The sequence below is a fragment of the Humulus lupulus genome, chromosome X (genome assembly GCF_963169125.1).
Source record: "Humulus lupulus chromosome X, drHumLupu1.1, whole genome shotgun sequence".
In the NCBI taxonomy this organism is placed as follows: Eukaryota; Viridiplantae; Streptophyta; class Magnoliopsida; order Rosales; family Cannabaceae; genus Humulus; species Humulus lupulus.
The window spans coordinates 14599889-14671977 of NC_084802.1; the positions used below are offsets into that span (position 1 = coordinate 14599889).

The 72089-nt window shown below is 38.8% G+C and overlaps 2 protein-coding genes and 1 long non-coding RNA gene across 3 annotated transcripts; 1 reads left to right on the forward strand and 2 right to left on the reverse strand.

Annotated features, from left to right (window-relative positions):
• Positions 1–16294: 16294 nt before the first annotated feature.
• On the reverse strand, positions 16295–17179 carry LOC133804872 (uncharacterized). Its single transcript, XR_009878678.1, has 2 exons — positions 16729–17179; positions 16295–16604 (listed from the first exon to the last, which is right to left on the reverse strand). It is a non-coding gene; the product is annotated as an uncharacterized LOC133804872 (long non-coding RNA).
• Positions 17180–17800: 621 nt separating this feature from the next.
• Positions 17801–19679, forward strand: LOC133804871 (sm-like protein LSM3A). Its single transcript, XM_062242985.1, has 3 exons — positions 17801–18035; positions 18671–18766; positions 19413–19679. The coding sequence occupies exons 1-3, from the start codon at positions 17919–17921 to the stop codon at positions 19491–19493; spliced, it is 294 nt and encodes a 97-aa protein (XP_062098969.1). The 5' UTR covers positions 17801–17918; the 3' UTR covers positions 19494–19679.
• Positions 19680–20082: 403 nt separating this feature from the next.
• On the reverse strand, positions 20083–24576 carry LOC133804870 (fructose-1,6-bisphosphatase, cytosolic). The gene is made up of 12 exons (XM_062242984.1): positions 24046–24576; positions 23752–23799; positions 23487–23561; positions 23339–23400; positions 23033–23099; positions 22766–22879; positions 22425–22511; positions 21117–21187; positions 20973–21038; positions 20713–20799; positions 20496–20571; positions 20083–20369 (listed from the first exon to the last, which is right to left on the reverse strand). Exons 1-12 carry the CDS (start codon positions 24202–24204, stop codon positions 20256–20258), a joined length of 1026 nt encoding a protein of 341 aa, XP_062098968.1. The 5' UTR covers positions 24205–24576; the 3' UTR covers positions 20083–20255.
• Between the last annotated feature and the right edge of the window lie 47513 nt (positions 24577–72089).

A 72089-nucleotide genomic window follows, 5' to 3' on the forward strand; every position in this document is an offset into this window, starting at 1 on the left:
AAATCCTGAAAACCCTTCAAATCCTCCAGCCCAGCCTGACTCGCAGGCTGGGGTTCCTTCGACCAGTGGTCGAGAAAATATTGTTCCTGACCCTCACATCCAAGTTAGGGCCCGTCCTCAGTATTCAGTTCTTCTCGACGTCGAGTGGTATCTTTCCCCACTCAGCCATGTAACCCCTAGGATGCTAGCCAACTACTTCAGAAAGTACGGCCTTTCTGGGGTAACCCTCAAAATTCCTACTGCGGATGAGCGGGCGAATTTGCCTGGAGGCATTTACAGCGCCTGGTCGAGATATCACGTAGAGGCTAGGGCTACCCTTCCTCTCCATCCATTCTTCCAGGGGGTGGCAAACTATTTTGGAGTCGCCCCCTTTCAAATTACACCAAATGGATATAGAATGCTTGCTGCACTCTATATCCTTTATAACCACAAGAAATGGCCAGAGCCTACCCCCCACGAGGTCAATTACCCCCCAACAATCTAGTACGGGGTTCTTTCACTTTTGTCACCAGGAGACCAACCGAACCTTCCTGAGTGACACAACCCATATTTCAAATCCTGAGTGTTCATGAACTCCTGTTCATGTTTATTAAATCTTTTGATTTATTCGTTAAGGTCTCTTCAAAGAATGAGGCTAATGACTTTTATTTTGGAAATTTAATATCATGGATGGCTGGGAACATGTATCAACAATACGGAATCTAATCTTTCCTAACAGATCATATATTAGTTCCCTTAAGGGTTAATTCTGGAACTGAATGATTTTGAGCTCAAATCTATAATTAGATTATAGATTAATTATTCACTAGTGAATTAATGGTACTTAAGGAATAAGAAGTAAATTAGAAAGGTTAAATGGTAATTCTCCCATTCTAATTTATGAACTAATTCATTAGAGGGTTGAACTATTGTAAGATGGTTATATCAATGGACGACTTAAGAAAAAGATTTATGTAAAAGTATATCTATAACATAAATAGTGCAATTCTAAATTTATAGTGGAGTAATATCAGAATTAATAAATTAACTATTATAATTAAAGAGTTTAATTATTTAGTTTCAATTTATTGGAGCTTAATGTTATAGGTCCATGGTCCCCGAAATGGCTCAAACAATCACTGTCAAAGGCAAATACAAAAAATGGGCTAAAAGGACTTATGTGATAAGTAAAATATTTTTCTATGTATCAAACATAATTATTGTTTAATTATGTGTAATTAATTAATTATTTGATTTAACAAAAATATAATTAATTTTGAATTAATTTATTTTTGAGATTTTTAGTATTTAAATAATAATAAAAATTGGGAAAAATCATATGCCTGCACAGGCATGTGGTACACGTGTGGCACAGTGCACAGGCACTGTGCTACACGCATAAGAGATGTACTGAGTCTCTTGATTCCACAATTTTAGTTATTTAAATATTAAATAAATAATGAGATATTTTAATATGATTAAATTATTATTATTTAAACAAAAATCTGATAACTGATCAGTTATTTTGAATTTGTTTAAAATAACAAATATTTTAATATATTGGATATTATTAAATATTGGATATCAGTTTTCACAGAACGTAACTTTTCAGGGATAGAAAAATATCTAGGAATCTCTCTCAGAGAAAAGAGAACAGTGACAAAAACAAAGGTCATTGTTCTTCACAAAACCTAGGTCCAAACTTTATCAGATCTCATGTGTTGAGAACATCTGATAAATAGTTATTGCCTATTATTTGTATAGCGAGCCCACACTCGTTCTTTGTGTGCCTGAGAACATTTTGGAAGATCTTGGTGTGAGATCTCAAGGATTCAGCCATACGAAAAGATAGCAGCAAGAAAGGACCTGAGGTAATTTTTCTATTCTTGTCCTTGATTCAATATATATATGAGTGTGAAGAAGTAGATCTAGAAATTTATGGAATTAATCTGACAATTTGATTGTTGTTCCGCTGCGCATAATCTCTGATTTGATCAATAAAAACCAACACTACTGTTATCCCAAAAATTAGAAGTGAATGACATGGCAAGCATTAAATACACGTGGCTGACACCTGGCAGAATCTGTGCTCGACCATCGACCAGGAAGACATCTAGTGTAATGCGATCGGTTTCTTCATACGACCAGCCTGGTCGTACGCACATTATACGCGGAAAAGATCTTATGCAGTTATGATAGTATCCGAGATTATCTCCCATGATTTCCTGAGTATCTGACTATTTCGGAAATCATATCTGTAACAAATTAATGTAAATCCTCCTTGAGCCTATAAATTGTAGAGTCCAAGAACTTTACTTAGCTAGTTAGATAGTAGTATTATAGTATTTATAGTATTATCTTTGTAACTGCAGATTTTTGGTTCAGACCGGGAATTATTTGGACACTCATAGTAGTACTTATAGATTTTCTAAGTTTAACCTATAGTTTAAGAATATTAATGTTAACCTAAGGTTTGATTATATGACTGATATTAAGGATAATATTTATTATACTATAAGGTTTAGATAAGGACCAATAGGATTTTAAGCACATGTTATGAATGGGTGATTAAGGATTAAGTATTTTGAGGATTAAATTTAATAAGGAGTAAAGTTTGAATGCTATAAGGTCAGTCAGCAGCTTTGAATACGTTGAGGGCTTAGTCAAGGATGTTTACTCCATTCAAACTTAGCTAAAAATGTGTAATTTCGTGTTTAATTAATCAGCGTGTGCCGATATATCGCAGCTATAGGGGGCGATATATCGCAGCACGTAGATACGGAAAACACGAGACGATGCACGACAGCCTCGGGCATACTGGCCCAGGCGATATATCGCCTACAGGGGGCGATATATCGCCTCCTTCAGTGTATTTTGAAATGTTTTGAATTCATTTTCCATTCAGCCGTTCAACCTCTTGATAAGTCTAGCATCTTTTTGAACGAGTCTTCAACCTCTGCTGAACGATTATTCAAATTATTTTCACTTAAAAAGCTATTATTTTTATTCAAGTAAAATCAAGATCCTTTCATTCCTAAACTCTATAAATAGGACCTAGTACCCAGCCATTATTCATCTTTTGCTCTAAGTTCAGAGGCTGCAAGTGCTAAGTGAGTGTGAGAGTGTAAACACCTGGGTTGGGGAAATCATAAGCTTGATCCTCATAAGCTTATCAAACACTTTGGGAAGTAAGGTTCTATAGTATTTCAGTTTGTGGTGTAGATTGGTCTTACAAGTCTTTAAGGTAACCCAAAACTCTAGTTCAATTCTGTATTTGTTCTTTTAAGTTCTCATAGTCTTCTACTCAGCCTCTAACCTTAATCTTTATTTTGGTTAGGAAATCTAAGTTCTTGAGCACATAAGTTTTGGTAAGTATGTTTCTCAATGGTTTAGTCTTCCCATTCCTTTTCATATCTTTTTCTTCATTAGACTCACTCCTTTTCATAATGGTTATTAGGAGTGTTCCAAAGTCCCAACGCTGTCCACATATCCCGGTAACTTTGGTAAGGAAAATAGGATAGAAATGCATATGTTATATGTTTTATATGTTATCTTATGTTTCTTATGTTATGATAAGTGTTATGATATGTGTAGGATTGGGCATATGACCCATATGACTAACAAGACCCCAAATAGATTATGGGCATATGACCTACTTAGCTAGTAGGACCCCACTAATCTCATGGGCATATGACTTGTTTAGTCTATGGGACCCCAAGTAATAATGGCCATTATAGTATATGTATGTAATAAGTGTTATGTTATGTCTTTATGTTTCTTATGAAATTTTATGTATATGAAGTATGTGTTAGATTTTCCTTGCTGGGCATTAGGCTCATTCCTTTTTGTTTTATGTGCAGGAAAATAACTATAGTGGCGGTAAGATTCGTGGATGCTTGGAGATTGTGTATCGATGATGAATGGAGTCAAGGAGTCGAGAGTTCAATTTCGAGGATGTAGTCATTTGTTTATGGTCTTTATATGTATTTTCCCCACTTACTATGTAATCCCTTTATTTTATAAATCATGTTATGTTTTGTTTTTCAAACAATGGGATCCCATATCCTTTTTGGTATTTATGTAAGTAACTCTTATTTCTATAAGTTTTCTAATAAAATTATGGTATTTTCGTAAATGTAGGTTTTAGTAAGAATTTGTATGTGTAGTTTCGTTAATGGTCCAAGAGTCTAGAATAGTTGGGTCATTACATAAATAAAGGATGAGGGCTCAAGGGAAAGGGATCTTCTTCTTCTTCTTTTTTCTTACTTTCAGATCACGAGAAATTAGAGTTATTGTACTATTCCTGAGAGGGGACTGAAACTCATTGAACCCTAGTTCTTTGATAACTCCTCTGAGTCTTACATCAATAATAATTCAAGTGGACGTAGGTTATTACCAGATTCTGGGGCCGAACCACTATAAACCTTTGTGTTCTTTATTATTTCGTCATCACATTCTTTCCAACGTGTTTGTCCACATCAAGCGTATTTGACTCCGTGTCAGTTGGCCAAATTCAGGGTCAACAACTACCCTCTGTCCAGTCGATGCTTGGGCCAAATTTTTATTTCTTATGTATTGCCCAAAATATCCTCTCGAGATCAGAATTTCGATCTCGTCCTTCAGTTGTTTGCACTCATCGATGGTATGTCCGATGTCTCTATGGAATTTGCAGTACTTATTGGTGTTTCTTTTTTATTTCTGATTCACATCGGGTCAGATTGTCTAAACGGGACCTGATTTTCGTTTGCGATAAGGATGTTTTCTCGATTTTCCGTAAGCTCGGTATAAATCGTGTAAATGGAGAAATATTTGTCCCATTTTTTCTTCTTCCCCGTCCGCCTCCTAGTTGTTCCCTTCATTTTTCTTTCTTTTTGAAGGGTTGTCTCCTGAGGGCCGCGATGTTGAGGGGGTAGCTGAGGTCGAGGCTGAGTTAACATATGTCGTTGTAGTTATAACATGCTGAGGGGTCAATTTTAATGTTGACCTCACCTCTTCTACATTGACGAACATTTGAGCCCTTTTATTGAACTCAGTTATTTTCCTTATAGGTTTCCTTTTCATATCATCCCAAAGGGGACTTCCTGGCAATATCCCAGCTTGAACTTCCATAAGATGACCACTATCATCGACATGTAGTTATTGTCTAACATTAATCAAGGTCGAGGCTTCGGGTCTGATGCCTACCGTGGCTTTGATTTGTTTCTTGAACTCTTTAGCTAATTGTTCCTAAGACGAGATCGAATGCCTTTGGAACTTGTCGAACCAGTTTTTTGCTAGTCCCGTTAACGTGGTTGGAAATATCATGCACCTGAGCTCGTAACCGACGTTGCTAGCATGCATTATTATGTTAAACGTGCTCAGATAGCTGTACGAGTTTGAATTCCCATCAAAAGGAGCCATGCGGGGTGCAATGCCCCAAAATCCCTAATGAGGTTTAATGGTCGGATTAGTAGGCCGAGAGGACCATAATTGACCTATTATGCTATTAAATGATTATATGCATGTTTATGTGAATTATATTATTATATGATGATAAATGCATGCATGTGGGTCCATATTTCATTATAAGGGCATTTTGGTAATTTAGCCCGTTGAGGGCATAATTGTATATTTTCATGCATGTTGGTGAAATATTGATGAGGTCACATTATAATGTGGATTTTTTCGAGCTATTCGACATGAGACGATCTTTGAATACTAGTTAGCGATTTGGTCATAACGGGGTTGATTTCGGGGTTCGGGGTGAGTCTCGGGGTAATTTGGTGATTAGAACATTACCGGGAATTAAAGGTTAATGATGTATGATTTATTAGTATTTGAGAATAATAGGAATTATGGGTGTTAATTATGATTAACGAGATAGAGGAGAAAGGACGATTTTGCCCTTGGTGGCTGTTAAGGGTTTTATATAAGCTTGGGGGTATTTTGGTCTTTTGACCTTAAGGATAGATATAAACCATTGGAACTGTAGAAAGCTTAAGAAAACAGAGTTTGTTTCTTTCTTCTCCCGTTCATCTTTTCTCCATCTTTTCTCTTTGAATTTTTTAGATCCATTTGAGGAATCAAGCTAAGGAAGTGAGCCTTGAGGGTCTAGGGTTGTGTTCCACCATTGAATAGGGTTCCATACTAAGCTTGAGGTAAGATTTTCACCATATAAACTTTGGTTTATGCTTTGTTTTCCTTTTGATGTTCAGTTAGGATTTTGATTTGGATAGTGAGAATTGATGGGAGTTTTTGGCAAGGGTTGATTGGGTTATGATGCCTACGACTTGTAGAATGGGTATTTGGGTTCATTTGGGAGTTTGAATGAAGTTTGGAACCAAGTTTTGGAGCTTGGAAGTAGAGAAATCAAAGGAGGGAAAAACCAGGGCTGATCAGCCTGGTCCTAGCACTACAGCGCCCAAGGGAGGGCGCTACAGCACTAGCCAGGGCAAAGCATCCTTATCTGTAGCGCTATGGTGCTAGGGGGGTAGCGCTACCCTATTTTTCCTGGTTCCTATTTTGGGCACTTTTGAGGGTTTTTGGCTTGGGGTTTCAATTCCTAAGGCTCAGGATCGAATCTACTAACCGTTTGGGTACGATTCGAGGTCTCGGGAGTGAGGTTTAGGTCATGAACCTTCATTTCTCATTTTCATTAATGGAAGTTATATTTGGTTATGACTAGATGACTGCTAAAGAATCAAAGGATTGATTGTTCTCAAGGGTCATTCTTTTATTATTTCTCGCTCGAACCAGAGGTAAGAAAACTGCACCCCATATGTGACATGCATGGTTATTAATGAAGCATATTAAGTGTTATATATGTGGACATTGATTGCATATTAAATGCTTAGAAATCTTGCTTATCTGTGAATGGCACTGACCTATGAGTCAGGAATCGGCAATGGTGTCACTATTAACTGTGAAGCTGTGACTTATTAGTCAAGTTCGGCAGTAGTACTGAGCATTGGTCGTATGGTATTGGCTTATGAGTCAAGAACAGTATTAGCGTGATTAACACGAGCTGAAAAGATTAGATCTAATCGACATAAGCATGAAATGCTTGACCGACCTTAAGTTCGATGAAAAACAAAAGCGATTGTCTAGTCTAAAGGCTAGTTACTTAGAGCCAGGGCTAGAAGGCCTAGGTGACTGCATCGTCACACGCCTGTGGGTGCTGAGCCCAAGTTCATAACTCACACATGAGTCACTTATCTAATTCAAGTTTGTGACTCCATAATCACTCATCTAGTTTAAGTTGTGACTTACTCACCAATCACCATCTGATTAGGGCTACACGCCCCAGCATGATTATTAGAATCTCGATATTATCTGATTAGGGCTACAAGCCCCAGCATGGTTACTAGAATCTGGAAGTGATATTCACTTATCTGTTTAGGGCTATAAGCCCAGTATGATTATCATAATCATCAATTGATATTGTATACATGCAGTAATGAGCTTTCTTGCTGAGCCTTAGCTCACGGGTGCTATGTGGTGCAGGTAAAGGGAAAGAAAAGCCCACTCAGCCTTGAGTGGAGAGCTTAGGTGCCGATGTGTACATATGCGACTGCTTGACCACCACGGCCAAGGTGTTTCTCAGAGGAACTAGGGGTTAACCCTATATTTTGCCGCTTAGGTCGGCGGGTTATAATTTTTACATTGTAATGACTATTTTGGATTGTAAATAACTTGTAAACACTTTTATGGGCCCATGTACAGTTTTATGTTTTAAATAAAATATATCATTTCCTTCTTATCGGGATTTTTCACCTTAGCCTATTAATAACACCTAGATGCACGTTTATAACCAAATGACCCGGTTAGTGAGTTAAGAACGGTTTAAAGCTCACAGTAACGGTCTTGGAGTAACCAGGGTGTTACATGGGGTATCTTAAATCCGTAAGGAAACAGGATATTTGATATGTGCGGAGCAAAAGGCTCGAGCTCCTCATTCGAGTCATCTGCCTTGTCCTTATTCCTTTCATCTTGAAGGAGTCAGAATGCTCTTTCGAGTTGGTTAATTCTTTCCTGGACCAAGTCCACCAGAGGTTGAGCTTGCACTTGGGGCAGCTGGTTTTTGTTTATGAAAACTCAAACTCCTTGTCCTATTATAGGGTTTTACTGATTCCCATATACTGGCTACGTGGGCTCTTTTCGGCTATTCAAATGTGCCCATAAATCCGGGTTTGAATGGTTAGCCTACCCCCGATTTTGATTCAAATGATCTCGAAGATCAGGGTTGTTGTTCTCATAATTCCCAGTATTCTTGGGCTCGGTATTATATACACTCACCGACTTACTAAGGTCCAAACTTCCACTCATGAAACTAACATTTCTCTCTGGTTATGTGGCTCGATGGTTGGGAGGTGGATCTTCTAATGGCCCCTTTGCTTCAGTCGTTTGTGACCTCAACATGTGACTTCCTGCTGGTTGGGATGCCCTATGTCCTTGGGGAGCTTCTCACTCACCCTCGTGTCCAGGTCAAACCCTGTGGTTCTTGTCTCGACTACCACTCCGAGACGGTCTTTGAGGTGCTCGTTCCCCTGTCCGGTTCCCATTAGGAGCTGGATGGGGTGCCTCTCAAATCGGAGATGGGTGCCTTATTGGCGACGGAGGATGCCTTATTGGCGATGGCAGGGGCCTTCCGTTGTTGTGTCTGGAAGGTCCAGAATTTGCTTGGACTGGCTTCGGGTTATTCCTGACAGGCTCAGGGTTATTATTCCAAGCTACAGAGGGAGCTCAGTTATTCCCTATTCCAGCAGTTACACTCACCGTAGGATTGCCAGCAACAACATTTTAAGTATTTCTCCCAGGGCGACCGTTGCCGATATTAACCCTAGGCCTCGGCTGTGCCTGCTAGGCCCTTTGTTCGGCCATTCTGGTGGCCGTACTCCCATGGGGGCGCCCTCTGGTCCTCCGAGGAGGTGCCTGGGTGTAATGCCCCAAAATCCCTAATGCGGTTTAATGGCTGGATTAATAGGCCGGGAGGGCCATACTTGTTTTATTACACCATTAAATGATTATATGCATGTTTATGTGAATTATATTATAATATGATGTTAAATGCATGCATGTAGGTCCACATTTCATTGTAAGGGCATTTTGGTAATTTGGCCCGTTGATGGCATATTTGTGTATTTTGGTGCATGCTGTGACTTATGGATGAGATCCCATTATTATGTGGATATATTCGAGCTATTCGGCATGAGACAGTCTTATGTTATAAATTAGCGGTTTTGTCATAACGAGGTCAATTATTGGGATATTGGATAATGAGAGTGATTATTTGATGATATATTGGGAGATATTGAGATTAGGAGGAGGGAGTTTTGACTATTTTTCCCCCGAGGGTGTTTTTGGAACCCCGAGCATTAGGATTTATTTGAGGTTACTTAAGCTTGAAGTAGTCTGTCAGAAGGAAACCTTACGTTAAAACACTTTTTCTCTCTCTCGTTATCCGTTGTGACCATTCGTAGCAATTTCGAAGAAAACTTGAGTTCTAGGAGTCGGAATCAAGCGAGGATCGAGGCATAGCGATCCTAGGAAATATTAGAAGCTTCTTGACCGAAGGATTTAGTGAGAAACAACCCAATCAAAGGTAATTCAAGCCTTAAGTTTTGAGTTTTAAAGTTTCTAAGCTTTGATTTGGATTTTGTATGTCGATGAGTTTTTGATTTGTTTGAGCCTCGGGATTTGATGATTTTGGACCACTGGGAAGTTTGGGAACTTTGATTTATGGATTTGGAGATGTTTAAGTAGGTTTTTGGAAAGTTTAAAATGTAAGAAAACAGAGTTATGGTTCGTTCCCAGGTGGGGGCCGCGACCCTGTTCTTGGGCGCCGCGGCCCAAGCTGGATGCTGAGGGCGGTGGAGGTTGTGCATGCTGGGCGCTGCGGCACTGGATAAGGGGCACCACGACACTTGCCCCTGGTGTTTTTGTTTTGGTTGGGGACCGCGACTCAGGGTTTTGGGGTCGCAGCTCTTGAGAGTTTTTGAGGCCAAATGAGTGTTTTGATCATGGGAACTCAATTTTAGGCCTCGGGATCGTTCCTACTACCCGGTTTAGTGGGATTTGAAGTCCTGGAGGCTAGGTCTTGGTTCGTGAACCTTTTTCATTCATATTATATATGGAATCCCATATTTGGTTATGACTAGGTAACCGCTAAGGAACTAAAAGGCAGATCGTTCTCAAGGGTCGTTCTTTTACTTATTCTCGCTTGAACCAGAGGTAAGAAAACTGCACCCTGTGTATATGACATGCGTGGTTGTTATAGAGGCATGTTGATTGTTAAATGTGGACATTGATTGCATATTAAATGCTTAGCAATTATTGCTTACTTGTGTATGGCCCTGACTATTCAGGATCGGCATTGGTCGCGTGTTACTGACCTAAGAGTCAAAAACGGCATAAGCGTCATGAACGCAGAGCCGATAAAAGATTAGATCTAATCAATATCAGCGTTGAATGACTCATAAGGAGCATTAATGCTGGACCGACCCTAAGTTCAATGAAAATTATAAGCGCTTGACTAGTCTATGACTAGTTACTCAGAGCCAGGGCCAAAGGCCTAGGTGACTGCTTTGTCACATGTCTAAGGGAGTGGTACCCACAGTAGTGACTCTATGGTCACTCGGTAGGTTTATGCTGGTGACTATTTCATCAGATACCTACCTTGATTAAGCTAGTGAAAGGATCACTTATTTGTAAAGCCCAGGTGACCCCATCGTCACATGGCTAATGACCCTATCGTCACATGGCTAATGGGAACGGAACCCACCTTAGTGACTTTTACAACTGTCACTCCTTTATTATGGACTAAAAGTCCTGGATGGTTATTATGATCATCGTTTGATATTATATTCATGTAGTATTGAGTTTTTTTGCTGGGCTTTGGCTCATGGGTGCTATGTGGTGCAGGTAAAGGGAAAGAAAAGCTCACCCAGCCTTGAGTGGAGAGATTAGGTGGTGATGTGTACATATGCGGCCGCTTGACCACCACAACCAAGGAGTTTTCATGGGAACTATGGGGTTTACCCTATTTTTGCCGCTTAGATCGACAGGTTGTAAATTTTATAATGTAGTGACTGTGTTTGCATTGTAAATAACTTGTAAACGTTTTTATGGGCCCATGAAAAGTTTTATGTTTTAAATAAAATATATCATTTCCTTTTGATTGGTTTTCCACCTTAACCTATTAATAACACCTAGAAGCACGTTTTTAACCAAAGAACTCGATTAGCGAGTTAAATTCACGGTTCAACGTTCACCGTAACGGTCTTGAGGTATCCAGGGTGTTACACTGGGCCTCGGCGACTTGCCTAGCCAATTCCTCATTACGCGGTGTGGCTTTGGCCAACTGTTGGCGTAGTTGGCAATTTTCCAATTCCACAATGGGCACATACCTCTCGGGATTATAATAAAGATCCTCGTTGGGCTTGGGGGTGGGAGCAGGTGGCCCCCTGGAGTCGGATGATGTGCTTCCTTCATCCGAGCCTTGATCTACTATAGGTTGCTTCCCAGGCCTTCGCGGGTAGTTTTTAATCTGAGGATTTCGTTCCTCAAGGATCTGTGGCAATGGTCGTCCACCAGTTACTGATTGTTCATGGCAGCCATTGAAGCTATGCATGAGGTTTCTGATTAAACAATACAGAGCTTTGCTTAGTGCTCTCAACGAAAGCACCAAATTGTTGATGCCGTTTTTCGTCAACTTAATTATGAAGATCACTAAACAACGTTACAGAAAAACATAAGAAATCTCAGGCTTTTTACGTGGATCAACAGTTAAAATCTACCTAGTCCATGAGTTAATATTATTGATCTTAATACTCTCTCAAATCTTTTTCAGAAAGCAATTTGGCAGAGTATCCTCAGTCCAATTTGTGCCTTTCTACAAATGAAATTCCCCAAGCTATTTATAGGCCTAGTTGAAAGAAAATCTCTCCCTTATTTCGGGAAGTTACAATCAATCATTCAAATTTGAAATAAATGCAAATAAATATATCAATTACATAATATCTCATGATAATTGAGATTTAATATCTGATAACAACAAATCCCTAAGGAATAGGGATTCCTAACATTTGTGCGTGGAAAACGTGTCCCTGAGCTCGATTGTAAGGTTGACGCACTTTCGAGACTGATCCAGACTTCGAGCTCATCATTCCAGTCAACCTCCTCCTCATCTAGTGGTTTTTCCGACCTCACTCTTCGGAGAAGATCAACGCCTTCGAGCCTGCAACCTAAGCTCTAACAATGTCACCTATGCTCGAGTGTTAATCATTGATCAAACCTAGAATCACGTCAATTTATACAAGTGTACAACCAACACTTGTTATTTTCGAGCTTACTCATTTCAAACCTATATTTCGAGGCCATTTATTCATTCTCGAAATTTAGGTGTAACATTTTAAAATTAGAATGATTTAGAAATTATTTTCATGGTAAAAAGAAACAAATTTTAAAAATAGTAAATGATGGCTAAAATACCCAATTTTTCAAAAAATTACACTTTTATATCCAATCTTTTTTTTGGCGGTAAATAAACTCAATGTCTTCAAATGTTGCACTTTTATACTCAAACTTTTTTTTTTGGTAAATATACTTAATGTTTTACAAATGTTGTACTTTTATACATATTTTTTATTATTTTGATAAATAATAAGAAAGTAAAGAAAAAATATAGGATGTTAATTATTTTTAAATTTTAAATTATTTTCTCTTTCTTATTCTTTCTCAAAATAACTATTTTAAATTAAACATTAATAAATGTTTTATTAAAATTAATAAAAATGATTTAAAATAATTAAAAACTTATATATTTTTATCAATTTAAAATATAAGATTTTTAAAAAAAAATATAAGTTTAATTATTTTGATTAATTTTACTAATTTTAGTTTTTTTTATTATTTTGAGAGTAAAAATAATTTAAAGGTTAGAAAATAACTAAAATCATATATTTTTCTTTCACTTTTTTATTATTTCTTAAAATAATTTTTAAAAATATGTATAAAAATGCAATATTTTAAAAATATTAGGTATATTTACTGCAAAGAAAAATTGATATAAAAATGTAATATTTTCAGGCAAATTCTTTAGTCCCTCACGGGACTTAGTCCAACAAGTGGGACCCAAATAATTTGCCAAGTGTCAAGCTTTGAACAATTTTAGTATTTTTCTTTTTTAAAATTTATACTTGATTAATCGGTTGTGTAAACCAGATCTAAGAAATTGTGCTGATATGGCTGTGAAAAGTAATGACAATAAAGTAATTTGCAGTCCAAAAAGTGTACAGTCGAGGGCAATAAGGTAAAATATGTATTGCGTTTGAACTTATTTACGATATTGGATAAGTCATTTTTTGATGCGGCTAAGTAATTTTTAATAAAATGGTCAGTAATAACGTTGAATCGGAAAGTAAAAATCCTTGAAGTAATTTTTTTTTTTTTTTTTTTTTGCGTATAAGTAACATTTTTATGCTAGTAAGTAATATTTAATTGAGTGGTGAGTAATAATGTTATAGCTGAAAGTAAAAAAGTCTGAAGTAAATATGATTTTATTATTATAATAATAAAAAAAACCAACAATGACTAGAATCCAATGAGGGCACCTCATGAGCCTTAGTTGTCTCATGATCATCATAGAGAGTTTTATTAGCTGCATTACTCATATTGACAACATTGCACTAGTAATACATTTTCGACCAAATGATAATTAGATAAATGGTACTCATGTTAACAACATAAGAAATTTACTTGGTTCAAACAAGTATGACCTAAATCGAGTGGATGAGACTAACACTCTTTAGTAAGCACAAATCGAGATCAGTACAAAGTTATATAATCTGAATAAGAACTTTGTTTTTATTTTTCAAACTCTCATCAACATAATACAAGAACCCAGTACAACCTTTGTCAATGATGAATACTAGATGATATCTAAGTTACATATTCTCTCTATAAAGCTATTAATATAATATATTGACCAACTTGAGTTTAAAGATCGTTTTCAACCACTAAAACTGTCAAATACTCAAACTGCAGTTATTACTGCTTTCTATTGTGACAGTTGAACTGTGATTAAGTCCAATTTGAGAAAGTTTGGGAGCAAATAGTAAGTTAAGAGATTTTAACCCTACATGATATTATGATGAGAATTTTAGTCCAATAAGTTGATGTAGAGGAATACAGACTGCATCTAATTTGTACATCAAAACTATTCATTAGTGCACACTCTGAGAAGAGCCAAAGACAATTTTACAATGTACATAATTTCAAGTCAAGTTAGTTAAACAATATAAAACTCGACGAGAGTAATGATAAAAATGAAAGGAAAAAATGATCAATAAAAAATGAAACTTAAGACAAAGAGTATGTGATTATATATTTATGAAACTGCTAATTATTACAGGGGAAACACATCATAGACACAATAAAAAAGATGAGATCATGAGTTAGAGAAGTACAAACCTCATCAACATTTGATCTCTTGGGATGCGCTCGTGATAAAATCTTAATCCTACCGTCTATATTGTTGTACACAATTAACAATATAAAAAGAACTTATCATTTTTCTATTTGAAATTGATTAATCAACTAAGAGGCAAAGCTGCAGATAACTGATATGACATAAAACAAACAAATAATGCACTATGAGTTTCACTAATATATATATTTTTTTCTATTAAAGCAGCAAACCGAAATCAATTTGCAAACTTTTATCATCAATCTAAGATATATGCAATCAAATCTATTGGATTTTTGTTTATTTCCTAACAATAAAATATGATGACTTGCACATGCTCTCTCGAAATCACAACGACAAACATTGAAATAAATGGCCTGAAATTAGTTACAGCAAAACTCCCCATGATCTATACTTACAATGCAAAATAAATAAATAAAAGAAGGCCTAAAAGAGTGATTGAAGCACCTTAAGCCTATAATATCACTTATAAAGATTACAAAGCACATAAATAATAGGAATATTAAATAAATGAACATTTCATTTAGCTAATATTTTAAAGAGAGAGGTTTAACATTTTCTGGCACCATTGCTTCATCACCTCTATTCTCAGCATTCATGTGATTCCTCTTATATTTCATATTTATTGTATCAAATCTTTAAATTGGATTAATGTCAAGAATATGAAAAAAGAAAAAATAATAATAGAAAGATAACCTAATTATGTGTGTGTTCATACATATATCTCTTCTATACAATAAGTGTGTAGATAACGAAAATTATTGGTTTTAACGGTTTTTTATTTTTTTTAATGTTAACTTTAACATAATATTCTTATATTTAACAAAATATTATTATATTTAACAGTAGTTTGTAAACACTTAAACTTAAATAAAATAAATAATTAAAAAAATTAAAATATGATATTTTTGAGATATTTTACAATAATAATTATTGAAAAATAATAAATACTTAAACAAATTAAAATATGAGAGTCTAATTGGTATAGTATCTGAATCCAATTTTATCATTTTAAAAACTTGAAAATAGTGGGACCGACAATAATAAGTGATTGGTAAGATGGTTTTGAAAATAAATTCAAACGAGTATTATAATTTTGTATTCTAAAATCAAAAACAAGAAAATCATGTTTCCTCTGATTCTAAATCATTGTATCCTAAAATCTTACAAATCTATCACTTTTTTATATTTTCAGATTCCCTACCAATCACATATTCAGTTTTTTAAAATCCAAAAACAGTTTTCAGATACTAAACCAATCACATTTTCAAAAACATGTTTCAAACTATAAATTCAGATTTTTATTTCAGAAACACACTTTTTGAAAATGTAATTTTCCAATCACGAACCAATTAGGCCCTGATATTTTTGAAATATTTTACAATGATAATTATTTAAAAATAATAAAATCACACGTTTGTATCTTAAATAAAATTTAATTAAACTTAAACTCACTTATTAGAATAATATCATCATATTAAATATATAATATAATCTACTGTCAATTAGCAACAAATTGTTTTTTGTTTTAAAAACTAGCAAGAAACTTAAATTTAAAATCAATGTATAATATTTAATATTACATTAAACATATAATATATAATCTCTTGCTGTCACTTTCAAATTCAAAAACTAGAATAAACATAAACTTAAACAAAAATAAATAAATTCTTTAATTAAAATAAGATATATATTTGACAATAATATAAATTTAATAAAAATAATTAATAAATTCTATAAATAAAACTAAGCAAACGTACATATTGCACTTTGCTTGTATCTAGTATATATATATATACATAAAACTATTTGTTACTCAATATAAACAATTCATATATTATCACATGAAGATGATATGCAACAAAATAATATTAGCATGAAGCAATACCCGAAACTTAAAAACCAACCTCATGAAAATTGCAACATATAATAGCAGTAAGCAGGTGTTACTTTTATCAAGCTTAAATTTCCTATAGATTTGCTTCCATACAAATGATACATAAGATTGGTTGAGTAAATTTAACAAACTAGTGGAGTGTTGAACCTGAAAGTCTTACAACAACAAACATAGCCCATGAAAATAATCAGATTCTTTAAACCTCTCCAAGTTCTCATGTACTTCACCAAGGCTAAGAGAACCGAAACCAAAGTCATTGAATATCTATAATCAACAAAAATTTAGTTAGAGTACTAGGGTTTATTTAAACACATATAAATCAAAATTAAAACACTAATTTTTTTTTTACAAAGATTTAACAAAACTAGAACTAGACAAACACACGTACCTCACAAATCTGGCGGAGACAACCATGGACAATAGCGACTCACAATCTGAAGAGGAACACAACGAAAAAATGGGTTGAGAACTAGAGTTCAACAAATTTAAGCTAATTGCATAAGTTGGATATAACTAAATGACTAAATTTTAAACGAGAAATACCTTACTAAAGCCTTCACTGAAGCAGACAAAAGAAAAAAAAATCTTTATAAGCTTTCTCTATAATTCTGAATCATGTTTTTTTTTTCGTTCTAAAAACTTCACTAACAACAATCTTTCAATCCTATTACCTAAATAAATAGTCTTCAAATTTTCACTCGTCAATACCCAATACAAAAACAAGAGAATGTCATCTAAAATTCATCAATGAAAATTACTTTTAGATATAGTATCTTCTCCATTTGTGGGTTTATTACACATTCATGGTGTATATGAAAAGAAAAATCACTATTGTCTGCCCAAAAAAATTTCACAACTTACTAGTATGCCAAAGAGCTCCAATCACTCTCTTATTTAGAAGAAATGATTGAAAAATATACTGAGAACCAACGACAATGAGTGAAACCCACCACGCTCAAACCTCCAAACTTTGCGTACCTGACCTGTATCACCAATCAGCGACGACAATTGACCTATTTTTCAAGAAATTTAATAGAAACGATCACACACTCCCACTAATCCTTTGATTATTTTTTTAGCAAGATTTCAGGACATTGTTTTTTAGAGATTTTTTTTTACAAAAATATAACAAAAAAAAATTATATGCAAAACGATAGCCGGTTGCTAGAGGATATGAATGGATATATGTGTATTTTAACATATCATCAACCAAATACCACAATTCCACTGTCCACCGTGGATCTAATGGCTGAAAAATAAATGAAGGACTAAGTCCATCAAATACAAATAAGACATCAAAAAATTGTTTATATTTTAAAGATATTGATTATACTTATCACAAAAAAAAAAATTAGATATAAAAGTACACAATTTTAATAACAATGAATATTTTAGTCGACACTTATTCCCTTAAAAAATTATATTTAAAATAGCTAAGTGAGAGTTATAGGTGGCATCCAAAATTTAAGAAGAAGAAAAGAGAAGTACTTGCTTAGCACTGTCGTCTTGTTATATAATATATAATTTTGGTGACCTATTTCTTCGAACCAGAAAAACCAGTTCTTTTCCCCAAACAAAATGGCCACCGAAGAAGAAAGCGCGGTGAAGGAGCCTTTGGATCTCATCAGGCTCAGCCTCGACGAGCGCATTTACGTCAAGCTTCGCTCCGACCGCGAGCTCCGTGGCAAGCTCCATGTATATACCCCTCTCTCTCTTTCTCTCTCTCAATGCACATTTAGGGTTTCCGTACAATTCCCTTGCTCTCTTTTTTCAATACTACTATCGTCTAGGGTTTAATTTTCGCGCTTGCTTTCGATTGGTGGAAGGAAGAAATTTAGGGTTTAGGGTTTTAACTGTGTTGTTGAGCTATGGTTGAATCTTGCAGTTGATCGATATGTATGTAGATATATAAGTTTCGCTGTCCCAAATTATATTTGTAGAGTGGGTTATATTGTATTGTTGATTATTTAAAGCGAGCACTTGTGTGGTTTTTTTTCTTTTCTTTATTTTATTGTGAATTTAACTTCTCTGTAATTCGTATGCCAAAAGATTTAGACTAGTAGTCAATCCCTAATTTGATTTCTAAGTTGAGACTAAATTTATTCTGCCCGTTACTGGAATGTTTGATACTTTTAACGAGAACCCTATTATGTAGCTTTCTAACTTTGTATAGTTGTCATGGTCATCACGAGGGGCTATTGTTTAATCTAGATATGCATTGAAATGTTACTATGAAAGATTTTAACTTTTTAATTTGGCGTGGTACTGGCTCCATTTTGTCTTGAATTTAATGGTGGTTTTTCTTCTTTTTGTGGGCTTTGTCTATGCAGGCTTATGATCAGCATTTAAATATGATTCTTGGTGATGTTGAAGAAGTAGTGACCACTGTAGAAATTGATGATGAAACTTATGAAGAGATTGTACGGGTATGTTTGATTTAAAGTTGTTTTCTAGTTAATTGTAAAACGAGACTAAATGTGGAAGTGGAAATAGTAAACGGTAGCTTTGAACCAGTGGCTAGATGTTACGACAGTCATTGTTCTGGTATTCAGATGTGATTAACATACTCTAAGCACAAGCATGCTCATATAAAGCTAAAATTTTGAAGAAAGTTGTTATTCCTTTAAAATGGAAAGGTACTGTTGGGTATTTTATGATGAAACTGCATTTCTGAAATGAACTCAATGCATTATATACTTGATATATTCGAGGAACCCTTTTAGACAAGTGGCCAACTGCTTCCTTGAACCTATAATAGTGGGATAAACATTAGAAATATCTTGGTACTTTGCAGTGGAAGCTAATTTAAAAATTAAAAAGGGATGATCACATCACAACAGACAAAAGTCAGTTAAAATGCATGAAAACAGGGCTGCCAAGAAAATTGAATACAGAACAGAGATAGAAATAGTATTTGGGAATCTAAATCTTTTTATGAAGATACACAGTTTTTGGGACTTGGGATAAATCCAAGGCTTTCAATTGTTTCCATGTTTTGTTATTTCTTTTGCTTGAGGGATGAACATATTTGCGAACTTTTTTATTTACACTCGTGTTTCTTCTTTATTCCAGACTACAAAGCGAATGGTCCCCTTTCTCTTTGTTAGAGGAGATGGTGTTATACTTGTTTCACCTCCTTTGAGGACGGCTTGATTAATTGTACTTCTCTTCAAATGGAAAGCCAGCAATGATCGATCTAGCTAAACTGTTACTATGTTAATGTACTTTTTCTTATTGTTTAGAAAGAATGGATATTGTGGTACTCCCTATCAAGGATGAGGAGTTCAGTTGTACTTTTAACATGGCTGAATGAATGAAGTTGCTTAAATTTTAGATTGTGGCTTTCTGACATTCCTCTTGTGGGCATCCTTGTAATGTTCATGCAGAATGAGAGAAGTTACCCTACTTGCTAAATTGCTTTTCTGATGTTCCTCTGTTTCACAATAGATATTAAATGATAAATATCAATCAAATTTAGAACTCAGTTTATTCTTTGGAGTAATTTGAAGGTTCTTTTGCTAGAAAGGTAGTTTAGTCACTGATTGCTTTGGAATCCATGCCATAATTGATGTGCATTGTCAATAAATTTCACTTCTGTTTATAGGGTCCAACAGATTTCACCGAGTTTGGATTGCATATCGATCGCTAAATAAAAATCAAGTCAATTATAAACGACATGATGAAATTAAAGCTTGTTTATTCAAGAAAATAAAATATGTTCATTTATTCATGAATCATGGAATCAAAATGAATTGGAACTTGCTTATTCAATATAAAGATTGAAACTTGTTTAGTCGTTCATAATTGTATACTTACAAAAGTTTCATCTTTGGAATAGATTATCAGAAAGGATTTTAGTATAATAACCGAAGTAAAGATGAGTTATGTACTTAGTACAAGATGCCAAACGTGAGCCTATTCTTTCTTCTCTGCAGCAGCATAGAGTGCTTTAATTTCCTCAACATCATCATAGCTACCAAGAAATATTGGAGAACGTTCATGGATGCTCTTGGGAACCAAGTCCAGTGCCTGTCAAGATCAAATTTAAATAATATTACTACGTCAACAGAAGATCCACAAGAAGCTAAAGAATTCAGAAACAAGAAGATTTTACAGAAAGTAACGAAAATGAAAATTTAAAGCTTCTGTGAATACCCGTTGAGTGCCGGTGAAAGATTGACCTCCAGCTTGCTCCATCAGGAATGACATGGGGAAAACTTCATACAATACACTGGTTCACAAAGGTTAAGTCATATTTTAGTTTCAAGCAAAGTTTGAATCAAACGTAGAATTTGATCACTAAACTTATTATAGCAAAGCCGCAATGACCTTTTAAAGCGAATATATGAAGCTACAACTTAACTAAACATACCGCAGTTTCCCATTGGGGCTCTTCTTATCGGCAGGGTATAAAAAGATACCCCCATATAGCAATGTGCGGTGAACATCAGCAACCATGCTGTTAATGAATATTTTAAACATCAGGGTTCTTTTAATATGGAAGAAACAAAGCAATACAAAGAACATTTTCGCCACTTCCCGCTGGTTATTATTGAACATGCTTTATCCATTGACAACTTACACAATTAGAATTGCTAAACATTTAAAATGGCTTGGTTGAGAATCTATTACCTTCCAATGTATCTCAGAGATTTAGGAGAAGAACCATCAGTAGGGTATTTGCATTTCTCCACATACCTGTACTTTTAATAATTATGAGTCTAAAGAGTAGAAGCCAATAGAACAGGAGAAAGTACTTTATAGAATTTAACATACTTAGCAGTTGGTTCATCCCAGTTCTTGGCGTTTCCCTCATTCACTGAGTAAATCTTCCCTTTCTTGGGAATCTGAGCAGGAAAGCATAAGTCAAACATATTGTTAACCAATCAAAAACAAGAAGAAAGATACCATGTACTAGGATAACAGAGACTAACCGAATGATAACATGAGAACACAGTTTTTATATATAAAAAAAATACATGACCTTGCATGTCAGATCAAAACTTGCCAAAATTCATGATTTATCTTTGCAAAGTTATACAGCATAAGAATTACTTACAAGTTGAAATAAGGGTTATTTTAAGCTGCGGTCCCCATTCTTTACACTTTGTGACACTTAGGTCCCCAAAATTGATTTTGTGTCAGTTAGGTCTCTAACATTTTCAAATTGTATCATTTAGGTCCCTAAATACTATTTTTGTTTATTTTTCTTTGAAAATACATAGAAAAAATATAAAATAAATGGTGAATCATTCTTAAAATATTTGGACATTTAATTTATGACAATAACATTTTCATGGAAATTTTAAAAATATTTAATATTTTTATAAATTAAATTAATGTTTTATTAAAAAAATATATTCTTACATGCATAATTGTTTTATAATTGATATTAATAACTATTTTATCTCGATTATCTTGATATTATCAATTTTTATTATGTTTATACATTCTTTTTAAAATATAATAATAGTGTATATAAAGTTATTTATGTGCATATATATATATATATAATTAGTTATAAGTTGCATTATAGAAAAAATTTGCAAAATAAAAATAAATATGTACATTATAAATATTGATAATCTTGTGGTAGTTCAGTTATTAATATTAAAAATTTATAGGTAAGAATTTTTTGAATGAAAATTAATTTAATTTATAAACCTATTAAATATTTTTAAAATGTCCTAAAAAAATATATATTTTTTCAATGTTATGTTTTGTATTGTTATAAGATAAGTAGTTCAATTTTTTTTTAAGATTAATTCACCAATTTTTATATTTTATTTATGTATTTTGAAAGAAAAAAAAATAAAAATAGCAGGACCTAAATAATATGATTTAAAAAGATTAGGGACCTAAATAATACAAAATAAACTTTCGGACCTAAGTATTACAAAGTATAAAGAATGAAGACTGCATCTGAAAAAAAAAACTTGAAATAAAGGAGAAAAAAATTGGGTCTTAAGACTTTTGTAAGTTATAGAAATGAAGTTATTACTTGGACAAGCTATACAAATTTTAGTTTCGAGGTATAAAACATTAGGTATACCTTGATGTTATGTACTCAAACTGAAAGCATACCTTGATGTTTGGGTGAGTTAGTATGAACTCCCCAAGAGAAGGATCAAGTGTGAACCCATTAACTCCTTCACCAGTGCTCAACACAAGCTGTAGAAAGATTACATTCCAAAACAATAGAGCAACATCAGTAAAAACATAATGCACTCCATTTCCTTGAATTGTAAGGGGAAAAAACCCCTTATATACAATCATTTCCATAATTTAACAATTGAAAAAATCATTTTTTACTTTTCAAACAACATAAGAATAATTTATAGTAATGAAAGAAGACGTGCTATATCGTTGTTCCTCAATAAGATGGATATTAACAGGGAAAAGGGTAAATGTAGCATTTAACATACCGTGCATGAGCTTCCATACATGCAATAGCCAGCAGCCAACATGTTCTTCCCAGGTTGCAAGACATCACCAAGACCAGGTTCATGATCATCTTTGATTGCATAAATCCCAAATATCTAAGAGACACATTTTTTTTTCACCGCAATATTTGAGTTATTCTGGAACAAATAATTCCTTTATTTATATATGTAAAATGTAGTAAGGAATATAGATAAAACAACAGAAGGAAAATAAAAAAATAAAAAACTGATTAGGAAGATCTATCATACCGTCCCAATTGAAACACCACAATCAATGTTGGAGGAACCATCCAAAGGATCAAAAACAACACAGTACCTGCAGCCAGAACAAGCTATTAAGTGGAAAGTTGTGAGGTTGAAAAGATAGCAATATTGTATATACCATTGCAGGGAATTACTATTTACTAGTTTTCAACTGCTCACAACACAGATTATGAAACATGTACTCACTCAATTTTACATGATAATTTTCAGTCATATTAAATATTTTCACAGAAAAAACACATTAGGATGCTAATAAATATAATTTCAAAAACACAAATGAGCAACAATCACCTTCCACGCAAGGATGAGTCCACAATTGTTGCTTCTTCATCTTCTTCTGACACAAGGATGCTCTGTCATGAAATATAAACAGTTAACAGAAAATCCTTTTAGTCCATTAGACATACAGAAAGAAAAGCCATTTCCTTTATTAACTTACAGTTCGTCCACTGCTGACCAAAGCTTTGATAAAAACTTCATTTGAAAGCACATCCAGCTTCTTTTGCTCTTCACCCTTCAATCAAAAACCTCAAATAACTTCACTTAGTAGAAAAAGAACCAAATGCAGAAAGAGCATAAAATGAAACAAATGCATTCAACAAGTTGGTAAAGTATTTCAGATACCCTTTAAAGCACTAAACCCAATCATGTAAGGACAAAGTTGGGATTTCAAAACCATTTTAAAAAAAAAATTAAAAAAATACCTGCACATTGGTCTCTCCAGCAAGTCCAATGAGTTTTGCCAGACCCGCCTGCCACAACATAAGAAGCAACTATTTCAAATAGATTCACCGAAAACAAACAGGTAAAAGGTAATAATCCAAAACAAACCCAATCACCAAAATAACAGTCTAAGTCAAAAAAGTAAAAGAAAACGAAAGAACTTAATATATAAAAAACCCTTTTTTTTTATAGCCAACAAATCCAAATCACCCAATAGAATTTCGAGTCAAAAAAGCTCCCATAAGTAAATGAAAATGAAAGAAGAGGAAGAAGACCTTGCTAACAGCAGAGCAAACAAATTTGCAGCCCAGAACGATATGACTTAGCAAGATAGTGAAGTCACCACGAGACTCTGGATACTTAGACTGTTCGTTCAAAACGAACCTCGTAATGGTCATCAAGTCCGTCCGGTAAGCGTCGGCCTCGTGATCCATATCTGTTCGACGAAAGTCCTCAACTGAAATACAAAACCAAACCGAGAAAAAAAAAAAAGGAAAGACCCAAATGATATAGAGAGAGAAAGATGACAAAGGTTCTCTCTTTTGGAGAGATGAGATGAGGAGGCGGTGGTAGGAGGTGCTCGGTTCGAGGCAAAAATAGATTCTTTTATACGCTGAAAGCCATGGATAGAGATGGGGATTGGGTTCTTCTCTTTTATGTGAAGAGGAAGCTTCGGAAGACACGTGGCGTCGTTGGGATGGAAAGGAGAGTTGGTGGTCGTCAGTCGGTCACAGCAGATAACGCCCCTCGTCGTCTCTCTCGGTAATCTGATTCGACGGTTCCCAGGTTTTTGTCATTTTATATATCAAAACATCTCAATCCCAATACGCAGACGAAGCCATCGACTTTTGCCGTTATTTTAGTTTGTTTCTATATTTACATAATTGCAAATAAGTCCTTCTTGTTTTCATTTATTTTCCTTTATGCCCCTCCTTCTGACGTGGTGGTGAGGCGTGAGCTTGATCTCTTTCTACAATCTTATCGACTCAAATTTTAATATGGAAAAAATAGTCAAAGATTACTATTAATTAGTCTTTAAGCTTACTCGACATGCATTTTCAAATTGAATTTAGTGACATAAAATTCGGTGATGTGTGTAATTTAGTCAAATGGAGTTGCTTCAATGGATAATAACAAAAACATGACTAAATTAGATTTATACTAAGTTTTAAAAATTATTAACTATTCACATTAAATTTTAGTTTATAACTAAATGAGATCAAAATATAATCATTTTTTGTTTACTTTGTTATTACTTTTTGTCAAAAGTACAACTTTTTTAAATAAAAAAATGTGTATACTATTTTATGATATTATACTTTGTTCAAATAACACATTTTTTGTTTTATTTGTGGTTTTAAATTTTGTGGTATTTATGAAATATTATAAAGAAAACTTCATCCAAAAACTATTTTAAGAAATTATTGTTAAATAAATAATTGACATGTATTCATTGACATCCTAAATGTATAATAATCTTATATTTATTTATAAAATAAAAGACAATTGACCAAATGCATATAAGCTTTGACATTTTAGAGGCAACTATTGGGTTATGAATTATGATGGTATAACAGGACAGCCTAACACAACTCAGCCAAAAATTCCACTTTATTGACAAATATGTAATGAAGTCAAATTGTCGTTGCCACTCCCAAAAAAAGGCAATTGTTGGAGTAATTAAATTATATAAATCTATAGTAATATATAGAAGTGTATAGATTAATTAGTTTAAGAATATTCCCTGTTCATAAAAAGATTTCTTAGTGTATTTTATTTTTGCATTTTCATTGTTTCTCTTCCTTCTTTATTACTAACTCGTTTTTTGTTTTGAATTATAATTTATCTCTATATGTGCACCCAAAATATGCTCCCAAACATTACACACAATAATGTGACAGTTTAGTCTAGCCAATCACATTTATTAAAACTGGAACCCACTATTTTAAAAAGCAGTAATACGTGACTGTGTGTAATGTTTTAGTGCATATTTTGGGTCCACATATCATTACTCATATATATATATATATATATATATATATAACACTTTAGGATTTGTCTGAATTTCAAAAGTCCTTCTTCATCTATATATAATAGATTTAAAATATATATATTATGGATGTGTCACGTATTATATTTGTCATTCTTTTCTTTTATCCAATCAGTAGTCTCTATTATATGAAAAAAAAATACACTTACATAACTATTTCAGTCATGCAATACCAAAAAAAAACAGAGATGTCACAATGCATCTTACATATGAAGAAAACAATGAGACCTTTATCTATCAAATAAAAACATCACACCTCATTAATTAAATTAAGAAGCCCCACATAAATTGTACTTCACTTTCCTACGAAAGAGTTGAATGTTTATGTATTTTTTTTAACTATTATGAGAAATATAAAAATGGTAATTTCAGTAGAGATTAAACTTATATGCTTACAATTTGTTTGTTATAGTATAAAAAACTTAAAGAATGAGATTGAGCAATTGATATTTACTTCAGATGGCTTACAAATTGAGTAATTGGTATTATAAAACTTTGTACAAAAATTTGTAGGGGTTTGGAAATGCCATTTATGGTCATTTTCCTTATTTTTTTTGTCATTTAATTTAGCCAGAGAGAATTGCGGGTGGAACAACTCTCTCAATATATTATTATTCTTACATGTTTTCCTATTACTAATCAAGTTTCCATTAGTATCATTTCAAAATTAAATTAGGGTAGTTAATCATTTGGTACCTTGTGTTTTTGCAAAGTATCATTTTGGTACTTTCTATTTTCAATAATACTTATATGATACCCTGTATTTTAAAATCGTACATATTTGGTACCTTAAACTCAAATTTAATTAATAAAATTTTACCAATTTAATCAAACTGCTGTCAATTATATAAGTTCCAAATTTAAATTTAATTACTTAATTACATATAATTGATGACAGTTTGATCATATTGACAAAATTTTATCAATCAAATCTGAGTCTAGGGTATCAAATATGTATAATTTTAAAAATATAAGGTATCATATGAATATTATTGAAAACAAAGGTACCAAAATGACACTTTGTAAAAATATAGGGTACCAAATAAGTAAATTCCCATTAAATTATATAATTGTCATAAATATAAATAAACAACAGGATAATAAAGTGGTATAATATCTACCAAACACCCACCCATTAATTCTTACGATTTAAACTATATTCACAATTTGAAAAATTAAATATTAATATTTTATTTTTCAAAAAAACTACACACATATTTATTAATTTATAAAAATAGCTATAAACACTGCATTAGCTTTTTTTTAAATATATATGTATTTAAATAATTGGGTTATGTAATAAAGTAGTATAATCCCTACCAAATATTATAAAATTTATTAATCTGAGTTGTATTTTAAAATTTATAAAGAATTTTTTTTTCAATAAAAAAGTTAAACACATATTTAAACATAACACTAATTATTTTTAAATCATTGGGTACGTGCCACGTACTTTTTAGGTAGTATGTGTCATTGGTGGGGGCTCTTGTGCATTCTTATGGGAATTGTGATCTAAGGCTTCAAAAAGCGTGTCGTTAGTGGGGGCTCTTGTGCATTCTTAATTTAAGAACAATTTTTTACGTAAATTTTTTATAACTGTATATATTGTAGTTATTTAGAGTATTCTGCAAATTTTAAAAAAATTATAAATAATTTATAATGCCGAAAACTAGGTTCAAAACAGGTTATTGCACGCGTGACTAATTTTTTAATATGAGTGGAAAACAACATGTTTGAACCTAGTTTTCGGCACTGTAAATTATTCAGATTTTTCTAAAAATTTGCAAAATGCTCTAAATAACTACAATATACACGATCATAAAAAAATCGCGCTGAAAACTATTTACGGGTTGGGAATACACAAGAACCCCACCGGTGGAGCTCTTTTTGAAGCCCCTACACACTATATATATATTTACATACTATGAAATAACTTACCATTTGAAATATATAATATTTGGAAAATACCAGTTTGACCCCTGTATTTTTCCCAAATATGCGATTGGTCCTTGTGTTTTGTTATATAACAATTCGAACCCTGTGTTTTATGAAATGGGTCAAAGTAGTATCTTATACCCAATTTCGGTAAAAAAAAATTCAAATATAATATTTCATTCTCAGCTTCTTGACCACTTTCTTCGCTTTTTTGAACCCATCACATCTTTAACGATCCGAGAATTGATCTTATAATTGAAAATATTTTGACCAAAATCAAGTTTAGGGTACTATTTTGATCCATTTTGTAAACACACAGGGTCTGAATTGTCATTTAACAAAACACAGGGACCGATCGCATATTCAGGAAAAATACAGGGGTCAAATGGTATTTTCCTAGTAGTATTTAAATAAAAAATTGAACTATTGAAGAATCACTTTGATTTTTGTGCTGCCTGCTAGTTTTTGGCTGGATTTCATGTGATGCACGTCATTGTTGGCGGATACAATCCACCAAAAGAGTTTTGACAAATATTCTTGAGCAGTGTTAGAGCATTAATTAGGGGTGTTCATTGGATCACATCCAATGGATTTAAGCTCATCCGATCCAATCCAATTATCCATTGGATGTTGGATTTTTACAACCGATCCAATCCAATTGAATTGAGTCAACTGATCTGATCCGATCCAATGAATAATCGGATTGGATCAGTTCCATCCATTGGATGCATCCCCTGGTTATTTATTGGATCAAATCAGATCCATCCAATCATTTAGAGTCTTTTTAAATCGAATTTTCATGTATATTTCAATTATAAAACACACAAATTACTCATCCAAATGAAAACACTATTTAGTTATAATAATTTAGAGGCATACAACACAAATTCATCTAAATTATAAGCATATATGTAATTTGATGATTATTGGATCGGTTCGGTCGATTTTTATTGGATGTTGGTCCCCCTTCCAACAACCGACTGATCCAATTTGGATTTTTAAAAATTACATCCGATCCGATCCAATAGTAATTGGATATCTAATTTTTGACAGTCGATTATAATTGAATCAGTTGGTTGTAATTGGATTAGATATATTCTACACACCCCTAGCATTAATGGCCCCCTCATCCTCTGCTTTTTCTCATAATCGAATTCTAATTTTTGCTCATATTAGATTCAACAAAAACATATCTCCAAAAAAAATCAACAAAATATACATTTAATTTTTTTTATCTCATACTATTAGGACTAAAAAAGGTATAATTTTTTTAAAAAATGATTCATTTTGTCGATAAATGAAAATTCTATTAAATTAATAAAAAATATTATTAATTTAAGAAGAGTTCTACATTTTAAATACTTATCTTGCTTTACATTTCCTTTTTTTTCTTCTCTTTTAGAGTTTGAGCCTAAATACTTCTTAAATATTTAATTGTTTGACAATCTATTCTTTTATTTATTTATTTGTTTTGGTTGACAATCGAGTTCTTAAAGTTTTTAAAAGTAGTAGTAATTAATTCATTATTATTTTTCTTTTAACAAAATTTTAATTTTTTTAATAAAAAATTAGTATTTCCCAATGTAGTATACACCCGATTTTTTGTTAAAGATATTATAATTTACAAAAGAAATTCACAACTGGGAGTTATAGATCCAATTAATCAAATCACCTATTTTTCTTTTCTATTGATATTCTTCTAGTTTTTTTTTTTTTTTGCAATGTTTAATGTTGATTTAGGTTCCTTAGGTGAGGCGAAAAACACCTTTGTTTTTGTATTGTTAGTTTTTAGTATTTTTTTTAATTTGTTTTATTTTTATTTATTTTTTAAATACATATTAATCAATTAAAATTCAAAAAATTAGAAACTCATTAGGTATTTTTAACAAAAAAAATTACTCCAATTTTTGCCCAGAGACCAATTATATTCAGTTTACAAAATAAGAGGTCCTTTCATAACTTCTCAAATAGATAATGTAACCTGCAATTTCAATTAAATGTAAGAGATTGAGATGATATTGACTTTGATAGAGTTTTTTTTTTAATATACCAAATTTAAATTGGTCGACATTGACTCTATTATACATCGATTATAGATGAAATTATGGTTTTTTTTTCAGTTGCAGTTCTCATTCTTATACTTTATAACACTTAGGTATCAAAAGTTGATTTTGTATCAGTTAGTTCCCCAACATTCGTTAGTAGGATAGTTGAGGCCAGATTGATAACTATATTATGTTCTTCATCAAGCTTGGCATTAAGACTAAGAAAGGGAACCGTATAACAGTTCATTAGGCTGACAACATTTGGGCCTGGTGGGTAAATAAAAGTGGGCTTGTTATTTTGGACCTTTTTCTATTCAGCCGATAAGACATTTTTCCATTTTTCCAATAGAGCGAACCAGGACAAAATGTCTATTTGGACTTGGTAAGCTGGTTTGAACCTTTCTTGGTCCAAGAATGATTTTATGGATGTGTGCAAGGCCATAGTTTGTACCTCGACAACTATGGTAAAAACATTGGCCAAATACCAGAAAAGGTGAGCTACTGGTTTTGGTGTGAAGATAGCATCTCGAAGAGGTAGGATTTGGGCAAATGGATACTTTGGATGGATTCCAAAATCATTTTGTATAGAAGGTCCAAGTTTGGAAATCATAAAATTCTGAAGAAAGATTGCTTCATGAGTTGCTCTTTCTCTGGCTGATTTATTGGATGTTTTCGAAAGGATATTTTTTGCATCCTGGGAAAAAGATTGGTTGTGTGTGACAGAAGAAGAAGAAGAAGCCATCATGAATATGAATGGGATGGTATGTGATGATTTTTTGATGACAATGGGAATGGTTCTTAGTGAGTATCTTGAGGCTAGATTTAAAGCAGGGTTGATCTGAATAAGAAATCAACCACAATATTGTCTTTGCCTTGAATGTGTTTAATGTCAAAAGAGTAGTTGTCAAACCAGACTGCCAATCTCAAAAGTTGGGCATTTGTTGTTTTGCTCTTTTTTAGACCAATCATTCCTTTTGACACGACAAAGTCTGTTTCTACCAATAAATGATGACCTATCAGATGGAATTCAAATTTTGTAATACCCATCTTTATCGCTGTTATCCCCAAAATTTTGTTCGATGACGTGGCAATCAGATGGGACATGTGGCAATGCATGGTCAGTAAATGACACATTAATAATCAATAAATGTGTTGACTAAAGAAGTGCAAAGGTTAAGAGTTGACATGGGGAGTTGTGATATTACTGGTCAGGAAATAAATTTAGCTGGTTAGGAGTGATTTGCCCGACCAGTGATGTGCCATGCCCTACCAGTGGTGTGCCATGCCCGACCAGTGGTGTGCATTGGCTGACTGTGCCATGCCCGACCAGTCACTTCGGGGTATGGATTTGGTCGATCGACGGATCAGAATCTCAGTAACAGCTTCAACCCGAATCATTCGTAACTGCCACAGAAATCTCTCAAATATCCCGAAGTAATAGCTATATTGTTGTAATTTAAATTTCTTTATTATTTATTAATTAAGGTTGGTTGGAACAACGAAGGACTCCGTCAAACGAGATATTTCTCATGTACAATCATGAGCCTATAAATAAAGAACTCATGGTATCATTTTAGGGGATCTGTTCTTTTTGAGACTTGGAGACTCTTTACTTTTGAGGTTTTGGGACTCGGGCATTCTTGGGGTACTTTTTAGAGAGAGAAAACTTGAATTCTTGAGAGAGAAACTCTGTATTTTTCAACTTACACTTGAGAAACTCAGTTGACTCAGGCTCATCTGATCTTAAGTGTAGGCTACATATATCACAATTCCAAATGGATTAGGCTATTACCAACAAATTGGGGCTGAACCACTATAAAATTACTTGTGTTATTTATTTTGTATTCAAGGTTTATTGTCGTGGTTGCGTCTACTCGCAGTTGGCCAAAATCGTGGTCAACAATCGCCAATAATTCCTTTAGGGTAGAATGGTAGTGGAGCTGAGAGTCTTTGAAGTGGCCACTCTTGTATCCACATATTTTTCTTTTCCATGTCTTGTCTTGTTCAAGTAGGACAGCTCCCCAATACCGATCACTAGCGTCTGTTTGCAAGATTATTTTTCCATCAGAAGGAATCTGCAAAGGTGGTAGTGTTTGCATTATCTTCTTTAGTTTTTTTACTGCTACAGTTTGCTCTTGTGACCATGGTGGAGTTTGCTTTTTAAGCATGTCACTGAGTGGTCTTGTCATTTCCGAAAGTCGCGGGACAAAATCCCGTAAATAGTTTACGATTCTTAGGAACTGTTGGATTTGGACCTTTGTGAAGTCCTTTTCGGGAAACTTTAACAACTCTTGGGCTATGTGCGGTTGGGCCTCATATTGGCCTTTAATAAGCTTCATCCCCAGAAAGTCAATTTAGGCTTGTCCAATGATCATCTTCTTTTCGGATAACATGACCCCATGGGCTTCTGGGAGAGAGATGAACTGGGCTAAAAGATTGTGATGGGCTTGTTCATCTTGTGAGAAGAGCAATATATCATCAATGTAGATTATGACCTTATCTAGAATGGGGCCGTAGATTTTAGTCATGACCTTTTGGAACAGTGATGGGGTTGTTTTGAGACCAAAGGGAAGGACAGTCCACTGATAGTGGTGATTTGGAATGTAGAAGGCTGTTTTGGGCCTATCTTCTTCTTTGATACCCAACTGCCAAAATCCCGCCTTTAGATCGAATTTCGAAAATATTTGAGCCTTTGACAGGCTTGCAAACAGGGAATTCTTGTTTGGTAGGGGGAATTTATCATCTGCCAAAAATTCGTTCAAGGGCTTGTAATTGATGACCAGCCTTTGTTTTCCCTGAGCCTGCTCCGATCTCTTATTGACGTAGAAAGCATGGCATGCCCATGAAGAGGTGGTTGGTTCAATTAATCGTTGTTGTTATAGTTCTTTGCATTCCTTAGTTGCCATTTTCTGATGCTTTGGGTTCATGCCTGGGTGACTTGCTTTGGTAGGGTTAACATTTTCATTGAGCTTGAATGGTAAACTGATGAAGAGCTAATGATTTTTCCACAGAGGGCATTCACATTTTTGGAGGAATTCGGCATAACTTGTGGCACAGGAATTTTCTATGAGCCATTCTCTGGGCTTGGAGAATGGATTAGGAGGCATGAGAAAATAGTTTGGTATGGATTCCCATGGAGCAAAATGTTGTTTGTAGCCAAGGCCACCAGGAAGGATTCATAAACCATTTTTCTTGATGTAGACATCAAAACCAATAATTAGATCCTTCCCTGGTAATTTTGAGCCAATTACTCAATGAATGATAGAGCATCCTTGGAAGAACTGTAATTTAATTGGTTTACTGATGAGCTCTGTACAGAAAATGCTTCCATTTGCAGCGTGGAAGAATTGTTTTTCTTTCCTCCAATATTCTGGAGGGAGAACATCAGGGTTCATCATAGTGTATGATGCTCCTATATCGAAGAAGGCTGCTACTTTGACTGGCCGAGCATATTTTGTAGAGAGGATCTGCATGTAGATGATTGGCGATGGTTGTATTGTATTGATAACTGCCATGTGGTAGAATTCATCTGAAGTCTTATGTTGTTCGAATGCATAGAGGGATTCTGGATTTATCTCGTCATCAGTAGAGAATATGGATTCTAGGTCATTCTCTTCGAGAGATATGCCCGTTGTTTGTTGAATGTGGGAGATCAGTTTGGCAGTTTTCCCTTTTGGGCATTGCTTGGCATAATGTCCTTTGTTGCCACAGATGAAACATCTGTCGGACTTCTTCCTGAAAGAGTGCTTCCTTCTTAGAAACTTGAATGAGCGACGTCCTTTTTCCTTTGAGGATTTAAAGGTCTTAAAGGTTTTAAACCTTTTGTTGTGATTCCCTTTTTCTGGAAGATAAGAACATGCTGATTCTGATGGACATTTGATTCGTAGGTCCTTTAGGATGCAAACCTTTCCGAGCTTCTTGGATTGTTTCATGAATTCTTGGATAAATTTGTGCTGATAGCACATCTTTTCCAATGTCTTTAGAACTAGTTGATAAATTTCTCCAATCGTAGCATCAGCTAGGGTTCTTCCTATTCCCGAGAGAAGTCTGAAGGTTTCTTCTCCTAGTGGTTCTGGTATGGAAGAGAGGAATGCCTGTTTTAGATTTGGATCATCAATTCCACCTAATTGGTAGAACTGTTTAGTCATCTTTTTGTAATGCTTCTCCAAATCTCTCTTATCCATTGAACAACATTTCAGTTTAAAGAATTATGCATGTAGTCTTTCACTGACTTGAGCGTCCTGTCCGCAGAATTCAATATACAGATAGGTCGGGGCATTGGTGACAGATGGAAGTTATAAAAACTTCATTTGCCTGTAATCGCCCAGACTTGTCCACCAGTCTTGTAGGGTGCTTGTAAAATGGGAGACTAGGAATGTAAATGGGGCGGGTCTGCCCCGCCCCGCCCCGCGAAAATTTTGCCCCGCCCCGCCCCGCCCCGCCCCGATTAGTTTCTTGGAGCGGGGCGGGTCGCCCCGCCCCGGCTTAATCGGGGCGGGTCTGCCCCGCCCCATTTAACTTTTTTTTTTTTTTAGAAACATTAAATTATAATTTTAGAATTTTCCCCAAGCCTAAATATTATTTTTTATTGTAATCTTTATATTTTACACTTGGTATCAACTACACCATCAAATATTATATTTTGTTTTTTTATTTTAACATTTACAAAATAAATACAAGAATAATGATGAATTATATAAAACATATTTTTCAATATTTATAATTCTCTCTAGTCTATATAGAATTAAAAATACTCTAAACCAAATATAAAATGTCAATTTTCCGTACTATGTATATAAGTAGCATGAGAGAATTGAGTTAGAGACTAAAAAAAAAAAATTTGAGGCGGGGCGGCCCTGCCCCGTTTAAATTCCTAGCGGGTCGGGGCTGCCCCGCCCCGCCCCGAATTCCGCCCCGTTTTTACCGGGGCAAAGATGCCCCGTCGGGTCGGGGCCCCACCCCGCCCCGCCTCGCCGCCCCATTTTGCCATCCTTACGGGAGACAAAGCTGAGGAGAACCGTTCCTGTCTGTGCTTCTGGTCTTTGTGATTCTAGGCTGAGCCAAGCCTGAAACTCTTGGAACCTTTCGCGTCATTTTGATGGAGGGAGGTCATCTAAAGTAAAATTTTAAAAATTTGAACCTTTACTCATTCATTTTTGGGGAACATGTGGTGTTGTTGATTCATTTCCACTTTCATCTTCACTTATGATAATTGGTTCGGTCTGTGAGTTTGATTCAGTAGGTTGAACCATCAGATGTGGAAATGCTCCATCGTCATCGCTGGATAAGTTTTATTGGATAATCTCTCGGGATCACTAGGTATAGTATCATCAGAAGTTGAGCTCATTTCTTCAGACCAATCATCTAAAGAATTGTCTGGACTAGCCGAAGAGTTTTGATCTTCTAAGTCCGTTTCTTTTTTTGCGATGTGGAGAGTACTTGTATGTCGAATCATTTGTGACAGAGGATTTGTGGCTGGATGAACCATAAGTTGCTTGAGTTTGTCTGTCGGTTGGCTTGGTGATTCTTTCTTCTTCCCCTTTTTTGTCTTATGTTGTTGGTTTTCATCAAGCATTCATCTTAATCTTACAACAGAGTCCTCTTGCACAGATCCAGTAATAGGAAAAGGCTTGGAGGTTTTTGGTATTGTAGCAAACTGCCAAGGGACCGACGTTGTAGTTATCCCGAACGAGGACGAGGTTCCCAAATAGCTAGTAGAAGGAGCCTTTGTCGGTTCTTGTTGGCAGAACCAGTTCTTGAGGGATTCATATTGAGTTTTAAGGCTCTTCATCTCGGCTTCTTTTGCTAGGAATACTGGCATCAGAACTGAGTTTGCTTTGATGATGGCTAGAAGCTCTTCACGAGTCTGTTGGATCTTTGTAGTGAGCTTATCGTTGACAGTAGTCTGAGATTGTTTTACTGCCATCTCTATTTTGGTATTTTGTAACTCGACTTGTTTTAAGACCTTGTTTTGGGCAATCATATTTTATGATTTCCAGTTGAGAACTTCTTCGGCTGGAGATACTTTTTTGAGAGACCCATTCACGTTCTTGGTTATGGGGTTTTGAACTTTTGGTTGGTGAGAGACGGTACCTTGATCGTCTTGTTTATCAAATCTCTTAAGAGGAGGAAAATCTGACTCATAATCAGTAGTAGTCATCATACATACTTGTGGAATTTGTTGGAACTGATTTTGAGCAGGAAAAGCTTCTCCATGATGTTGCATCCATTTTGCTGCTTTTTTTGTAGCATGGAAAAATGTTCTGTTGAGGAGCCGAAAGTGGAGTGTAATGCCCCAAAATCCCTAATAAGGTTTATGACCTTGATTAGGAGGTCGAGAGGGCCATAATTGATTTATTATGTTATTAAATGATTATATGCATGTTTATGTGAATTATATTATTATATGATGATAAATGCATGCATATGGGTCCATTTTTAATTATAAGGGCATTTTTGTAATTTGGCCCATTGAGGGCATAATTGTGTATTTTCACGCATGTTGGTGAATTGTGAATAATACCACAGTGTTATATTATTTTATAATATAATGTAATATTATATTATTTTATAATATAATTTTAGATTAAATAAATGTGACATAGAGTGTCACATATTGTAACATATAATAGAGAGTTACATTATTTGGATATATGTGAAATATCCAAACATGTAACATATTTGGTGTTACAAATTCATCACAAATTTGTAACTCCTAAATATCACCCATTATTGTGTAGATTTGTTGTTACACAATATTGAAATGAATTTCTTAAAGCCATATGAGAAATGGCTGATAGAGATGTGATTTTAACTCCCATATTGTGTATGGAAGTTACAAAATCAAGTGGGAATAAATTGGAACGTTTTGAAAAAACTGAAAAAAATCGTTGCTGGAACTGACTGAGGGCCGCGGCGCCTGCTACCAGGCGCCGCGACCCTAGTGCCTGACAACCTCTTCCAACTTTGGTTTTTATCCAATTTTGAACGTTTCCAAAAGCCAAGTAACTCCCAAATCTCTATTTTAATTCCATAAAACATTCAATTAATCATTGGTAACAGCCATGGAGGTTGGTGGAATTTGAAATTCAAAGGGTGTCTCTAAACTCTATAAATAGGAGCCTAATGCTCACTTGTAAGACACAACTTTTCTATCCACTAGAGCACTTGGCTAGAAACACCTTGAGGCTTGATAATTCCAGAAAGCTTTTCCAATATCTGAGAGAGATCCCTTAGTGCTTGAGTTAGGGGGAAATAAGCTTTTGGACAAAGGTTTTAAACCTTGTTCAAGTTGGTGATCCCCAATCCTCTTCACTTAGGTTGTGTAAGTGAGAGTTTGATTGTGTTTCTGTTCTTCTTTTTATTCTATTGTTTTTCTTCTTATTCTCTTGTTCTATTTACTTGTATATTTTGTTTAAGAGTTGTAATCTTTTCATTTGGTCTAAACACTTTATTTTACTTGTAATCTTTTGCTTAGAGTTGTATTCTCACTATTCTCTTCTTCATCATCATCTTCTTCCTTTCTTTAGTTTATTTGTATTTTCAGTTATAAAGTTGTAACCTTATTTAATCAATCTATATTTACTTGTAATATTATTGCATAGAGTTGTAATATTATAATCATTTCCATTGAGGCAAAATAATATTTTCCTAACACACAGTATATGTGAATTTGTTTGAGCCATTCAGCATGAGACGATCTTTGAATGCAAGTTATCGGTTTGGTCATAACGGGGTTGATTTCGAGGGTCGGGGTAATTTGAGGATTAGAACATTACCGGGAATTAAAGGGTAATAGGATATGATTTATTAGCATTTGAGAATATTGAGAATAACGGGAATTGGAGGGTGTTAATTGTGATTAACGAAATAGGCGAGAAGTGACGATTTTGCCCTTAGTGGCTATTTAGGGTTTTAATTAGGCTTAGGGGAAATATGGTCTTTTCACCCTAAGGTTATATTTAGCCATTAGAAGGCTGTAGAATTTGTAAAACAGAGAATCATTTCTTCACCTTCCCCCGATCATCTTCTTCCCTTCATTTCTCCTTGGATTTTGAAGTTCTTTTGAGGAACCAAGCTAGGGAACCAAGCCTTAAGGGTTTTGGCTTATGTTCCACCATTGAAGAGGGTGTGATTCTGAGATTGAGGTGAGTTTTTAACCATTAAAACTCTGGTTCTTGCCCTGTTTTCGTTTTGGTTTTTCAGTTAGATTTTCAAGTTGGATAATGGGAATTGATGGGAGTTTTTGGCAAGGGTTACTTGGGTTATGATGCCTAGGACTTGGGTATATGGATTATGGGTTCATTTGGGAGTTTAATTGAGGTTTGGAAGCTTGTTTTTCAGGTTGGAGATGAAAAACTCGAAGGAGGGAAAAACCAGGGCTGATCAGCCTAGTCCTAGCGCTACAGCGCCCAAGGGAGGGCGCTACAGTGCTTGCCATGGCAAATTAATCTTGGTTGTAGGACCGGGGCGCTAGGGGGCAGCGCTGTAGCTCTACCCTGTTTTCCCTGATGCATATTTTGGGCACTTTTGAGGGTTTTTGGCTCGGGGTTTCAATTCCTAAGGCTCGGGATCGAATTTACTCACTGTTTGGGTACAATTCGGGGTTCCAGAAGTGAGGTTTAGGTCAAGACCCTTTCATTGTTGATTTCATTAATTGGAGGTTATATTTGATTATGACTAGGTGACTGCTAAGGGATCAAAGGATCGATCATTCTCAAGGGTCGTTCAATTGTTATTTCTCGCTCGAACTAGAGGTAAGAAAACTGCACCCAATATGTGATGCATGTGATGCATGAGAAACATATGATTAGGGCATGACATGAATGTTGAATATGAGATTGTTCAGAGCTTGAGCTCTGCATTTGTGCATGATCATAATTATGCTAGCGACTGTTAAGTAAGCATGTTGAATGCCCTACATTTGGATATTTGACATATGATATATGTCTGGTTGCATTGCTTACTTGTGCATGGCACTGACTCATTAGTCAGAATCGGCAATGGTATCGGTATTAACTATGAAGTTGTGACTCATTAGTCAAGTTCGGCAGTAGTACTGAGCACTGGTCGTATGGTATTGACTCATAAGTCAAGAACGGTCTTAGTGTGTTTAACGCAAGCCGATAAAGATTATATCTAATCAACATCAGCATTGAATTACTTATCATGAGCATTAATGTCGGACCGACCTTAAGTTCGATGAAAACTAAATGTGCTTTTATAGCCTATGGCTAGTCACTTAGAGCCAGGGCCAGAAGGCCCAAGTGACTGCATCATCACATGGCTATGGGTGCTGAGCCCACGTAGTGACTCACTCATCAGTCACTCATCTGGTTTAAGTTAGTGACTTACTCATTAGTCACTCATCTGAGGGTGTGGATCCCATGTTGATGACTCACTCATCAGTCACTCATTTGGTTTATGTTAGTGACTTACTCCTCAGTCACTCATCTGATTAGGGCTATAAGCCCCATCATGGTTCACGGAACCTCAAGTGTTAAATCACTCATCTGATTAGGGCTACACGCCCTATCATGGTTAACAGAACCTCAAGTGTTAAATCACTCATCTGATTAGGGATATAAGCCACATCATGGTTAACAGAACCTCAAGTGTTAAATCACTCATCTGCTTAGGGCTACACGCCCCATCATGGTTAACAGAACCTCAAGTGTTAAATCACTCATCTGATTAGGGCTATAAACCCCATCATTGTTAACAGAACCTCAAAGTGTTAAATCACTCATCTGATTAGGATTAACTTAATAGTCATCCATTCAGGAGGGCATGATCCCCCATCATTATCTAAATTTATTTGCATGCATGAATATGGATATTATTGCTAGGCATGCCTGATATGATTTTGTAACATGTTATTACTGTTCATGAGAATATTGAGTTTTCTTGCTGGGCTTCGGCTCACGGGTGCTATGTGGTGCAGGTAAAGGCAAAATAAAGCTGGACCATCCTTGAGTTAGAGAGCTTAGGTGACGGTGTGTACATATGTGGCTGCTCGACCACCACAGCCGAGGGTTGAAAGAGGAACTAGGGTTAAACCCTATTTTGTCGCTTAGGTCGGCTCGTTGTAAATATTTTCTTGTAATTAACCTTTAAATTATATTTTTTGGATCCCAATGTATACAGTAAACGTTCTAGTAAAACATTGTATCTTAACCAAAAAATTTAACCTTAAACCGCTAATCTTACTTAGTTACACGATTATGGCCAAATGACTCGATTAGCGAGTTTAGCACTATTTAAAATGCACACCGTAACGGTCCCTGGAGTTTAGGGTGTTAGAAACTTGGTATCAGAGCGAGCCAAGGTTAAGGGTTCCTGAAGACAAGCTGGGCATGTACAATCGTCATCAAAGATAGCCTTACTCAGGGAATGGTAACTATTTCTATAGTTATGTGCTTAACTGCTTAAATAGAATGTAAATGCTTTACCTGTACACTGTATTAGGGAGCATGAGATTCTGATAGAGCCTGGTTCTTGACTATATGATTACCTGCTCCATGAATATATAAATGTGATTTTTTTGCATGCTGGAGTTGGAGGCATGGTAGGTATGTTGGAAGAGCAGGGATTATGAATTGATAAATAAATGCCATGGGTATGTTTTTAGCACTGTAGTGGTTTGTGAATGTAGTGTGGTAAGATTGTTCTTGTGGGGGGGGGGGGGGGGGGAGCTCTTGATATGCTCATCATGTTTAATGGGTCAAGTTATTGACTGCAGATTCAATCAGAGGGTATGTATCCATGGCAGATAATGAGACCTGATGGTGGTTATATAGAGGCTAGGAGTTTCAGCCAGAGGTTGAGTTCTTCATCTGCCCCTCAGAATTTCCAGCAAATGTTTATAGATTTGCAATTAAGATTGCAGAGGCAAGAGGAAGAGATTAGGTGTTTGAAGCAACAGTGGAACCTGTCAGGGAACACCTCTTCCTTTGCTATGCCAGGAGTGGCACCAGTTTTGGCTCAGCCTAGGGTTGAGAACAAATGGGAATTTCTTTGTGGAAGATTCCAGGAGTATTACCCTCTAGTCTTTGAGGGAGACCTAGATCCATTCAGAGTTGAGCAATGGATGGGCATGATCAGTTCCATCCTCGATAGTTTAGGGCTACTGGGTCATGATAGGGTGATCTGTGCTACATATGTACTGCGGAATGATGCCGGACATGGTGGGAAGTAGTGTCCCAGACACGAGACACAACTGTGATGGACTGGAAAGAATTCAGACATCTGTTCAATGAGAGATATTATTGTGATGCCGCCAAGACTGCTAAGATGAATGATTTTCTGAACCTTGTTCAGGGAAATACAACAGTAACCGAGTATGTTAATAGATTCAATGGCTTGGCCAAGTTTTATTTTGATATGGTACCCACATATGTAGCTCGGAAGGAAAAGTTTATCCAGGGTTGAATTCCAGGATAGCTCAGGGCGTTAGAGTTGCCTTAGTGCATGAAATATCTACCTATGCTTAGGTGGTAGGGAAGACTCTTGTTGTTGAGAGCACATGAATTCAGATTGAGCAGGAGAGTGCTGGAGAGCATGGAGCTCAAGCAACGATACCTCCATTTATTGGAGCGAGTAAAAAAAAGAACTGGAGGACTTACCCAGAATGCACTCGGTGTAAGAGGCGTCATCTGGGAGAATGTCGAGCAAAGGCATGTTTCTTATGTGACATGATAGGGCATTTCAAGAAGGATTGCCCAAGGCGAAGGAAGGATGAGCAAAAGGGGATGGACAGCTCGACTCCAGCTCGAGTGTTTATTCCGAGGCAGTCAGAGACTGAGACTGAGGCTGGTTCCTCAGGGGTGGCAGGTCAGCTTTCCAGTTTTGATTTTTGTATTATGCTGACTGGTTTGGCACCATGTTGTTTCTTTGCTTGTTGTATATAAGGAGGCATAGAGATGATATGCAGATTGCATGATTATGTTGTGGTGAAGAGAAGACCCATCAGTTGATATGATAAGGTTGGTTATGAATGAATTCAGTATGATCCTCGATATGGATTGGTTAACCAAGTGTGAGGCAATGCTAAATTGCAAGGAAATGATAGTTGTTGACGCGGTTCTTCGCCAACAAGTAATTAAGAAAATTAGAGGAAGGGATTAGTGCTTAACTATGAACCGAAACAGATGAATGATCTTTTGGAGATGGACTGGTGAAACAATTACGTTTTTTAGGTGGTTCACAGGTTAAAATCCTTCTACTCCACCAGTCAATATTATTGCTATATGCTTGGTATTCTTTTACAGAGTATTTCCTTACACAATAGAATCCAACCCTTTGCAACTCCCAGGGTCTCCATATTTATAGGAGAGGGCACCTGGGAGTTGGTAAGAAGGTCATCCCGTGACCTTCTTACCTGTCATGTCACTTATGTGACATTCATGATTAATTCCTAAAACCTGACACATGAAGTGTGGTCTAATCAATAGGTAAGGGGGATAATGGGCCGCACGACCCAACCCAGTTGTGGGTGCCAGAATACGCACGTTCATGCTGCGTGTCCGAGAAGTCAAGGATATATCAGACACGTGATGTCTGATATATGCACGTTTACCTTGCGTGGTTGACTTTACAAAAGGTCACAGCCTCCAACTCTAGCTCGTACCACGAGCTGGATGCTTCCCTCGACCTGTGGCCTTCAGAGTCCAGACTCAGTCCTTAAGTAATCTTGGTGAACCCTTGGATACCCCGAGCTAACGAGGTAGGACCTGACGACAACAGCTCCGGTCATGGGGGATCCACGTGGCTGATATAGTTTAGGCCGTATCTCAGCTCGCTAATAGCCCGTTGGAAAATCAGGGCGTACATTTGCCCCCCAAGCCCCTGCTCGTGGTACACGACGTCGTGTAGGGCCACAGTAGGGGCTTTTAGGCTTCCCCATGAACTCTTCATATTCCACACTTTACGCAGGCGCCGAATACGTGGAACATCGTGGTTGGTGACGGTATGTCTCTCGAGAACTGCATTAAATGGCCTAGCCTATACTCAGCCGTCGTTTCGTCTTTCAAATGGAGAGCCTTGGATCCCACATCAAGGCAATCCAACGGCCCCTCTCACGTGGCCTTTCATGTATATAAAAGGGGTGGCCACCTTACGCACGGGCCACCCGTTCATTTGAAAAAATTTCAGAATTTTCCTTCTTCTTCTCTCTTCTTCATCTTCCAAAGAAAAATCCTCTTCTTTCCGGCTGCCATTCCCAGCACTCAAGAAGTTCAGGTGTAAGGGCTCCCTTGAAGCTTTGGAATCAGCTACTCTGACAAAGCCCCAACCCAGGCGATCCCTTCATCCCCTTGTCAACCAAAACACTCCGTAAGTCCCCTGACTGTGCATGTTTTGAAATTATTTTTCACTGTAGCCTAGGTAAATATTTACTGTAGCCGCATGCAAGGTTCCGTTGGTTTTTTGTGGGTACGAAGGGAGAAAGCCTTTAGGTTAGGGTATCTCTTGTAGTAGAAAACCATTTAGGGACACGGTTTACAGGATGCATTTTCTGGGGAAATTTTCTCAGTAGGATTTTTGGTATGCTTGTTTAAAATATCCAGTATTTTGGGTGCAAAACTGGGTAGGTTAGGGGACACGCTTCACAGGCGGTTTTGCCTCTCTTGCCTACTGAAACTTTCCTTCCAAGGAAAATTTCTATCCTGACCCTCCTAACACACGAATTCCGAGTAATCGAGGATCTGTTGGGAGCACAGGCGCGTGTTCATAGAACCGCGTGGTCTCACTCTCCACGGGTTGAGATTACCTTAGCTCGTGCAAAGGAAACACCCCTTTTGATTCCCCCTTATGCTTAGGTTGCCTTTTCTGAAAATCTTTTCTTTTGTTCGCTAGGCGACCAGATGGCACCCAAGAAGAACGCTCCAAAGAGGATCGCCGGCAGCTCGGCCTCCCAACAATCCAAGGGAAAAGAGGTGATGACGGACTCCCCCATTCCTGTCTTCGGGCCGGCCATGGAGTAGGAGCTCGAGGTGGCACCTGACGCTTTCTTCGAGGTCGAGAGGATCATTTCGAAGATCACGATCAGGGGAAAGTGAATAAGATATTCATTTCCCATGGCATCGAACTGGGGAGGGGCGCCCTGATCGCCCGACCTCCCGCAGAAGGTGAGCGGAGCTGCGCGCCGCTCGACGAGGAGTTCGCGGCCTGGAGTGACGAGCACTTCAAAGCCGGGGCTTTCCTCCCACTGGATTAGTACTTCGCCGACTTCCTCAACTGCGTGAGGTTGGCTCCTTTCCAGCTCCCCCCAACTCCTACCGTTTGTTGGCGGGGTTGAGATATCTGTTCTTGAAACAGGAGTGGGAGGTCCCCACTCCGGCAGATATCCAATACTTTTTCTACCTCAAGGCCAGCCCAAATTAGCGGGGGCGAGGCGATGGGTTCTATTACTTAACCCGGTTTCCGAATACGGCTGCGGTCATCGAGCTGCCCAGCCACCCCAACGACTTCAAAAACCAGTTCTTTATGTCCAAGGGGTTTCGCAACTGCGACCTGCACTACTTCAACCGTCCTCGTAAGTATCTTTCATCCTTAGCTCGTAAGTTAAGTATCGGTTAGCTCCCCCCTGTATCCATTTCTGACTTAGAATAATTCTGCAGCTATCTTCCCGAGGACAGAGAAGTCTGTGATCCTCGGGAGCCAGTACGAGACACTGGCGGGCTTGCCCCCCAGTGAAAAGGACTATCGCCAGCTCATGATAGATGAGACGATGTTGGCCTGCAAGCTGATCTTCCCAGGCCAAACTCTGAACCTGAGGAGGCCCCGGGTGCCTCCCCCAGCCCGCGAGATGAGGGCCATCCCCGAGGAGGAGGCCGCGGGGGATGAGGATGAGAAGGACGAGGAGGACGAGGTGCCCCTCGTGAGGACGAGGAAGCGGGCGCTGGAGGTCGCCCAAAGAACAGACGAGGAGAGGATCCAGTCTGGAGCAGCTGCAGGTCCCTCCGGCCAAGGTAACCCATATACATTTAGGAACTTAGATAGGGCCATTGCAGATCCCCGGCTAGCTAGGTTCAATCCCAAACAGCTCATCCAACGCCATCGAAGTGACCCAGACTTTGATGTAACCCTGCTCCACTGCGTCGACCAGCTCGTGTTGGAATACGAAAGTAGCCGCCCTACGGGTACCATAGTTGTAGACAACACCCTAGCCTTTAGGTCGGTCCTATTCGAGGAGTATGGGACCAACCTTCGGACATGGCCATCACTCTGGGAGGGTGTCGTAGCTCTGGGTCTTAGGAAATACGTAGAAGAGTCTAGTCTTGAGCCAGCCTTGGATCCAGAACCCGCGCCAGCCCGAGAAGTAATTGTCTTAGATTCCCCCGCAGAAGCTCTGGGGCTGATGGTCGTGACCATAGATTCCTCTTCTAGCTTGGGGGGTAGGATTCCCTTTAGTATATATATACTTGGGGTTTGATTTTTCCCCCTTGTTTTTGTTTTTGCATGATTGCTTACTGATATATTGATGGTCTTTGATTTGCCAGAGGAGATGTCTCAGCTCGGGGGAAAAAATCTGCGAGCTATGTTCACCGGAGGGAACTCCTCAGCTGGGGCCTCTGGGCTCAAAATGAAGAAGCTCAGAGTGGAGAAGAAAGCCGCTGGGACCCCAACCAAGTCCCCTGCAAAGGGGAAAGAGCAGCCCCCATCTGCCTAGGCCGAGGAAACTGCACCTCCTGCTGTAGTGGGGAACATGCCCCCACCCCCTCCGCGAGCTCCGGCCTTCGTCCGGGACACAGGGGCGGAGCTCGGGGCTTCGGCAACTGCGCTTCCCGAGGTGCGTATCACGGTGGACCCCCAGGCCTTGGAGAAGATTCCAGATGTCTTTCGGGGGACGGTGTATGAGACGGCGAGCTACGCCGTCGACCACTTCTACCGCTTCAATGAGAGGGAGCTGCGGGCCATCGAAACAAGGAGCCCGGTGGGCGTAATGGAATCTTCACTGGGCATGGCCCTAACAGTAAGCTGACTTTACCCTTTTATGATTTTTGATTATCATGCTTTGTCGTGCTTTTTTTCTCTTTTTTTTTTCTAAGGCAGTTGCCTCTGTTTTTGCAGAGTGTCTTGGCCCTTCACCGGAGCATAGCCAAGGCCAAGGCCCAGCTCGAGGATATGAGGGGCGAGCATTAGGCGGCTTTGGCCACCCATCAGACTTCCTTGCAGACGGCCCAACAGAAGGAAAAGGAAGCCAAGGATGCTCTGGCAGCCGTACAGGCCGAGCTGGAAGAAGCCCGTCCCAAGCTTCAAGAGGCTGAGGCTACCAAAGCCACCCTCGCTGCCGCGCTAGTTGAGCTTGACTCTGCGAAGGCTGGGGCCGAGGAGGCTAAGGCCGCCTTAGAAACGGAGAAAGCAGCCTCCAGCACCGCCATGGAGGACATGCTCTACCATTGCTAGGCCTATAACCAGGACGGCGACTTCTCCTTCTTAGGAGCGGACGGGAAGGTCTTCTTGGAGGGGTTCAAAGCTCGCTTCCAGCAAGAGGCACCTTCTTAAACCGGGGAGGCATCCGTTGTAGCCGAGCAGGAGGGTGAGATAACGACCTCCATGGGGCAGCCCGGTGGAGCTTAGGGCCTTTCCTTTTCGCACCCATTCCTTTAATATTCTCATTTATTTTTTGTTTGTAACTTTGCATGAGGGTTTTCCACCTCGAGACAATTGGTTTTATCAATTTTTTCTTTTAATTGGTTTATTTCCCTTTGACTCTATGCATTTTAGTCACTACTTTGAAAAACTTAGTTCGTGTTAATTTTTGACTAATATCCTGTGCTTTTTAAGAAAAAACACTGATTAATCAATTTAAATTAACTTCTAAGTTTTATGACCTGGTTATGTCCAGGAACTTAGTTTGAAAGCTTAGTTCGTGTTAATTTTTATCAATATCTCGTGCTCTTTAAGAAAAACAACGATCAATCGATTTAAATTAACTTCTAAGTTTTATGACCTGGTTATGTCCAGGAACTTAGTTTGAAAACTTAGTTCGCGTTAATTTTTATCAATATCTCGTGCTCTTTAAGAAAAAAAATGATCAATCGATTTAAATTAACTTCTAAGTTTTATGACCTGGTTATGTCCAGGAACTTAGTTTGAAAACTTAGTTCGCATTAATTTTTATCAATATCTCGTGCTCTTTAAGAAAAACAATGATCAATCGATTTAAATTAACTTCTAAGTTTTATGACCTAGTTATGTCCAGGAACATAGTTTGAAAACTTAGTTCGCGTTAATTTTTATCAATATCTCGTGCTCTTTAAGAAAAACAACGATCAATCGATTTAAATTAACTTCTAAGTTTTGTGACCTGGTTATGTCCAGGAACTTAGTTTGAAAACTTAGTTCGCGTTAATTTTTATCAATATCTCGTGCTCTTTAAGAAAAACAACGATCAATCGATTTAAATTAACTTCTAAGTTTTATGACCTGGTTATGTCCAGGAACTTAGTTTAAAAACTTTGTTCGCATTAATTTTTATCAATATCTCGTGCTCTTTAAGAAAAACAACGATCAATCGATTTAAATTAACTTCTAAGTTTTGTGACCTGGTTATATCCTGGGTAGAGCTTAGTTCGCGTTAATCCTTTATCAATATCTTGTGTTTTTTAAGAAAAACAACGATCAATCAATTTGAATTAACTTCTAAGTCTTTAAGGCGACCTGGTTATATCCAGGCACCATATGCCCCCCAAGTAACTAGGAAAGGGTCTTTCGTGGTTACTTTAGATTACACTTGTAAACATGTACAATCATAAACGAAAAGTTAATTCTCATTGCTCAATACATAAAAAATGGCCCTTAGGCCTTACAAGGGGGGTCATTGATAATATCTCTTCAAATGGATGGCGTTCCAAGTTCGTGGGACCGCCCCTCCACCGAGCCGAGCTAATTTATAAGTTCCTTCTTTAATGACCTCGATGATTTGATATGGCCCTTCCCAGTTCGGTCCTAATACTCCATCTTTGGGATCCTTACCGGCTAAGAAAACTCTCCTGAGGACCAGGTCGCCAATGCTAAAGGCGCGCTTTTTGACTTTTGAGTTGAAATAACGAGTGATTTTTTGCTGGTAGTGTGCAAGCTGGAGTTGCGAATCTTCTCGTCTTTCATCAACCAAGTCAAGGGAAGCGCAAAGTAGCTCGTGGTTGCGGTCCTGGTCATATGCCTGGACCCTATGCGAATGTACCTTAATCTCCATAGGGAGGACTGCCTCACTCCCAAATGCCAGGGAGAAAGGAGTATGATCCATAGGAGTCCAGTGTGAGGTCCGGTATGCCCACAGAACCTGAGGGAGCTGTTCTGGCCAGACCCCCTTGGCTTCGTCTAGTCTCTTCTTGAGGCTCGCCTTTAGGGTCTTATTGACGGCCTCGGCCAGGCCATTTGCCTGGGGATAGGCCACGGACGAGAAGCTTTTCACGATCCCGTACCTTTCACAAAATTCGATGAATAGGTCGCTGTCGAACTGAGCCCCATTGTCGGAAACGATCTTCTTAGGCAGCCCGAATCGGCAGATAATGCTCTTAACCACGAAGTCGAGGACTTTTTTGGAAGTTATTGTTGCCAAAGGTTCTGCCTCAGCCCACTTCGTAAAGTAGTCGATGGCCACCACGGCGTAGCGGACCCCGCCTTTTCCAGTAGGGAGGGCGCCAACCAAGTCGATTCCCCAAACAACAAATGGCCATGGGGAAGAGATCATCTTCAGCTCGACCAAGGGAGCTTGGGCAATGGTGGCGAATCGCTGGCACTTGTTGCACTTCTTGACATACGAGATCGAGTCCTTGGACAGAGTGGGCCAGTAGTATCCTTGCCTTAAGACCTTTAGGGCCAAGCTTTGCCCCCCAGTGTGATCCCCGAAAAAGCCCTCATGCACTTCCTGCAGGATGGCCTTTGCTTTGCCTGGAAGAACACATCGTAGGAGAGGTAGGGAGTGCCCACGCTGGTACAGTATCCCATCTACCATCGTATACATTGGGGCCTGGTACAGTACCCGCCACGCATCATTACGCCCCTCAGGTAGCTTCCCCTCGGTGAGATACTCAAGGATGGAGGTCATCTAAGTCGGCCTAGCGTCGATCATCTCAACCTCCGTCCTGACTTCTTCTATACTTGGTTTTTCCAAGAACTCTACCGGAACTAACCCCAAAGCCTCCGTCTCCTCGGAGGTGGCGAGCTTGGCAAGAGCGTCTGCGTTAGCGTTCTGCTCCCGAGGTATCTGCTCGATTGAGCCTCGCCCAAACGCGGACAGTTCAACTTTGACCTTTGCCAGGTACGCAGCCATCTTGGGTCCTCATGCCTGATATTCGCCCAGAACCTGGTTTACCATGAGCTGGGAGTCACTGAAGCACTGGACAGAGCTCGCCTTCAGCTCATGGGCTATTCTTAGCCCGGCCAGCAAAGCTTCGTATTCGGCCTCGTTGTTGGAGGCCTTGAATCTGCATCTCAGCGTCGAGTGGAATCTATGTCCCTCAGGGGATATTAAAATGATTCAAGCCCCGGAGCCATTCTCATTGGATGAACCATCCACGAAGATCTTCCACGACGCCTGGGCCGAGGTGAGCTGGGGTGAATCTTCTACAGGATCCTCCCGGAATCCTGTGCACTCTGCTACAAAATTGGTCAGGGCCTGACTTTTTATAGCAGTTCGTGGGGTGTATAAAATCTCAAACTGACTGAGTTCGATAGCCCACTTTAATAGGCGTCCCGATGCTTCAGGTTTTTGCAAAACCTGCCTTAAAGGTTAATCGATTATGACGTGTATTGAGTGGGACTGGAAGTACGGCCTGAGCTTTCGAGAGGCCGTGATGGGGCAGAACGCCAATTTTTCCATCAATGGGTATCGGGATTCAGCCCCGAGAAGTCTCTTGCTGATGTAATAGACAGGTTTCTGAACCCGGTCTTCTTCTCGGACTAATACGGCACTAGCTGCATCCTCTGTGACAGCTAGGTAGAGAAAAAGGGGCTCTCCTGCTTTTGGTTTGGATAATCCGGGTGGCTCGGCCAGATGTGCCTTCAGGTCGAGGAAAGCTCTTTCGCACTCTTCTGTCCATTCGAACTTCTTATTTCCTCGGAGCAGGTTGTAGAATGGCTGGCACTTATCGGTGGATTTTGAAATAAACCGATTGAGGGCTGCCACCCTTCCTGTCAGGCCTTGGACGTCTTTGCGTGACCTGGGTGAGGGAAGCTCGAGCAATGATCTGATCTTGTTGGGGTTTGCCTCGATTCCTCGGGTATTGACGATGAAACCCATGAACTTTCCAGATGCGACTCCAAAAGTGCACTTCTGTGGATTAAGCCTCATGCCATACTCCCGTAGTATCTTGAAGCACTCCTCTAGGTCGGAAACATGGTTATCAGCAGTCTTTGACTTAACCAACATGTCATCAACGTACACTTCCATGTTCTTCCCGATCTGGTTGGCGAACATTCTATTTACTAACCTCTGGTACGTAGCACCGGCGTTCTTCAGCCCGAATGGCATGACCTTGTAACAATAGACGTTAGTCGAGGTCATGAAGCTAGTGTGCTCCTGGTCCGCCGGATTCATGGCCTATTCGGGGGTCAATATCCTCACTTAAGATGATATTTTCCCCTTCGGCGCTCTGAGGTTTTTCAATCTCAGGATCAGCTAAAGGTTCCTGAGATACCTCTCCTCCACCTTGGATGGCCATTGCTAGCTGCCCGAGTTTTGACTTTCCCTTCATGGAAATGTTGTAGCATTCCCTGGCAGCGAGCTGATCGCCATAGACCATGCATATTCCCGTGGAAGTAGGGAATTTCATCGCGAGGTGGCGAACGGAGGTGATGGCCTTAAAAGCTATGAGTGTGGGTCAGCCCAAAATGGCATTGTACGCAGCGGGGCAGTCGATGACCACGAACTCGAGGAGTTTGGAGACTGTCCGAGGTCCTTCTCCTAGGGTGATCACCAGCTCGATCGTCCCTATGGCCGCTGATCCTTCTCCCGAAAAACCATACAGCATCATGGAGGTCGCCTTCAGCTCGGTGACAGTCAAACCCATCTTCTCCAGCGTGGACCAGAATAGAAGGTTTACCGAGCTCCCATTATCGATCAGCACTCTCCTAACCCTCTGATTAGCGAGCTGCACTGCTACGACCAGAGGGTCGTTATGCGGGAACTGAACATGGTTGGCATCTTCTTCAGTAAAAATAATTGGCTGTCTCTCCAATCGCTGCTGCTTTGTCAGACGCTGCTCCGGGACGAACTCTACTTCGTTATGCGCCTTGAGTTCGTTTACGTACCTCTTCTGGGCACCCCTGCTTGCGTCGGCTAAATGCGGACCTCCAGAGATTGTGGATATCTCTCCTCCTGTCACTGGAGGAGGGACGTCTTGATCTATCCGAGACCCGGGCTGACTGACTAGGACTTCTGGAGCAGGTCGACTTGCTGGAACCCTGTTCTGCGCGTATTGAGCCAAGGGGCCGGCTCTGATGAGAGTTTCGATCTCATCTTTCAAATGCCTACAATCATCAGTATTGTGGCCAACGTCGTTGTGAAAACGACAAAACTTGGAGGTATCTTTTTTCCCCCTGGTGCTTTAACGGCTCCGGCTTCTTCCAGGGGAGGCGAGCAGAATTCACCAGGAAGATGTTCTCCCTAGAGTGGGTGAGCTCTGTATAAGTCGCGTAGAATGGCTTAAATTTGTGTACGAATTTATTCTTCTTTGGGCCGTGCTGGTTGCCCTCGCCGTTCCCCTTTCTTTTGCCTCCGCCGAACTGGTTATTCTGTGTAACGTTCTGGGTTACTGTCGCGACCTCCGTTCCTACTCCAGCGGGCTGCTCAGGGACCTAGCTGGTCCCTACAGCTGAGGCTTCGACCTCCTCCAAGTTGATCCATTCCTGGGCCCTATTTAGGAATTCGTTCACTGAGCTAACTCCCTTCATTTGTATTTCTTTCCAGAGTCCCCCTCCGACGAGGATTCCAGTTCTCAAGGCCATGAGCTTGGAGTTGTCATCTGCGTCTCTGGCTCGAGCAGCGACGTTCGTGAACCTGCTAAGGTAAGCCTTCAGAGGCTCTTCGGGCTGCTGCCTCACGTTAGCCAGAGAGTCATCCTTGATGCGGGCAGCCTGGGAGGCTCGGAATGCCCTTTTGAAGTCAGCAGAGAAAGTTTTCCAGGAGCTGATTGATTGTTTTTTGCCTTGTTTGAACCACTGCCTGGCTGGTTCGGTCAGTGTGGAGGGAAATATCAGGCACCTCAGCTTAGGGCCAATGTTGTGGGCCATCATCAGGGTGTTGAACATCCCCAGATGATCTGACGGGTCTCCATCTCCATTGAATTTGGATAGGTGCGGCATACGGAAATCGGGTGGGTAAGCCGTTGCTGCTATGCTGGGGGCGAAGAGTTCCAGCTCATCCCCCGAATCATATTCGTCTTTCTCTTTTTCCGACAGGATTTTTCTCATCAGCTCCTCCATCTGAGCCAGGCGCTCAAGGGTTTTGTCCTGATTTCCTTGGTTATTCCGGGGCTGCTCAACAGCTCTGGATCCACTGTGTACGTTTGGTGGGTTATTGCCCCTCCTATCTTGAGATAGGTTATTTGGGGAGTTCCCGCTGTTACGCACCTCGGACAGGTCTCCCCCTAAGCGAGCATGGCTGCCACCTCCTACTGGTTCCCCTCTATGAGAGTTTAGGCGATCTCGCAGGTCGCCCCCCTGGGTGGTTTGAGGGCTTTGTGCCGAGCTTAAACATTGACGCAGGTCTCTGCCAGAAAGGTCACTCCGGCGACTGCCGGTCCAGTAGCTCCTGTTAGAGAAGCTCGGAGTCCGCCTTTGGGGGTGAGGATCCAGGCTCTCTCTCGGCGCCCTGCTACGACGGGAAGGTCCTGCGGACGGCAGGTTTCTCCTGCTGCTTCCATAAGCTGGAATATCTCGGATGGGCCAAGGAGGAGACAGATATCTTATTGGAGACGGAGGATGCCTGATCGAAGATGCAATCCTGGTTCCGTCAGGGCGGATCAAGTTAGGTGGGGGCCTTTCTGCCCTGCCAACCTGCGGGTCCCGCGCTTGGCGATCTGGACGAGGCGCAGGACGGCTGATGGGGACGGGCTGATGCTGTGAGCCCTCCCCGGATCTCCTTCTGGAATTCCCTCGAGCTCTCCTGGGCGCGCTCGAGGCTGGTTGTGAACTGGGAGTTAAAGTTTGAACCGAGCGGCTATACTGTTGCTCGGCTCTAGGCATTCCTTCGAAGTTTGCCTCTCGACGGTGCGATGAGGGAATAGAGTTGGATGCCGGTGGTCTGTCCGAGCGGCTAGGCTTGGACCGATTACCCCGGCGGGACTTATGAGTCTCGTCTTGCCTCTTTCCGACGTTAGCGTCGATTGTAAGAGGGGGTAATCGGGCCAACACCTCCTTAATCTACTGATTAGATTTTGCTAGTTGGTTCCTCAGCTGAGTGTTCTCATCTCTACCGCAGTGCAAAAATCTGGGTTTGGATTAGGTGGCCTGGGCGCTGAACTTCCAGTGTCATCCTGGCCAACCGGCTGCTTGCCCGGCCGCTGCTGGACTTCAGGATTTTGCTCACCAAAGATGGTGGCATGATGAGCCTCCTTCCCATCATGTTGTTCCGCCTCGTTACTGTGTCTTGATCGAGTGGTCACCATAGTTGGATGTTTGCGATAGCACCAATCTGACTAGCTCTCAATGAAAGCACCAAACTATTGACGCAGTTCTTCGCCAACAGGTAATTAAGAAAATAAGAGAAAGGGATTAGTGCTTAACTATGAACCGAAACAGATGAATGATCTTTTGGAGATGGACTGGTGACACAATTACATTTTTTAGGTGGTTCAAAGGTTAAAATCCTTCTACTTCACCAGTCAATATTATTGCTATATGCTTGGTATTCTTTTACAGAGTATTTCCTTACACAATAGAATCCAACCCTTTGCAACTCCCAGGGTCTCCATATTTATAGGAGAGGGCACCTGGGAGTTGGTAAGAAGGTCATCCCGTGACCTTCTTACCTGTCATGTCACTTCTGTGACATTCATGATTAATTCCTAAAACCTGACACATGAAGTGTGGTCTAATCAATAGGTAAGGGGGATAATGGGCCGCACGGCCCAACCCAGTCGTGGGTGCCAGAATACGCACGTTCATGCTGCGTGTCCGAGAAGTCAGGGATATATCAGACATGTGATGTCTGATATATGCACGTTTATCTTGCGTGGTTGACTTTACAAAAGGTCACAGCCTCCAACTCTAGCTCATACCACGAGATGGATGCTTCCCTTGACCTGTGGCCTTCAGAGTCCAGACTCAGTCCTTAAGTAATCTTGGTGAACCCTTGGATACCCCGAGCTAACGAGGTAGGACCTGACGACAATAGCTCCGGTCATGGGGGATCCACGTGGCTGATATAGTTTAGGCCGTATCTCACCTCGCTAAAATCCCGTTGGAAAATTAGGGTGTACAATAGTAACTCTTGAGCTTGAGAGTGGGAAGCCTTGTGATAGTTGGCATTGTGCATGGATTTTGTATGCTTATGACATTTGTATTTAGAGCTAGAGATCTGTTGCAGGGGAATGCATAGAACTCTTAGCTAGTGTGGTGGATACCACTTAGATTGTGCCACTGGGATTAGGACTGACTGGATTAGTCTATGAATTTTCGAATATGTGTCCAAGGGATTTGTCAGAATTATGTTTACACAAAAGGATAATGGTGATTAGATTGGTGCCAGGGATGGAATCAGATCTAGGGCACTGTATTGAACGGTTTCAGCAAAGTTGTAAGACCTAAGGGCTCAGTTTTTGAACAAGGTGATATTCTCCAAGGTGGATCTTTGATCTGGTTAGTGCCAGCTGAGGATCAGGGCAAAAGATAGGCAAAAAACTGCTTTTTATATCAGATAAGGGCATTAGGAGTGATGAGTTATGTTTTGAGGATTTGATTAATGCCAAGTTGATTTTATGAATCAGATGAACAAAGTATTTAAAGATTATCTTAATTGGATTTGTGATCGTCTTGATCGACGGTATTATGGTTTATTCTCTGCGGAGATTTTCCAAGGTCAAGGAATGCCTTGGAAGGCAGGAGTTTCCTTAGACAGGTAGGATATTATATGTGCTTTGGGAAAGAGTTCTGAGTCTTCTTACAGATCAAAATTAGTTTGCATGTTGTTATGACACCTCAGTGACATGGAAAAAGTATAAAAGCTAGAGAAAAAATATTGTATTTTATTTCTATGTGTTTTACAACCTAACAAAGAGAGTATATATAGGGGAAATACAATTACTCATTCTAAAGAAACTGAAACAATTAGAGTACTAAATCAATGAAATATTAAAAATAGAAACTATTCCTATTCATAACTGTTAACACCCCCCTCAAGCTAGACTGTAGATAGGGCATTCAGGAAAAGACTTCCAGGCTTCATTACCACCTGGACGACCCATTGAAATACCACGGGGCCGCCTATCAGGACCTAGAATTGGGAAGGTGTCAGGAGCCTTCCTCTTTTGCTCACTGGGGCCTATACCCCTACCAGAACCCACAAATGGAGGAACTGTCCTCCTGAAATCCTTTCTGGCTGCGATGTCTCGCCATATCTTGTTCTCTGCACTCTCAGATGTGAGTTCCTTCTCCACCACCTGTGCATAGGTAGTAACCCCAGCCACAGTGGTGATACGTACATTACGGGCCAATCTGGGCTGTAGCCCCTGCAAAAATCTATCTCTTCTGGTCTCGTCAGTGGGCACCAATTCCATGGAAAATTTCGCCAAACGATCAAACTTTAAGGCATACTCAGTGACTGACAAATTGCCCTGAAGTAGCCTAATAAATTCCTCAGATTTAGCTGCCCTGATGGCATCATTGTAGTATTTCTCGTTGAACAGAGTTTGAAACTCTTCCCAACTCAGGGCATTAACATTCTTGGTCTGGGTAATCACCTCCCACCAAATTCGGGCATCCTCCCAAAACATATAAGTGGCATAGGCCACCCTCTCATTACCAGATACCCTCATGAAATCAAGGATAGTGGTAATCATACTCATCCATTGTTCTACCTTGGCAGGATCTGCACTGCCCTCAAATACAGGAGGTTGCTGCTTCCTGAACCTTTCATAAAGAGGTTCCCATTTATTTCCAACCTCAGGCAGCTGCTCTGCTACTGGCACCGACACAGGGGGTGCCTCTGATACACTGGCCACTGCAGGGACTTGCTGCTGTTTCAGGAGATGAAGCTCTTCTCCCTGTCTCAACACTATTGCTTGAAGATCACTAACTATCTACTGCCAGTTTACAGGAGCTGGCTGTGGAATCTGAGACTGGTCATTTTCCTGACCCTGACTATTATTTTTCTAGCCTTAATCACTTTGGCCAGCTGAAGTATCTGTCTGCCCTGGATTCATTATTATTTGTTATACCTTGCTGAAACATGATCAATACGGTCAGTTAGGTAGTAATAACTATACCTCTTGCCGCCTTACGGTCCAAGAACAAACAGAAAATTATCACATTCCACAGTCATACAATTATACAGGCAGACACATGTCTACAACATTTAGCACTCAGCATGTACCACATAATAGTTCATAATAACCATACTAATAAGTATGTTCCAGCAATCACAGTACTAATAAGCACACAGTTGCTAAGGATATAATATTTCAGGGCACCGGTTTAACATGGTGTCTCACGCATACAGGTAAAGCATATATACTATATTTAAGCAGTTATACATATAACTACATAAATAGTTACCAAACCATGAGTCGAGCTTGACTTCAGTGATGTGTGTACATGCCCAGCCAGTCTAAAGGAACCCTAACCTTGGCACGCTCTGATACCAACTTCTAACGCCCTGGTTACCCCAGAACAGTTACGGTGAATGGTGAATCAGAAATTTGACCCGCTACCCGAGTCCTTTGGTTAAAAACGTGCTTCTAAGTGTTATTAACAGGCTAAGGTGGAAAAACCAATAAAAAGGAAAGGATATATTTTATTAAATACATAAAATTGTTCATGGGCCCATCAGAAACATTTACAAGTTATTTACAACTCAAGAAGGTCATTACTGTTTCAAATTTACAAACCCACCGACCTAAGCGGCAAAAATAGGGTAAACCCCCTAGTTCCTCTGAGAACTCCTTGGTCGTGGTGGTCAAGCGGCCGCATATGTACACATCATCACCTAAGCTCTCCACTCAAGGCTAGGTGAGCTTTTCTTTCCCTTTACCTGCACCACATAACACCCATGAGCCAAGGCCCAACAAGAAAACACAATATAACATGATATAATATCAACAATGATCGTAATAATCATTCAGGACTTTCAGTCCAAAACAGGTAAGTGATAGAGGAAAAGTCACTGAGGTGGGTACAAATCCCTTTAGCCATGTGACGATAGAGTCACCAGGGCTTAACAGATAAGTGAACCTTTCACTAGCTTAAACAGGATAGGTGCATGGTGACTAGTCACCAACATAACCTTCCTCATGACCATAGAGTCATAACCCTAGAACATCGTTCCCTAGCCATGTGACAAACGATCACCTAGGCCTTAGGCCCTGGCTCTGAGTAACTAGCTTAGACTAGTCAAGCGCTTATAAGTTTCATCAACCTTAGATATTGGTCCAGCATTAATGCCTTAGAGTCATTCAATACTGATATCGATTAGATCTAATATTCATTCGGCCCTACGTTCAAGACGCTTATACCGTTTCTGACTCTTTAGGTCAGTGATACGCGACCAGTGCCGTCCCAGACTAATCACTGCCATACACAAGTAAACAATATCCACTAGCATTTAATATGCAATCAATGTCCACATTTATCAACCAACATGCCTCAACAACAATCATGCATGTCATATACACAGGGTGCATTTTTCTTACCTCTAGTTCGAGTGAGAAATATAATAAGAACGAATCCTGAGAACGATCAACCCTTTGGTTCCTTAGTGGTTACCTAATCACAAACAATTATAACCTCCATTAATGAAAATGGTTTATATCTATCCTAGGGGTGAAAAGACCAAAATACCCCTCGGTCAATTAAGGGTTTCTAAAGGCTCCCAAGGGCAAAATTGGTATTTCCCATCTATCTCGTTAATCATAATTAACGCTCTCCAATTCCCGCTATTCTCAATAACCTCAAACACCAATAATTTATATCATGTTACCCTTTAATTCCCGGTAACGCTCTAATCATTAAAATCACCCCGAGACTCATCCCGAGCCCCAAACTTAAATCTGTTATGACTAGACCGCTAATCAATATTCCAAGATCGTCTCATGCCGAATAGCTCGAACAAACCCACATTATAATGTGGTCTCAACAATAGGTCACCGACATGCATACAAATATACAATTATACCCTCAACGGGTCAAATTACCAAAACACCCCTGTAATTAAATGTGGACCCACATGCATGCATTTAACATCATATTATAATATAATTCACATATACATGCTTATTATCATTTAATGGCATAATTAAATAGTTATGACCCTCCCGGCCTACTAATCCAGCCATTAAACCGCATTAAGGATTCTGGGCATTACAAGCACCCTCAAGTCGTCTCTCTTTCCAGTCGCATGTCCCGAAGAAGTCCGGCGACATTCCAGGCACTCTGACGAAGCAGTCCGGTGACACTCCAGGCACTCCGAAGAAGCAGTCTGGTGACGTTCCAGGCATTTCGGTGAAGTCGTTCAACACCTGCCCCAGACTCGCATTCTGTCCAAACGAAGCTCCGTCCCTTCGTTTCCTTAGTGTCTTGGTCTCACCTCCTTTGGAACAAAGCCCAACTATTCTAGGCCCAATCCCATTTTTTCAGAAATTGTTATCACCTCCTTTGGACTAAAGCCCAATTGTTCTAGGCCTAAGCCAATTTTTTTCAAAAATTGTTCAGACGTTGTTCAGCCCAATAATGTCGACTAGTGACGAAGTTTCTTCTCAAACCAAAGGATCTATTCCTCCATCACAAACTCAGTCTGGTGGTTATATAGGCTCTCTATATAGCTATGCCAATAGCTCTCTTCGTATTACTGTTATATTATTTATAATATAATGTAATATTATATTATAATATAATATAATATACTATTTTAGATTAAATAAATGTGACAAAGAGTGTCACATATTGTAACATATAATAGAGAGTTACAATATTTAGATATATGAGATATATCCAAATTTGTAACGTATTTGGTGTTACAAATTTGTAACTTCTAAATATCACCCATTATTGTGTAGATTTGTTGTTACACAATATTGAGATGAATTTCTTAAAGCCATATGAGAAATGGCTGATAGAGATGTGATTTTAACTCCCATATTGTGTATGGAAGTTACAAAATCAATTGGGAATAAATTTGAAACGTTTTGAAAAAAATTGAAAATTGGTTGCTGGAAAAGGCCTAGGGCTGCGGCGCCTGTTTGTCAGGCCGCGGCCCAAGAGGCAGAATTGCTCTGTGGGCCGCAGCGCCTGCTTGTCAGACCGCGGCCCAAGTGCCTGGCAGCATATTCCAATTTTCGATTTTATCCAATTTTGAACGTTTCCAATAGCCAAATAACTCCCAAATCTCTATTTTAATTCCCTAAAACATCCAATTAATCATTGGTAACAGCCATGGGGTTGGTGGAATTTGAAATTCAAAGGGTGTCTCAAAACTCTATAAATAAAAGCCTAATGCTCACTTGTAAGACACAACATTTCTATCCATTTGAGCACTTGGCGAGAAACACCTTGAGGCTTGATTATTCCAGAAAGCATTTCCAAAAAATCTGTGAGAGATCCCTTAGTGCTTGAGTTAGGGGGAAATAAGCTTTTGGACAAAGGTTTCAAACCTTGTTCAAGTTGGTGATCCCCAACACTCTTCACTTTGGTAGTGTGAGTGAGAGTTGATTCTATTTTATTTTTCTTATTCTTTCCTTTTATTCTATTTCTCTTCATCTTCATATTCTTCTCTTTTGTTTATTTTTATTTCTTATTTTGAGTTGTAATCTTCTTTTCTTTTTGTTTCAAACACTTTACTTTATTTGTATTATTTTGCATAGAGTTGTATTTCTCTATTTCTCTTCTTCTATTTCTTCTTTTATTTATTTGTATTTTCAGTCATAGAGTTGTAACTTTATTTAATCAATAATTATTTATTTGTAATATTTTGTTTAGAGTTGTAATTATCTTACCATTTCCATTGAGGCAAAACTATTTTTCATAACATTCAAAAGCTTACCCTTGTTTGTTTCAATGGAAGGTGAGACCATCAAGATTATGAATCAAGACCTAGTGAGATTGGATAGATTTTATGGGTCCAATTTCACTAGATGGCAAGACAAGGTGAGGTTTCTTTTAACCACTCTCAAAATCGTCTACATTCTAGAATCCACTCTAGAACCTCTCCCAATACCATCCGACAAAGACACTCCAAAGGTGGTGGAGAAAATAAGGAAGAGGGAGGAGGACAATCTCCTTTGTAGGGGTCATATCCTCAACGCACTTTTTGATAGGCTCTATGACCTCTACACCGAGACCAAATCGGCAAAGGAGATATGGGATGCACTTGAAACAAAATTTAAGGCGGAAAAAGAAGGTACCAAAAAGTTTTTGATATTGTAATATTTTGATTTCAAATTTTTTGGTAATAAACCCATTCTTCCTCAAATACATGAATTGCAAATTATTGCTACACAAATTGAAAGTGCTAAATATTGAGCTTCCCGAGGCCTTTCAAGTTGGTGCTATAGTGGCTAAATTACCACCAACTTGGAAGAGCTATAGGAAAAGAATCCTTCATAAAAATGAGGATTATTCTTTGGAGGAAATCCAAAAACATATTCGAATCGAAGAGGAATCGATATGTAGAGATAAACTTGTGGAGGGGTCTAATGAAGAGACTTCCAAAGCAAATGCGGTGTCACAAACAAACATTCCAAAAACAAAGGGAAAAAGGGTAACGAGAAACCTTTGGGTCCAAAAACCAACCCAAACAAGTTTAAGGGCGAGAAAGGTCCTTGCTTTGTGTGTGGGAAAAAGGGTCACTATTATAATGCTCCGAAATCCCTAATGCAGTTTAATGGCTAGATTAGTAGGTTGGGAGGGCCATAATTGTTTAATTATGCCATTAAATGATTATATGCATGTTTATGTGAATTATATTATAATATGATGTTAAATGCATGCATGTGGTTCAACATTTGATTGTTAGTGTGTTTTAGTAATTTGGCCCGTTGAGGGCATATTTGTGTATTTTGGTGCATAGTGTGAGTTATGGATGAGATCCCATTATTATGGAGATATATTCGAGCTATTCGGCATGAGACGGTCTTATATTGTAAATTTGCGATTTTGTCATAACGGGGTCAATTATTGGAATATTGGATAATAGGAATGTTTATTTGATGATTAATTGGGAGTTATTGAGATCATGAGGAAATTCTGGAAGTTTTGGCTATTATGTCCCCGGGGGAATTTTTGGGACCTCGAGCATTAGGTTTTATTTTAGGTTACTCAAGCTTGAAGTAGTTTGTCAGAAAGAAACCGTACATTAAAAACACTTTTTCTCTCTCCCGTTAACCTTTGTGACGTTCATGGCAATTTCGAAGAAATCTTGAGTTCTAGGAGTCGGAATCAAGTGAGGATCGAGGCATAGCGATCCTAGGAAAGATTAGAAGCTTCTTGACCGAAGGATTTAACGAGAAACAACCCAATCAAAGGTAATCTAAGTTTTGAGTTTTTAGAGTTTCTAAGCTCTGAATTGGATTTTGTGAATCGATGAGTTTTTTATTCGTTTGAGCCTAGGGATTTGATGATTTTGGATCATTGGGATGTTTGGGAACTTTTATTTTTTGGATTTGGAAGTGTTTAGGTATGTTTTGGGAAGGTTTAAAATGAAGAAAATCAGAGTTATGGCTGGTTCTCGGATGGGGGTCGCGGCCCAAGCTCGAAGAAGCAGGAGGAGAAGTTTTGGGCATTGTAACGCCCTACTACCTTAGAGTTGTTACCAAGTGAGTTTAAAAATGTGCAATCACTCGCTAATCGAGGCTTTTAAAGCAAAAGTGTAATTAAGTCATAAACAAAGTAGAAATTTTAGAAATAACCCCATTTCATTGAAAATCATAAAAGTTTGACACCTGGGATCCCAAAATACAGTTTAGAAATATTTACAACATATAAATACAACCAAGTCGGCTAAACAACAAAATCTAGGTTTTATAACAACCATCTCCCAAAATCCACTGGTTGTGGCAGCCAGGCAGACCAAACATGTACACGCCGCTTATCATGGCTGCTACACTCATGGTTGATTGGCTTTCTCCTTGCCCTTACCTGCACCACAGAGCACCCGTGAGCCGAAGCCCAGCAAGAAAATCCACAAACAGATAACATATGCAAAACAAACACTTAGCATATAACAGGCCATTAATAAGTTAAGCATACACGACCAAGCTGTCCCAGGCGCTTTACCAGGCCCTGGGTTCGCGGCCCATGCCGTGAGGATATCCCAGGTATCCTTTAGGGTCTCGCCCTGGCAACTCGCACTCAACGTGCTCAATGCTGCTCCCGGCCCCTTGCCGTACTCGGCCTTGCACTCAACTTGCCCAACGCCGTTCCCGGCCCCTGCCGACCTCGGCCTACACCGTTCCTGGCTCTTGCCGATCATTTACACAATAACATTCATAGCATAATAAACAAATACTGAACACAAAGGGCTACGCCCTACAATTCAAACATATTGGGGCTTAGCCCTGCATACAAGCTCTATGGGAACAAGGGTTCTCTTACCTGCGTCCCAAGCTCTCCGAGCACCAAAATCCCGAGCACAGTCCTCTAACTTGAGCCTCGCCGAACCCTAGTCACAACACATAATAATATTCATCCATCAAGTTCTAACCCATTAAATAACTTTGAGCTATAACTCTAGTCTCCGGGACCTTGAATTCTATCAATCCGGGTAATAAAATCCATCCCGAGCCTTGACCATTGAGTTCCCAAGCCTAAATACACTTAAAAACACAAACTGGTACTACCCTCAAGCACCGCGGCTAGCCTCAAAACAGAGGCTAGCACCCCTCTCTGAAACACACACGGGCCGCGGCGCGCATCATCAAGCGTCGCGGCGCACCTCAAGCTTCTCGGCCCCCCATGGCCGCGCGCACACACGGGCCACGGCATGCCCCTCCTAGGGCCGCGGCCCTCACCTCCAAACCCATAATTCTTCATCTTTTCCTGCGTTTTCTTCGGACCAACTCATCCTATAATCAAGCTAACAGTTCCAAATAATCAACACAAAGATTCTAGCCCAGTTTCAACATCAAAACCCATCAAAACCTGCTCCAAAAACTCAACTAAAACACCTAAGAACAGATCAAATTCTACTCACATTCATATCCTGAGAACATAGTTGAAATTCAAGCATAATTCCCTTAGTTAGAGCTTACCTTTGCTGTGTTATGCTTCTGAACTGGTTCCCCAAATGCCTAGCTTTAGCTCCTTAACTCTAACAGCCCAAAGTCCTCAATTCTTGACTAGTTCCATCAAAGCTTCTTAACTGGTTTTTCACTAACTTGCCTCCTTGAGTTGCCTTAGAGAAGAAAAGGTGAGAGGGGGTATAGAATTAACTCCAGCTAAGAATGAGAGAAGAATGTCGATTTCTACAAGTCTCCAAATGATTCTTTCTTTTTTGTTTTATTTAACTTAATCTATGTGGTTACCTCAAGGCTCGGGGTACCAAAACGTCCCCGAGGGCAAAATGGTAAATTTCCCCAACTTTCCCTCCTAGACATTCTAACCTCAAATATATCTCCAAATATTTATTTCCATAACCCGATAACCCCATAATATATCTAATACCCAAAGTACCCCTCGACTCGCCCTGAGTCAGATTCTCAACCCCGTTGTGACTTTCTGGCTAATCGCTCCCCAGGACTGTCTCGGTTCGTGCTACACAGAAATATATCACATGCATATCATATTTATCACATTTACGCCCTGAGCGGGCTATAATCACAAACATACCCCTAACATTCAAATGGGGCCCACATGCATATTTAATTCAGCTAAACATGTATCTTTATCACGTATTCACATAAGTTCACATATTAACATATTAAATCATTTATTGCCCTCCAGGCATGCTAATCAAGGCCCTAAGCCCAATTAGTAAATTTGGGTCGTTACAGGCATGCTGGGCACCGCGGCACTAAGTAGTGGGCGTCGCGGCCCTTGCTTCTGGTGTGGCTGGGGGCCGCGGCTCCAGGTTCTAAAGCCGCGGGTCAGGAAGGGTTTTGAGGCCAATTGAGTGTTTTGATCACGGGAACTCAATTTTAGGCCTCGGGATTGCTCCTACTACCCGAATTAGTGGGATTCGATGTCCCGGAGGCTAGATCTTGGTTCGGGAACCTTTGTTATTCATTTTATTGATGGTGTCCCATATTTGGCTATGACTAGGCGACCGATAAGGAACTTAAAGGTTGATTGTTCTCAAGGGTCGTTCTTTTATTCATTCTCGCTCGAATCAGAGGTAAGAAAACTGCACCCTCTATACATGACATGCGTAGTTGTTGTTGAGGCATGTTGGTTATTAAATGTGGACATTGATTGCATATTAAATGCTTAGCAAATCTTGCTTATTTTTGTATGGAACTGATTAGTCAGGGTCGGCATTGGTCACGTATTACTGACCTGAGAGTCAGAAATGGCATAAGCGTTGAGAACGCAAAGCCGATAAAAGATTAGATCTAATCGATATCAGCGTTGAATGACTCTAGGAGCATTAATGCTGGACCGACCCTAAGGTCGATGAAACTTATAAGCGCTTGACTAGTCTAGGACTGGTTACTCAAAGCTAGGGCCAAAGGCCTAGGTGACTGCTTGTCACGTGGCTAGGTAGCAGAATCCCATGGTTATGACTCTATGGTCATGCGGTAGGTTATATCGGTCACTAGTTCATCGAGCACCTATCTTGATAAGCTAGTGAAATGATCACTTATTTGTAAAGCCCAGGTGACCCTATCGTCACATGGTTAAAGGGAATGGAACCCACCTTAGTGACTTTTCAACTGTCACTTCTTTATTTTGGACTGAAAGTCCTGAATGATTATTATGATCATTGTTGATATTATATTCATGTGTTATTGTGTTTTCTTGCTGGGCTTTGGCTCATGGGTGCTATGTGGTGCAGGTAAAGGGAAAGAAAAGCTCACCCAGCCTTGAGTGGAGAGCTTAGGTGGTGCTGTGTACATATGCGGCTGCTTGACCACCACGGCCAATGAGTTAACAAAGGAACTAGAGGGTTTACCCTATTTTTGCCACTTAGGTCGGCGAGTTTGTAAATTTGAAACTGTAATGACTATTTTGAGTTGTAAATGTTTTTATGGGCCCATGAACAATTTTATGTTTTAAATAAAATATATCCTCCCCTTTTGATTGATTTTCCACGTTAACCTATTAATAACACCTAGAAGCACGTTTTTAACCAAAGAACTCGGGTAGAGAGTTAAATTCACGGTTCATCGTTCACCGTAACTATTCTGGGGTAACCAGGGTGTTACAACTTGGTATCAGAGCGTGCCAAGGTTAAGGTTCCTTTAGACTGGCTGGGCCTGTACACTCATAACTGAAGACAAGCTCGACCCATGGTTTGGTAACTATTTATGTAGTTATATGTATAACTACTTAAATATAGTATATATGCTTTACCTAAATACATGAGACACCATGTTAAACCTGTGCCCTGAATATTGCATCCTCAACAACTGTGAGCTAAATAGTACTAAAATTGCTGGAACAAACTTATTAGTATTGTTGATTGTGAATTATTATGTGATACATGCTAAGTGCTAAATGCTATAATCATGTATCTACTTGTATATTTGTATGACTGTGGGATATGATAACTATCTGTTTGTTCTTGGACTGTAAGGCGGCAAGAGGTTTAGTTATTACTACCTGACTAGCCGTATTGATCATTGTTTCAGCAAGGTATAAGCTAATAAGAATGAATCTCAGGCAGACAGATATGTCAGCTGGCAAGAGTGTTCAAGACCAGAATAATAATAATCAGGGTCAAGAGAATGACCAAGGACAGATTCCACAGCCAACTCCTGCAAACTGGCAGCAGTTATTTAACGATCTACAGGCTACAGTGCTGAGACAGGGAGAAGAACTTCGCCTCCTGAGACAACAACAATCACCTGTAGTGGCTAGTGTATCAGAGGCACCTCCTGTGTCGGTGCCAGCAGCTGAGTAGTTGCCTGAGGTTGGAAATAAATGGGAGCCTCTTTATGAAAGGTTCAGGAAGCAGCAACCTCCATTTTTTGAAGGTAGTGCAGATCCTGCCATGGCAGAGTAGTGGATGAGTATGATTACCACCATCCTGGACTTCATGGGGTGACTGGTAATGAGAGGGTTGTTGGAAATGTGCCCTGAAAGCATATGTAGTGGACATTGTTTTTATGAAATAAATAAATAAATTGAATTTGTTATGCATATATTTTATGGACTATATTATTCTATGATAATATTATGTAAATATCAGGAAAATTCCTAAGTTCATGTATGTAATCTCAAACACGTATTAGTACGAGAGGATTGTGTTTGAGATAAATGAACTTGAATAGTTCGCAGTAAAATAAAGTTATGGAATCTTTAGATTAATTACTGCAAGTACGGTCCACTAGTATTATGAATACATGTGATCTAGATCCGGATCACTAGTGTGGTAGGACACTTTAGTGGAGGTGCTTTATATATTAGAGAATATATAGAACTGGACCAGATATGTTTATTAATACTTAGTTAAATACCGTTTCGAAGTATTAATTAAATATATCAACTGATGATCATATACAAATAGATCTTAATCCTGAGGTTACTATGAACTCCTGTTTATGTTATATGAGTTCTTTGATTCACTTGTTAGGGTCTGTCAGAATGATCAGGCTAAAAACTTTTGTTTTGGGAACTCATTAATATAGATGGCTGGGGACATAGTATACAGATATGGAATCTATACCTTCTCGCAAGAGATTGAATGATGGTTCTCTTAAGGGTTGACTTTTGGGACTGAAAGGTTATTGAGCTCAAATTCATAATTTAGTTATGAATTAACCTTCACTAGTAGAGTCAATGGTACTTAAGGAAACAAGACATAATTAAAAGGGTAAAATGGTAATTTTATTCCCGATTAATTATGAACCATTATTAGAGGGTCAAGTTGTATGCAATGATTAAATCAATGGACGCTTTATGATTATAAAGTACTCAGTAAATGAAATGTCTATAATTACAAGAGTTCAATCTCATATTTATAGTGAAATAATCATGAGATTAATAAATTAAGATTATTTAATTAAAGAGTTTAATTAATAATCTCAAATTTATTGGAGCTTAGAATTATAGGTCCATAGGTCCCCATAGCGACTCTATCAACACTGTTCAAGGTAAGAGTTAAAATGAAGGGAAAATAGTTTAAAGACATATTTAGGAAGAAATTTGTTCTTCAGGCCAAATATGCAATTATATGATAATGGTGATTATTATATATAATTTTCGAAATTATACTAAATAATTAAATTAAATTTCGAAATTTAATTAAATAATTAATTAATTGTAATTTTCGAAATTATGATTAATTAAATATTTATTTTCGAAAATTTGAGTTTAATTAATTAGTATAATTAATTAAATATCTTTATTTGAGTGGGAGATGATAATCTGATAAGTTCAAATTGGATTTGAATTTAAAAGATTGATATTTATTCAAATAATTAATTATATTTGATAATTAATTAAAAAGATAGTTAATTTGAATTAGCTATGAGGTTGTTAGATCTTATCTGACAAAGAAATTTGATTAAATAATTAAATAAAATTTGAAAAACTAATATCCCTAGAAATTAGGAAGCTACACGTTCACACACAGTCCATAGACTGTGTGTGGCGTGTAGAGCAGTATTTTTTCAGGGATGGGATTTTCAATTTTATTTGTTTAATTAATTAATTAATGGATAATTCAAAAATTGGTTTTTGGATTTTTTCATTAATGGAATAATTAATTAATTAAAAAGTAAATTGTAAAATGGTTACAGATTTATTTTTTAAATTTTGAATATTTTCTGTTAAGTAAGATTGATCAGATTATTATTCAAAAAAAGAGAAGTGAGTGTGAGAGAACTCAGATTATTCGCTCTGTGAAAAATAGAACGATAGTTTTCTCTCTCCCTGAAAATAAAGAACCAATTCTCAGGCCTATTCTCTTGATCTCATGAGTTGAGTACATCAAGAAGAATTACAAATAAACTATCCTTCATTCTCTAAGTGCCCACACATTTCTTGAGGTGTAGAGAACGCTTTGGAAGATCTTGGTGTGAGTACGTGGAGCGGCTTGGATAGGAAGATCGTTCTAAATACGAGAAGATAGCAAGGACACTTGATAGGCTTCAAGAGGTATGATTTCTATCACTATCTTGCTTATGATTAATGTATGTATATTAATGGATCCGCATATTTAAAGGTAGTTTAAATATGTTACAAAATTTTTGTTGTACACTGGGCCAACCACACCACTTTTCCGTTGCGTATTAGGAAACTCGTTCCTAACAAGGGTGGCTTGTGCCACTTATATGTTTCGGGAGGATGGCCGAATTTGGTTGGAGGTTATTACCCAGACCAGAAATGTTAATGCCCTGAGTTGGGAAGAGTTTCAAACTCTGTTCAAAGAAAAATATTATAATGATGCTATCAGGGCGGCAAAGGCAGAGGAGTTCATCAGGCTACTTCAGGGAGGTTTGTCAGTCACTGAGTATGGCTTGAAATTTGATCGTTTGGAAAAATTTTCCATGGAGCTGGTGCCCACTAATGGGACCAGGAGAGAGAGATTTCTTCAGGGGCTACAACCGAGATTAGCCCGTGATGTTCGTATTACCACTATGGCTGGGGTTACTACCTATGCGCAGGTGGTTAAGAAGGCACTCACAGCTGAGAGTGCAGAGAACAAGATCTGGGAAGACAGTGCAGCCAGAAAGGAGTTTAGGAGGATAGGTCCTCCATTTGTGGGTTCAAGTAGGGGTGGAGGCCCCAGTGATCAGAAGAGGAAGGTTCTTGACACCTTCCCAATTCCAGGTCCTGATGGGTGGCCTCGTGGTATTTCAATGGGTCGTCCAGGTGGTAATGAATCCTGGAAGTCTTATCCTGAATGCCCTAGGTGCAAGAGGTGACATTTGGGAGAGTGTAGGGCAAGGGCCTGCTTTTCAAGTGGAGCAGTGGGCCATCTTAAGAAGGATTACCCTAAGGCAAGAAAAGAAGAACCTAGGAAAGCGGACAACTCGGCCCCAGCTCGAGTGTTCATATTGACACAAGCAGAAGCTGAGGCTTCCCCCTCAGTAGTTACAGGTCAGCTTCTTAGTGTTGGAACCCTTTATAATGTTTTGATTAATTCTGGTGCTACACATTCTTTTGTTGCTAGTAGAATTATTGATAGATTGTGTAGACCTTGTGATTTTTATGCTGTGGGCTTTGGAACTTTGTTACCCACGAAGGAGTTAGTGGTATCCAAGAGATGGGTCAGATCTTTGCCAGTGACAGTGGAGAGCAGAGAGTTGTCAGTGGATTTGATAGAGTTGGTTATGACTAACTTCGATATGATATTGGGTATGGATTGGTTCGCAAACTATGGGGCAACCATTGATTGCAGAAGGAAGATGGTCACCTTTGAGCCTGAGGGTGAGGATCCTTTTGTGTTTGTTGGTACTGTGCATGGACCTCGCATAACATTGATTTATGTTTTGAGGGCTAGAGATCTTATGCAAGGAGGTTGCATTGGATTCTTAGCCAGTGTGGTTGATACCACTCAGGTCATGCCAGTGAGACTAGAGGAGACCAGACTTGTTTGTGAATTCCTGGATGTGTTTCTAAAAGATTTGCCAGGGTTGCCGCCGCACAGAGAAATTGAGTTCGAGATAGAACTGGCACCAGGGACGGAGCCAGTGTCTAGAGCGCCTTATAGAATGGCCCCAGCTGAGTTGAAAGAATTAAAGGTACAGTTGCAAGAACTGTTGGATTTGGGTTCTATCAGACCTAGTTTCTCACCTTGGGGTGCGCCAGTTCTATTTTTGAAAAAGAAAGATGGTTCTTTGAGGATGTGTATTAATTACAGAGAACTGAATAAGCTAACAATCAAGAATAAGTATCATTTGCCAATGATAGATGATTTGTTTGATCAGTTGCAAGGTAAGAATATATTCTCAAAGATCGACCTTCGTTCTGGTTATCATCAGTTGAGGGTCAAGGAGGGAGATATATTGAAGACTACTTTTCTTACCAGGTATGAGCATTATGAGTTCTTAGTCATGTCTTTTGGATTGACTAATGCTCTTGCTGCTTTTATGGATCTGATGAACCGAGTGTTCAAGGATTATCTGGACCAGTTTGTGATCGTCTTCATCGATGATATTCTGGTATATTCTCAGTCTGAGTCAGAGCATGAGCAGCATCTGAGGTTGGTTCTACAGAGACTAAGGGAACACATACTGTTTGCAAAGTTCAAGAAATGTGAGTTCTGGTTATCTCAGGTATCCTTTCTTGGGCACATTGTCAGTAAGGAGCAGATTAAGGTAGATCCAGCGAAGATTGAGGCGGTCAAAGATTGGCCAAGGCTAAAGAATGTGTAACGACCCAAATTCGCTAATAAGGCTTAAGGGCCTTGATTAGCGTGCCAGGAGGGCATGATGGGATTTATGTGTGACTTTGATGAGTTAAATGCATGATTATGATTTAAAGCATGTTATATGACTATTTGACTATTTGAGATGCATGACTATGTGTATTAGTATGCATGTAGGCCCTGATTGTGTTAGAAGGGCATAATTGTAATTTTGGCCATTTTGTGCATAACTGTATTGATATGTGATGATTGTTGAGACCACAGTGGTATGTGGGTGTATCCGTGATTTGTTACTCGAGACGATCCCAGAGAGCAGGTTAGCGGAAAAGTCATGGCAGGAATTTATACCCGGCTCGGGGTGAGCCTGGGGGTATAAGCAGGAATTTAGAGAATAGATTGAGATTAATTTTGATGATGGGGAATACTTAGTTGGTGATTTATCAGGTGTTGGAAAGCAACGGGAAAATATTAGAGACACTTAAGGATTAGCGGGAATTGGGTAAAATGACTAAAATGGCCCTACGTGAACAAAAAGGTTTAGAGTTAATAGGGAGGGCATTTTGGTCAATTGGCTTTTGAGAGATAGATTAAATGAGGCTTTATATAGTGAGTGGGATTGTTAGAGAGTGAGAGAAATCTGAAGGAAAAGAAAGAAAAAGGAAGAAAAGAAAAGAGAGAAAACAGAGGGGTTTTCCAAAGGGGCGGTTTGTGCATTCTTGCACCATTTCTCTCCATTTTTCTTGGAGCAAAGCTCAGTGGGGAGCTAGGATAGGCTGAGCATCAAGGATCTTAAAGTTAGACTTGAAGATTTGGCAAGGATTAGCAAGAACACATCAACCTTTGAGGTAAGTTTCTAGAAATTTCAGTTTTAAGGGTTTGGCTGGTTTGAGCTAAGTTGATGGGAAATTTAGGGAATTTCTGGGCAAGCTTTGAGGAAGAGCAAGCTATGAAGGTCTAGGAAGTGAATCAAGGTCGAAATTGCATCAACGGTATAAATTCTAAGCCTTTAACTTTGTTGTTTGACTGAATTTCTAAGTTTAGGGTTGATCATGGTGAATTTTGAGATTTGGGTTGAATGAGCTTGGGTTTTGAGATTTGGGGATGCTTGGGATGAGTGGAGAGTGTTTATAAGCTTGATTTTAAGTTTGGTAAAGATTTGGGGAAGTTTGGGTTGAGATTGGCTCAAAGAAATCGCAGAAAAAGAAGTTGGGGTTTGTCTGGCTGCAACTAGCGCTACAGCGCTAGTTAGTGGGCACTGTAGCGCTAGGCCCTGTTTCTGGGGGGTGTGGTTCTGCTTGTAGCGCTACAGCGCCCTCTTTAGAGCGTTGTAGCGCTGCACTGTTTACAGAAAGGGATTTTTGGGCTTTTGTTGAGGGATTTTGACCTAGGGTTCGGAGCTCGATTCCATCACTTTGTGTTGGGGATCTAGGACTTCCCAGGGGCTCGGGATTGGTCCCGAGGCTAGGTTTTCGGACCTGGGGTTCGGTGTTGACTTTGACCTATGACTGTGTTTAGGTGTGCGCTAAGGCTCGAGTGGGATCGTGCTCAAGGAGTCAAGTGTTGAAAGCTATCAAATTGACAGGTAAGAAAACTATAGCACCCGTAAGACAGGGCATGGGCCCATGATGTGATTGCAGGGCTCGGCCCTATATTGCATGCTGA

Coding starts and splice junctions, on each gene's coding strand:
- LOC133804871 (XM_062242985.1), top strand. CDS start 17,919: ATGGCCACCGAAGAAGAAAGCGCGGTGAAGGAGCCTTTGGATCTCATC. Junction 18,036..18,670: donor AGCTCCGTGGCAAGCTCCAT/GTATATACCCCT, acceptor TTGTCTATGCAG/GCTTATGATCAGCATTTAAA. Junction 18,767..19,412: donor CTTATGAAGAGATTGTACGG/GTATGTTTGATT, acceptor TCTTTATTCCAG/ACTACAAAGCGAATGGTCCC.
- LOC133804870 (XM_062242984.1), bottom strand. CDS start 24,204: ATGGATCACGAGGCCGACGCTTACCGGACGGACTTGATGACCATTACG. Junction 23,800..24,045: donor TTTGCTCTGCTGTTAGCAAG/GTCTTCTTCCTC, acceptor ATGTTGTGGCAG/GCGGGTCTGGCAAAACTCAT. Junction 22,512..22,765: donor TGTATGGAAGCTCATGCACG/GTATGTTAAATG, acceptor ATCTTTCTACAG/CTTGTGTTGAGCACTGGTGA.